This window comes from Zootoca vivipara, chromosome 1 (assembly GCF_963506605.1).
Source record: "Zootoca vivipara chromosome 1, rZooViv1.1, whole genome shotgun sequence".
NCBI classification, from domain to species: domain Eukaryota; kingdom Metazoa; phylum Chordata; class Lepidosauria; order Squamata; family Lacertidae; genus Zootoca; species Zootoca vivipara.
Genome location: NC_083276.1, coordinates 88,020,151 through 88,092,239, shown reverse-complemented (window position 1 = coordinate 88,092,239; position 72,089 = coordinate 88,020,151). Strand labels below are relative to the sequence as shown.

The 72,089-nt window shown below is 43.2% G+C and overlaps 1 protein-coding gene across 3 annotated transcripts; it reads left to right on the top strand.

The window, feature by feature from the left end:
• The first annotated feature begins 37,400 nt into the window (after positions 1-37,400).
• Positions 37,401-70,550, top strand: GYPC (glycophorin C (Gerbich blood group)). Of its 3 annotated transcripts, XM_060278581.1 has the most exons (4): positions 37,401-37,827; positions 54,460-54,568; positions 65,733-65,783; positions 69,571-70,550. In XM_060278581.1, exons 2-4 carry the CDS (start codon positions 54,508-54,510, stop codon positions 69,765-69,767), a joined length of 309 nt encoding a protein of 102 aa, XP_060134564.1. In that variant the 5' UTR covers positions 37,401-37,827; positions 54,460-54,507; the 3' UTR covers positions 69,768-70,550. The 3 variants fall into 3 exon arrangements, with proteins under 3 accessions (XP_060134564.1, XP_034984425.1, XP_034984417.1); XM_035128526.2 differs by lacking the exon at positions 54,460-54,568 and having other exon boundaries at positions 37,408-37,827; XM_035128534.2 differs by lacking the exons at positions 54,460-54,568; positions 65,733-65,783 and having other exon boundaries at positions 37,402-37,827.
• Positions 70,551-72,089: the final 1,539 nt, after the last annotated feature.

Sequence of the window (72,089 nt, the reverse complement as noted above, 5' to 3'; positions counted from 1 at the left end):
AATAATAATAATAATAGATATTCTTCTGGGCAGGATAATATTACTGATGAACGCATGGCATTGACCACATACATCATAATTGTGTCTCCCTTTGTCCTCTCTCTTAACTGTGTCTTCTTCGGCGATCACTCGTACCCAATTAAGATTGTTTTCCATAAACACGGTTTTAACAATGAGTCCGTAAGTGACTGTGGAGGCTAATTCTGGATCCACACGTCCTTCCACAGTGGGGACATTGATTCCCGGGTGGGAGTTGATCCCAGTGTGGATTTGCCAAGCGTGCCTTCCTCTTAGCACGTTTCTCCCTTGTGTTCTGAGTTCAAGTGTCTTCAAAGTCCATGACACCTTTTGTAAAGGCTGTTCTCCAACTGGAGCGCTCACAGGCCAGTGTTTCCCAGTTGTCGGTGTTTATACTACATTTTTTTTAGATTTGCCTTGAGACAGTCTTTAAACCTCTTTTGTTGACAACCAGCATGACGCTTTCCATTTTTTAAGTTCGGAATAGAGTTGTTGCTTTGGAAGACGATCATCAGGCATCCGCGCAACATGACCAGTCCAACAAAGTTGATGTTGAAGAATCATTGCTTCAACACTGGTGATCTTTGCTTCATCCAGTACACTGATATTAGTTCGCCTATCTTCCCAAGTGATGAATCACACAACACATAGTTAAACTATGGAACTTGCTCCCACGGGAGGCAGTGATAGGCAGCAACCTAGATGTCATGGAGTGGCTGGATGCAGAGGAGTTGTGGGAGGTACCAGCTGGGGAACCCCCAAGGGAAATCCCAAGGGAAGAAGGTTCAGAGCCAGGAGATTGGTGGAGGGATGATGATGCATCCCCAGAGGGAGAAGAGGGAGCAGACTGGGAGGAGGAGGAGGTGTCAGAAACTGAAGAGGTAACAGGGTTTAGTGAGCAGAAATAGTCTGTTGCACCCCCTCCAAGTGTCCCTATTTTCTTTTCTTTTTTGAAAAAAAAATTATCATCATCATCATCCTTTTATTCGACCGTCAGTCAGAAAAATATACATTTATCCATACAAAGTTAAAACATCTGAAAGGGTTTTTAAACACAGCCAACACTAAAAAAGGGCTAAACAGATAGCCCCAAATCAATACAGTCAATTTAAGTCTTACGACACTTGAAAGCTAAAAAAAAGAAATTTGGCCAGCAAGGAGGCTGTATTTCTAGTAGCATTATTCAGCAAGTATAAAACCTGATTTTCTCTGGGTAGAAAGCTAAATTGGAGTAGAAGTGGAGCTATAAGACTTTGCCTAAGCTCTGTGTAAGAAGGCCACATTAGGAGAATATGTTCGGTGGACTCGACGATGCCCATGGCACAACGACAAGTTCTCTGGGCATATGGTATGCCCCCATACCTTCCCCACAGTACTGCTTGTGAGTTTCCCACAGACATCAGGTTGGCCACTGTGAGAACAGGATGCTGGATTAGATGGGCCAGTGGCCTGGTCCAGAAGGCTCTTCGTAAGTCTTATTGATGTTAAACTGAACACACAGGCCTAACTGCTGGTGTCTCATGTATCCTTACAGGCTTTAAATTAAGAAACAAACTGATTAAAAGCAGCATAATTGATAGGAGCCACTTTCCCTCACGTAGAAAAGCATGAACACACACACACAGGTGCAACATGTCACATCATTAATATCAGCTACCAGGCAGCAAATTGCTTGTCATGCTTCATTTGTACTCATTTATGGCTATACAGGAGTATTTGAAAATAAGGGCCATAAATAAATGTTATGCAGTTTAGTCAAGCAATTTTTAAATAAATTTTAAAAAATTGTTATAACAATAACTCGGGATGAAATCTTAGCAAAGAGATAAATCCAATGGGCAGACAGAGGAGAGAAGAAGGGAAGGGAAGACGTTTGCAAATAAGGACATATAAAAATTTACGAAGAGACGACCAGTGCAGATTTAAGTATTTAGACAATTTACCTAAGCTAATCTGTCCTTAATCGAAGTTAATCTGCCATAAATCTCCTCTCTTATTGCCATTCAGAACAGGAGGGCTTTGCCATAATAGAAAATAAGTGAAAGTGTCGATTAGCTTCCTGCGGTACTTAAGCTGTCTCTCCATTATCATAATGTCTGTGTACCCTGCAATCTTGGAGGCAATTCTCTTTGCACACAGCAGCTAGTGCAATGTTTGGAGGAAGAACATCTACTTTCATTTGACACATGAGAATCTCAGATATGAAGTATTTGGATCATTTCTGCTTCCTGAGCACCCCTGAATGCCAAAGTCTACATCACATTAGTCACATAGCGCCACCTCTGAAAGGGTTTTTTGTTTTACAAGTAGCACAGCATGGATGCAAAGGGTTAAAGACCTCTTTAAAGGTTATTTCCAACACTGCTCTTCCACCAGCATGGAAGATTTTGGCTTGCATAACAGAACTTTCTCCTCCTTTTCTGTCCCCTGTGATCCCCTCACACACCCTCAAAATCTATTCCAGAGGGTTTGGGGAGCACCCACAGCAGATTTTGAGGGTGTACATAAAAAGAGCAGCGAAAAGGGAAGTCCCATTGCATGAGTGAAATTCTGTGTGAAATGTTGGAAACAATTCAATTTTATTTTATTTTTACTCTGCCATGGGCTTGAGTTGCTTCATCATTTTGTGTTTTAGGTATTTTCTCTTCTGTCTATTTCAAGCTGTATAATTGTGTATTTATTAGCCTCCCTGGCAATACCCTGAGGGTGAGCTGTAATATCCTGAGGGTGGGATATAAATATTTTTTTTTCATAAATAGATGGTGACATGAGATCTACAGTGCCCAACATCAGTGTACTTAACACAAACTTCTATTTTCCCACCAAATGCATAAGGGTCATGGTGGATACCCCAAAGTGTATGGCTTGCAAGCAGTTTGTGGGTGGAGAATTTGTTTGGGGCAATAGGTGCCTGTTTCTCTAAAGTAACGAAGCATGCCCTGTGTATTCTCCATTGCCAGAGACACCAAAGAATCACCACCCTTCAATCCAGAAGCACTGGCAGGAAAGAAACTGCCTTCTCGCAATGATAGCTGATTACAGCAAGCTTTATTGTGAATGCTGCCAAGTTTGCCACTCTACATTACTGCATATTTTCTATTGCAATGGCACTGTTAGGCTGAACTAGCGTGGTGATATACAATGTTCACAAATATTACTACTGCTCAGCTACAAGAGAAGGCAATGCCCAGGTAGGAAAGACCTATGGACTGCATTCCACAGTAGCAACTTAATTATTCCTCCTTGCGCAAGGTAACTTTTTCTCTTCACCCTTCATGCCTCCTAAGCACTTCCCAAATCTAACCTGGAGGGCTGGGTGAACCCTCAAAACAGCATGTGGAGGACGGGAGGGGAGCTTGTTCCATCGGACAAGCAGAAATGCTTGTGCTGATGGAACATTTCCTTAGCGCTACTTTGAATACAACCCTATAAGATCAGCCGACATGGTTTCAGTATTCACTTATTTACTGCAGCAGCACAGGGTGGTCAACCATAGGGAAGTGGTTTCCTCATGATTGTGAGTGTAAGTGAAGGCAGACTTTTAGCTACCTTATATATTTGTTTACATTTTCCCTTTGCTAATTTTTCCACCTAGGGAAACTCGGAAGGAACAACAACAAAAAAATACAAATGTGGTCAAAAGTTGAACAATGCTTTTGGAAAAAAGACACCTTCATAAATATTTTTAAATAGATTCAAAGGCTATTTACTTCAATCTCTTAATGGAAATTAACTTGAATGAACATTTGGAATTATTTAGCACAATGTCGACAGGAATTGTGGCTTGTCACAAGATAATATTCTCCTGATGCTAGTTAAATGACAAGCTAATGTTATTTTATTTTATTTTATTTCCACAATGAGAGCTTAAGCCAGTGACAATAGTGGTTATATTTCAAGTGTTCTCAGTGTGCCCCAGTTCAGTCCTTTCACCTGGTTGAAAGTTGGTGACATTATTTGACAGAAATGCTAAGGGCCTGAAGCGATTGTGATCGGACGAGCCCCCCCTCTTGTGTACTGTCCCCAAGAAACAGCACCTGAAATCTCTGATTGTGCTGCGTTTGTGGTCTTTCTGTTGTGAGAGTGAAGACGAAGCTATGATGAGATGAAAGAGGGCAGAGAGAGAAGAGGGACCTGGGGAAGATCTTCCCTCTTCTCACCTGTCATTTATTAAAAACCTATTCATTGACTTTTCTTCCCTGTGGGAGCAGCAGCTGAGGTTGTGGGCTAAGACTCAGGTACAAGGAATTACGTAAGAAGACCTTTATGAAACTGGACCATAAAACATTCCATGGTACTTTCCCCATAATAAAAAATTGCTTTATTGCCTGAGAGCAATGTGAAGTATCCATTAGGAATCCCATTTGTGTGTGTGTGTATCTAATATGTGCATGGATTGGAGGGAGAATATTATATATAACAAATGGAAATAGCAGCTACAGGCGAAATTCACCCATGGCTAGGAACACGATGCTCAAGAAGCAGCTATAAATATAGATTAGACTTTCAGCTTCATGGCCAAAGAGGAGATTGTGGCATCAATTTAGAAGCAGCCCTCCCTTATGCTGATAAAAAAATTATAGGAAGTCTAGGGCAGGATTTATTAAAAAATAAATTGACACCATTCCAGGAGGCTAGAGTGATAAATAACTGAGAGGCATGCCTCCATGCAATATTTTTGTGTAATTAAAAAATTGAGCTACCCCCTGGTTGATTTGATTTACAACATCTTCTTAATTATAAAGTGCCTTTAATTCTAATTTAGGATCCGGCTTCAGCCTGCACTGCTCTTTGCTGAAAGCACCAGCTAATGGGAAGATGGGCTATTATTCTCCTGTCTTCCTTCTTTAAAGGCAAGGAAGAGGCAGCTGCTCCAAGGGTAACGGAGATGGAACTGTGATGGAGGGTTCGGTTTAAGACCAGGGCTGAAAAGAAAGATGGTGTTGGACTTTTGAAAGGGGGTGTGGAATGGTTCCCCTCAGGTAATCCTGATAGAGAAGGGTGAGAAAGAAATAGTTTTTGTAGTTGTTCTTCAGTTTCTCCCAGGATATTATTTTAACGGGATTCCTTAAATGACAATTCTTTTAAAATTAAATAAATGGCTGCAGATTTCACACCCAAGTAATGGGCTGTATTCAACTCAGAGTAGATCCACTGATATCAACGGACATGTGTAATTTAAGTCAATTGGTTTCATTGGGTCTACTCTGAGTTTGATTAAATTGGATACCACCCAACAGGATTAAGATTAAGATTAGAGTTAACTACAAATAAATGAACTAAATGAACTAAAATAAAATGCAGATGTTTTTTTAAATAATGTATTTTAAGATTATCAAAGTGCAGTGCACCAAAGTTCCCAGTAGGGAGTGTCATAAAGTAGTGGAGAGGAGGAAAAGGGATACTGGGCACCAGGCAGAATATGCATTTGTGAAATTGTTGAAATGGGGTACTGATCCCCTGATAGTGGTACTGATGAAACCCAGCCCAGAGCATGCCACAGCACAAAGGAGTATCAGTTACATAGGCTGCTGGAAAATCCTACCCAAAATCCAACTGATACACATTCCAACGTAAGATTGAATTTAGAGACTGAAGATACTTGTTTGTAGATATTGGATAATTCATTCCTGGGGTGGTATTCCATGGGATGCAGTGCATCTTAGCTTGGAAGGTGCACTAGTGCAGAAATGCAGTGACAGTTGTACCATAGGAGGGTGGAGCTGGGTCCTAGTGTTATACCAAGGGGAGAAGTTGCCCTTGTGCAGTGGTGTTGGGCAAGTCCTATATATCACTAGCCTCAGTTAAAGATGGAAGAAACTCTGTTTTCCAAGTTTCTCATTTTTCCAATTTTCAATTCAGTTTAATTTATGGTTTTGTTTTGCAGCAAGTCCCCCCCCCCCATGAAGATTCATCAGTATTTTCATGTGATGTATAAACATTTTTGTATGGAATTGTGACTAATATAAGCAAGCCCTTTGCAAGCACTGCCACCATTAAATGTATTTATATGTTATTTTCACTAATATATTTATTTCATGCGCATTCCCCCCAATATATATACCTTCTTATACATATTGTTTAGTTGCACATCAACATTGCAAAATACCGAGAAGTGCAAATTTTAGAAGATTGCTATGTTCCAGTTTGCACATGGGTTCAAGTCTGTGCACATTAGATAGTTTGTCATTCACATGCAACAGAAATCTAATTTCTCCCCATCCGTAGCATCAGTGCAGCAGGGAATAGCTCAGACGTAAATGGTTTGAATGTGAGTATTTAGGCAGCTGAGGTGCAGGTGGGGCAGAATTGCTCACCTGCCTTCTGAACATCACTGCAAGGCACAAGGAGCGATGCATGGTGCACAGGCATGGCAATGGAGCCAATTCAATGCTCACTTCTCATGTAGATTATGATGATGAAAAATCCCATAGATGATGGTGATAAATGCAAAAGGGGGGAGGAGTCCGATAGATGCTGTTAAGATATAGGATGATGATCATAATAATGCACTTACTCTATGGAATGCTTATCCTCTTAGCTGCAGTTTTATGACGCTTGTTTACAATACTATGACTCTGTCCTGCTGTTTGTATGTGCATGATTCTATATTTTACATCGGTGCTTTTTGTTCTCATTTTACAAGGTAGACTAGAAATCTTTTAAACAAATAAAAATGAACAGAATGAGAAACATCCCGTTTATGCCTAATCTGTTTAGGCTTCGTCCAGCAGATGGCACTGATTTTACTTATTTAAAGCTCCTGGGCTTTTCCCTCTTGTTTCTTAAGATGCTGAAGGCAGTTATTAATTACTTATGCATTTGGACTGATCAACATTCAGAACTGTTCTTCAGAAACTTCGTTTGCTTGCTAAATTACCCGCTCACTTCAAACGGCACAATTTTCACTTATATGTCAGTCCATATACACCGAGGTAAAAGCAGCAGAGCAAAGATGAAGCAGGCAAATAACGAGAATCGGTCCGGAGCAATGACAATCTCTTGCAGCAGGGCTGGTTAATATTTAAAGGTTCCCTTTTCACAGTGTCTTTGTCACACGGGAGCAGTTGTGAATGTAACCTGAAAGGCCCTGGGCCATGTGGAAAGAATCCTCATTACATTATATATCCCCCTGTGCCAACACTGTTCCAGGTTTTGGGAGGAGGGGAAATTATCTACTCCCAGATGCTCTTGGGGCTTTTAATGCTAACTTCATGAGGAAGAAAGGAACTGCACTGGCCCATCTTCCATGCTGCGAAAGGAAGGTGAGAAGAACCCCTTACTCTTTCGCATTAGACTCAAATACAGTGGTACCTCTGGTTACGAGCTTAATTCATTCTGGAGGTCCATTCTTAACCTGAAACCGTTCTCAAACTGAGGTACCACTTTAGCTAATGGGGCCTCCCACTGCCGCCACACAATTTCTGTTCTCATCCTGAGGTAAAGTTATTAACCCGAGGTACTACTTCCGGGTTAGCCCTGTAGGTCTAGTTCAGGGTATAATATCAATTGGCTTCATTGGGCTACACTGTTTTGTAGCCAAATCTGAATGGTAACGTGGCTTCGTTGCAAAATCCATTCAGAGTATGGGCAGGAAACTCTAAATTGGTTTTGTGGAATTACCATATAGCCAAATCTGATTGATGGCATCTTCATGTTTATAATGTCATTTCCATTTGGCTAGAATCACAGCTGCAGGAAGAGCATGTCAGTAAAAAGAAGAAAGGGGGGCTTTTTGATTCCTGCTAACTTTCTTTTCCCCCAAATGGGAGTAATTTATCTTTCAAATACTCTATTTACTAAATATGAAGCATGCTTCTCATTGAAGCAAGGAATAAAATTAAAAAGTAAAACAGAGAAGAATTTCCCTGTAGTGATTTTCCCACAAACAGATGCAAACAGGGGTTTTTTAAATATCAAAAATATCCCAATTATATAGATAAAAAATAAGGTGCAAACTTTAATTTCTCTTAGAATTTCTCATTTGATCAGGTAGCTGCTGTCTATAGCTTTTAAATAATATTCCATTCCACATAACAGATACTTGTTGTTGTTTAGTCGTTTAGTCGTGTCCGACTCTTCGTGACCCCATGGACCATAGCACGCCAGGCACTCCTGTCTCGCACTGCCTCCCGCAGTTTGGTCAAACTCATGTTCGTAGCTTCGAGAACACTGTCCAACCATCTTGTCCTCTGTCGTCCCCTTCTCCTAGTGCCCTCAATCTTTCCCAACATCAGGGTCTTTTCCAAGGATTCTTCTCTTCTCATGAGGTGGCCAAAGTATTGGAGCCTCAGCTTCACGATCTGGCCTTCCAGTGAGCACTCAGGGCTGATTTCCTTCAGAATGGATAGGTTTGATCTTCTTGCAGTCCATGGGACTCTCAAGAGTCTCCTCCAGCACCAGCATAACAGATACTATCAACATAGTATATCCTCCAGCATAACAGATACTATCAACAGGCAAACAAGAGTTTATTTTACTTTTTTAGATGTTGCCTAAAGTATATGTGGGTGGGTTATTATTGTTGTTGTTTTTTAGTGGTGCAAAGAGATTTATTCTAGCTATCCTTCGCAGCAGAAAAAAAATTGACCTCTTAAGAGAACCAATTTTATCTCTCCTCTTCTTCAGGAGGAGGTCAGCAGGACTTGGCAGAGGAACATCTCCAAGGAATCCTCCACCCCCAGCCCAGCACAAAGGGGGCTTGGATTGCATTTTTTTGCATTGCCAGGGAGGAAAACCTGTAATTCAAATGCAAGCACATGTTTCCATCTTTCCATTTTTGCTTCACCATGGCAGCTGACCATTTAAATAAGGACAATTTCCTTAAGAGAAAGCTTTTGAGACTAGAGGCTCTTTCAGTAGCAATTTGCAGCACACCTTCTTCTTTGGTGACCACTCATAGCCTAGTAAGATTTTCTTCCATAAACACAGTTTTAACAGTGAGTCCGTAAGTGACTGTGGAGGCCAATTCTAAATCCACACGTCCTTCCACAGTGGGGACATAGGTTTCCAGGAAGGAGTTGATCACGGTGAGGGTTTGCCAAACGTGCCTTCCTCTTAGCACATTTCTTCCTTTCGTCCTGAGTTTGAGCATCTTCAAAGCCCATGACACCTTTGGTAAAGGCTGTTCTCCAATTGGAGCACTTGCAGTCCAGTGTTTCCCAATTGTCAGTGTTTATACTACTTTTTTATTTTTTTAGATTTGCCTTGAGAGAGTCTTTAAACCTCATTTGTTGACCACCAGCATTGCGCTTTCCATTTTTAAGTTTGGAATAGAGTAGTTGCTTTGGAATTTGCAGCACACCATGTCTAATCCAGTCTTATCTTCAGAATGAGAATATCCACTGAGCGTGCACATGGAATGTCTCTGTGGATCGCTGCCTTTATTGTTCACTAGCAGAACTCTCATAATTACACTGAGTGTTGTATCCTGTAGGCTCTCATAGAAAGGAGCAGTGTGTACCTGGACCCTGTGTGGCGAAATATACATTGTGCCTCCCACAGTGTCCCCCCTTGGTGGAGGCCAGGCTATCCTGCATCATGGGCAATGGGCAGGTTATGTTCCCATTGCAACCTTGTTGCACAATGAGTGAATAAAAATAGTTTGAAGTAAGGGATACATTTGGGAGCACCACCAGGGATATAGCAATTGGTTTGGGGTTGTTCTTTTTTAAAAAATGTTGACTATTTTTATTGCAGAGACCAGAACCATGGCTGCCAACCCTCCCTTTTTTTTGCTGGAAATTCCCTTATTCCAGCACCGTTCCCCGCTGCTATCCTGGATTGTTAGATATACCGTAGACTGTCCCCAGGACAGGTGAGGCTGCTGATCCCTTATTTTCAAATCCGAAAGTGGACAAGTGAGGCTGCTGTTCCCTTATTTTCAAATCCGAAAGTTGACAGCTATGACCAGAACTGTTATTTTAGTGCTCCAATCATAGAAGCCCAAATGTGTGGGTTGATTTGTCCCAGCTGATCAAAGGGAGATCATACAAAGGAGGTTCTAATGCAGGGAGAGAATGCTTGCTTTCTCCTGAGATACTGTGAGATGTGTGTATAGTAGCTGATGCCCCAAGACCCCTGATACAGTTGCAGGTTGACCTCCTTTAGGCAGGAATTTCATGCTTCACACACATGAGCAAGACATCCCTAACCTTTAAAAGTATCTTAGGCTCAATAGCTTAGTAAATCCTTGTTCAAAGATCATTAGACATAGCGCAGCAGCCTCATTAAGAGCCACAGGGCTAATTAGCAGGTATCAGAATTATGCTGTTCTCCTCCTTGGCAGGAGGGCAGTCAGTCAGCACGCCTGTGGAAAATAAATGCACAAACCCTACTACATCACCTGACAAAAAACATGTGGTGCAAGTGAAGGGGCAACTGGAAATGAGGGCTGCTTGGTTGCCATAGAAGACGGTAGCAAAGCTCTAGTCAGCCTCGTGAAAGGTATGCAGGTCATTTGATTCCTTATGCTTGCCTGATATTAACCAGCTTGAGAGGGAAGTGTGCAAAGGAGTTTGGGTGGTGTGACCAGCAGTGAAGAGCAGACATGGAGCCGTTCCTTATGCAGATTCCCTTTGCGCAATACACAGTTTGCATACTTGTGTGATACAAACATAAACTGGTGTCAGGTCTGATTGCCTCATGAAAAATGCATATCAGCAGCCATTGTTAATCCCACGGAAACAGGAGGGCAAACATTCTTAGTTATATTAATTTAAGAAAAATCGCAGAGCAGAGCTTCCATCCACGTACATTGCCTCTTTGTTTCAATAAATGCCCAGATGGTTTGCAGATGCAAAGCTAGAAGCAAATGTGGATTCCTTTCACAGGCAGCCATCTTCTGTTCAAAGTATATGCTCTGGAACTTTGTGTTAGCTCTTCTTCAGGCAGATGCCAGAGGTCTAGAACTATAGGTAAATAGTATGCAATTTTCTTATGTTTATTGACAATTTATTCTGTTCAACAGACATGTTGTTCCGTTTATACTTGCTCCTTTGGGTTATGTTTCTTTTTGTACATTTGTGCTGCAGTACTCAGTGAACTTTTCTAATGCACTTCTGTAAAAAAAAAGATTCAATATCATTGTAGGGAAAAGAAAAAAGAATGGCTGTGTTTTGGTTCTCATGTTGTTTCAGAAAATGTGAATTAAGTACATTTGCCTTTAAAAGTGAACTAAGTTGGATTTCTCTCCCATCCCTATCTGTCACAGAGACTGTTTTGAGGGTGCACACTCAGTTCACAAAGGGCCATGATTAGTCCTGCTGGATCTGGGCATCCACTTGGGTGTGTGGGAACAGAAAGCAAGGCCCAGGGCATAGCCAACACCAAATTGATTTCTCCCCACCCCACCCCCACCTCCTTTTTTTTAGTGTGAGAATTCAGTCAACACGATTCCCCCCTTCTGGCATATGATATGGTCAGTAGACCAGACAAACATTTACCACCTCCATGAGAACCCCCTTCTCATTCCACCCTGTGGAATGCCCTCCCATCAGATGTTGAGGAGATGAGTAATTATATAACCTTTAGGAGACATCTGAAGGCACCCCTGTATAGAGAAGGTTTTTAAGTTTTAATGTTTACTATGTTTATAATGTTTATATATGCTGGAAGCTGCCCAGAGTGGCTGGGACAACCCAGTGAGATCAGCAGGGTACTACTACTACTACTACTAATAATAATAATAATAATATAGGCTTTGCATTTCCACATGACAAAGCAATCTTTCCTCATTTGTGGGGAATTCAGCAAAGTGCTAAGGAGATCATTCAGTGCTTGCCTGACATAGCCATCTCCCACCCACTCCATGTGCTGTTCTCGGGGCTATCCCAACCCCCCAACAGGGCTCTCTCAATAGGGGAAACACTATTTCACTAGCAAGAGTCATTGCACTGGTTTCTACTAGCAGATCAGAATAGTTGAATCCAGCCCTTTGTCTCTAAGTTCTGGTTCAATTCCAGATTTTTGATCCCTTTCATTCTTCCCAAAGAAAAACTTCCTGGAATGTTATTAGTAGTGTGTATGAATGTGCCAAATGACTCCAGCTCACTTTAGTTGCTGCTTGGCAAACAGTACACAGCATATATCCATCATGAAGATTATGGATTCATACCGGCCCTCAGTTATTCTCAGGGGAGTGTAAAGCAGTGTGGTCAATTGACTAATCGATCATGGATAGCTGAACGCATGCTGAGGTAAATATCTGAAAAGAGACTATTTGCACATAAGGAGGCTTCAGGTGCTTCAGCATTTAGACCAGGCATTGGCAAACTTAGCCCTCCAGATGTTTGGGGACTACAATTCCCATCACCCCTGACCACTGGTCCTGTTAGCTAGGGATGATGGGAGTTGTAGTCCCAAAACATCTGGAGGGCTGAGTTTGTCCATGCCTAAGATCTTAAAGAATTTTAGGCAATGGTTGCTCAGAGGATAGCTGCCCATTCCATGCTCTCTCCATCCCTGCCACTCGTCATCTCCTGCTCTTATCCTCCTCACCTCCATGATGCTAGCATTACATTCTAGGGCTGTCCTAAGTGATTGACCCGTAACAGCATAACAAATGATATCACATGTGCAGCTCCAATAGCTAAGGCTTGTGTCAGACTAAGGAGGCTGTGGACCAGCTGCATGTAGGCCGGCTGCTTCATTGGCTTGAGGCAGAGGAGTAAACAACAGAAATAAATAGCTCTTATCTCTGTTTCAAGGCCTTGACAGCTCACTTGACAGTCCCTTCCTTGGAGGAGCTAGGAGAGGTCCCTTTAAAGCGGGGTTTGCCAAACTTGGGTCTCCAGCTGTTTTTGGCTACTATTTCCATCATTCCTGACCACTGGTCTTGCTAGCTAGGGATGATGGGAGTTGGAGTCCCAAAACATCTGGAGGCACAAGGTTGGGAAACACTGCCCTAGACCACTGGTCCTGCTAGCTGGGAGTTGTAGTCCAAAAACAGCTGACAACCCAAGTTTGGGAAACCCTGCTTTCAAGCAAAGGTCTCAGACTTTGGATGCTATCATGGAGAAAGGCTGGTTGATGCTGTGAAGTTGGTTCCACCAGCCTGCCTCTTCTATTTGAACCCAGAAGAGTGTGGCGGCAGGATTGGGATCACTCCAACTGCAACCACTAAGAGGTTGCAGGTGGGGCATACACCTCCACAGAAACATTTCCCCCTCCTTCTTTTCCTACCACTCCCACTTTCCCCATAATCCTGAACCCTTGTTCTATGACAACTTATAAAACTTTTATATGCCCAGAGGAAGGTCTTTAGAAAGCAGAAATAGTTATTGCTTCAGAGAAACAAATGTGACAGGCCCATTCACAGTAACCTTTACATGCCGCTTTCCAAGATAAAATAACTCAAGGCACCTGTTTGTCATTAAAGGGAGAAGAAAAATGTCAACCAGCTCATTGAAACTTCGGCATCTGATATACCCATTTGCAAAGCTTACTCTGGTTCAAAGTAGAAACAATGATTTATTATTTACGGTACCAGTACTTAAAGTTTTATATAGCACTACAAAACAAAAACTCAGTGTTGCCCCCTTAGCCCAGCTAAGACAAAGAGACAAAATGAGAGGGGGGAGGGGAGAAAAGTACAGAAGTGAGGATGAGGTAAAGAGCAAGAGATACACAGAAGTGGAACAATTTATGATTCAAAAAGCTCCAGAAATTCAAACTAGGTAGTCACTATTAAATGTAGTGTTTGCATCGTGCGTGTTAAATGTTATTCATTCGAGCAAATGACTGGGGATTTTTTTTTGTTGAGGGGATTTTAAGATGTCTCATTCATGTTATTATTTAAATACTTGTGTAGTTTATTGCTAGTGTAAATAGGTTTATAACCTTCCAGTATGAAGCACAGGCATCTGCTCAAAGCAGCACTAAACATCTGGTTATTTCAGCAAAGTATATAATTATATTTAATGGCAGAGAAGTGTTTGATGGATTGCAGCCAACTTTCCCAATAAGATAGTTATGCAGGAAAACGATTTGCTGGGATTAGACCGATAAAATATCAAGACTGAGCACAATGCTCTTTTTTGTCCCATCATAACACTGGAGTCATCTGGTGCTTTAGAAATTAAGACAGATGCTATGGCCATTATTTTTTGCAAGATCTGAGGCATACCAACTTTTAGTTTGCCAGTTAATCATATTTTAAACAAGAATATTTTGAAAATCTAATGTCACTTTAAGAATAATCCCCATTGTATGGGTGGAGTTGGAGACATACATTTAGAGGTGAAGAAATGAGACATCCAAGTGTCTCATGCGCTATTTGTGATACCTTTTTGCAAACCATCACCACTTTTGCAAGAAAAACCTATTATCCCTGCCATTTTATGCCAGTTTGAGGATTAAAAATTCAAATAAAATTTGAAATCTCCGTGAAGCTTTTTCCTATACAAAACCTATGCAATTTTGCCTTTCTCAGTCTTAGGATAATTGACTGTTACAGCAGTGTGTGTAAGCCAAGCATAAAATCTATAAAACTTTTCTGTTCCGGCTGTTCTGATGCCTTTGATATCTGCAGGGAATGGAAATATCTTGTCCCTCCCTCAACTTCTGAGAAGAATTTGATTAACATGTTGCAAATGTGTGATGGGAAAGTCAGTGATTTATAGCACCTTGCAGAGTTCATGAACCTGCAGTTTGAATCAAATTTAGAGCATAGTGTACATTACTTAATGGACTGTCTAAGCAGGAGGCAATGATGTGGTCAACTGTCTGTGGCTAGTCACAACGTGAGGACAAAGCGGAGACAAGGTGTGCCACATCACAGACAGGTTTCTATGTCTACTGCACACTAGGACTGCATTCACATGGCAATTTATTCCATTTTCCTAACTGTTAATTCCCACATTAAATTTGAGCTTTCACACAATCTGAAAACTGCTTCTGCTGTATATAGTGTGGAGGCAGTCATGTAATCCACCGCAGCGACCAGAGGAATGACCACTGGAAGGAGCACAGAGAGAAGAAACGCCATAGTGCACCTGTAGCAGCAAAACCAGATGCCTTCATTTTCCCCACCTGCAATAAAACATGTCCCCCTGTTTACTGAGCAGAGTTTTACAAGATGACTCCACCAAGCATCATCCATCAGCCTGCAACAACCTGCTTTGCCAAAAGTTCTTTCATTTTTGCGTGGCCAGGCAGAGACCCCCCCCCCGACCCCAGGTGACCCCCGGGAGGAATAATGACTCATGGCAATGTGTTATGGGATTAAAATTGGCCACAACTTTATTAAACATTCAGATGTAGGGAGACCTTGGCTTAGGCATTGGGCTTTTATCCCTCCCAGTCCCCGGCCAGGGATCTGGGGAACATCAGGGTTATCCAAACTGTGTGGGGATTGGGCTGGCTCTGGAAAATGTATGTTTAAGCAGAGAGCCCACCTCCCATTTTGCTGCGACACAGGGGAGAGCACTGACAACCTAACGGTGTATGGCCAGTGACTCCCCTCAAAACAACTGCTTTAACAGGGAACCCTGGGATTGCCGCTGCAGGGGGGGCATGGGTTACCACTTCACACACACACACACACACACACACACACACACACACACACACACACCATTTTAGGGAAGATAGACTAAAGGATTCCGCCCAAGGTCTGAAACTGCCAAAGTTGTGACGTTTTGCCATGGGGAAGGCAAAACCTGCCAATACAGGGAAATTCCTTCCCGGTCCTTCAACAGCAACCATCAATGGCCCTAGCAGCGCCCGCATATCTGTAAAGAAGAGGTTAACCTGCAAAAGGAAGGCATAAACTGAGGGAGGGCAGGGTGGGAGAAGCTCTGGACCCGATGAGGACCCCCAGGTAAGTTCCACCCTCTACTGTGTGTGCAGGGCGGTCCTAACCCTACCTGGTCAACTCCCCTGGCAACACCTCCCCAGCTGGGATTGGTTAACTGTCTGAGGTTAGATGGGAACCTCCAGGTATCTAGCTTGGGGAGGCGAAGCCAGTCTGACTTGCCGGGGATCATGTAGGATCGGGGGTTCCGCACAACCACGCACCCTCCATTTGAAGTGGGGAGCAGTTATTATTTGGGGTCAGAAGCACTTCCAGTGTTTACCTGCAGGGAGAATACCATAGCTCAGTGGTAGAGCATGTGCCTTGGATGTAGAAGGTTCCAGATTTATTCCCTGGCATCTCTACAGAAGGGCTGGGGAAAACCACTGAATGAATTAATCTTGGGGTTGAAGGTTAGAACCCCACTCTGGGCAAAAGATTCCTGCATTACAGGAAGTTAGATTAGATGACCCTCGTTTCTTCCAACTCTACAGTTCTACAATTCTATGAAACCCTGGAAAACCAGTCAATGTGAGCAATTCAGAGCCACAGATGGAGCAATGTCCAATGGTCTGGCTCTGGAGAAAGCAGCTTCCTATGATTCTAACTACTTCTGTACTTTTTCCTTCTCATTACTTTGTTGTTGTCTTGCTTGCTTAGTCATATGTGAACCAGCCAACGAGGGCTAACATACTTTACAGGATACAGGTAGGTAGCCGTGTTGGTCTGAGTCGAAGCAAAAAAAAAAAAAGGAAGGAATACTTTACAGGATGTCATTACAACTTGGAAGGAAATAATTATGTTGTGAACCACCCTGAGATCTGCGGATGTAGGGAGGTATAAAAATGGTGTTGTTGTTGTTGATGATGATGATGATATTCACCACAATCACCACCACATTTGTTCTGGAGAGAAAATGGAAGCTTCCATCTCCCCCTCTAGAATGTCCTAAAATGATACAACACCCAGAAGATGATTACAGGAATATAAAATGGTGACTCCACTCTTGGTGTTGTTTCCAATATCCTCTCTGCTACTGTCACAGGACAAAGGCAAGCTCTTGGCCCTGCTATGCATATGAAAAATATAGGCAATTGTGTTCACTCCTTACTCATGACCTCTGTTTCAGAACAAATCAAAACTGAACTGAGTAGGCTATATTCAATTCAGTTTTTCATAAGTTCTGAAGGCTTCACACACCTACTTTATTTATTTGATGGCATATTTTAATCTGTATTGTTGGTGCTTTTGATGCTTTCGTTGGTTGGTTGGTTTTATTTTATGTTCTGTTCCCTGCTCTGATACCTGCATTGTTGTGTGGGTTATAAATATTTCAAATAAATGAATAATAACACACTTAATTGCAGTAATATATTGGCTGCAGGCTAATTCTTGACATCAGTGTTGGCAAGTGACAGCAATCCTTTCTGGAAAGGTGGACATTTCTTGTCCCTTTTTATGCAGCACTCACTTTTGATGTTCCCAAAATGTCTGCGAAAAGTAAACCTGCTTTCATCTCAGTCTTTGTATGGATGCCCAGTAAGTAGCAAGCAAGCTTTGTTTCATGGTACATGTTGCAAACAGTGTGGCTGAGTCTTTTGAACATGCAAAGTAATATGGTTTTTATTACATCTTTGAGGAGATTCTTCTACAGGTTTTAGTCTGTAACCCATTCATACTCCCCAATGCCATGCCAAGTCATCTATAGTTCAGATATGTACTATATACCTATCACCTCTGCAATTGCTTTTATGAGATCATGTGCCCTTTAACTCAATATCCAAAGCCATAGACTGCTGCAGTTTACTGGTGATTTCCCCATCCCATTTCAGGGAAGAGGCAACACTGAGACCCATAAGGTTGTTTTTTTGGCATCTGTGGCCTCTTGTCACCATTGTACAAAATCCCAGGTTTCCTTTTCAAAGGAGTGTGGTTCTGATCCTCAGTGACATTGAGAAATATTTTTGAAATATGATGGCAAAAATAGTGAAAGGTAGCAAAAAATAAGAAAGAGGCATGACTATGTGTTCTAGCTCTCTGGATTTATTAGTTTACATTTGATGCTTTCAAACTGGGTGTCTCCATTCCCCCCCCCCAAAAAAAAAATCAAGAATGCTGTAATACTGTTAATACATTATTGCCAGCACATGGAAATGACTGCTACTTTTGTGAATTACATGTATCTAATTTATGCAAATTAACTGCAGCCCTTTGGCTCTGGATATTTCTAAATTGCCTCTCAGTGCTGAACAGGTTGCCCACCCACTGATCTATTCATTTATCCCCTGTTGGCAGGTATCCACCCATCAGGGAATAAGCAGACAGCCCAGCCAGTGCCTGCCAACACTTTGATTCCCTTGCAGCCAGGATTTCGCTGCTAAGGACAGATGGCAGTATGGAATAAATTTTGATGGTTGACAGTGCTCTCTTGGATTGAAATGGTTTGAAAACAATTTGCCAAATGGTCGAAGTAGCACCTAACCACCTTCCTCTTTACTTGCACCCAACTGCTATAGAATAATGAAGAACAGGGTAAAGGTGTAACCTTTGAGGTGTAGAGGCAAGACCATTAGGGGTATGCTGCAGCATAAGAACAGAAGAAAAACCCTACTGGGTCAGATCAGAGGCTTATCAGGTCCGGTATCCTGTTCTCATAGTGGTCAACCAGTGGGAAGACAACAAGTTGGTCATGCAACCATGCTCTGTAATCCTCAGCAACTGGTATTCAGAGGCATACCACGTCTGATGCAGGAGGTAATATTATCATCATGAGTTGCTACTGATAGTGTCAGGCTTCAGGGAATTGGCTTCCTCCCCAGTGGCAGTAAATAAGCTGATCAAATGAAAAGAAAGTCTTATCTGTTAGTTTCTTTAATAAACACAGCGAGAGACAAAAGAAAGTGTCTCCCTAGAATGGTGGTGCTCCCAATTAAGGCTCACTCCCCGCTCCGTCACTATGCCATTCCTACATCTTGTAACCTGAGCTTGTACCCTCTGCGCTTTCTGTTCTGAGACTTTCTGAGCTCTTCTCGACCTTGGAGAGGGTGGTGGAGGAATGCTGTTCAATGACTGTGAATCTGTTAACTCTCTCTCCCCCTGTGTTTCTTCTTCTTCTAGCTGTTACCCATGCAGTATCTCCCAGCTTCTACCTTCTGAACTATGCCCCTCTGCAAACCACTGCTCCAAATCTATGTTGTCCCCCTGATCTTGGGAAGATTCAGGATCAAGGGGAGGGGGTGGCTCCCACCACTCCTCCTCAGTGCAGCCCTTCTCAGCATGGTCCCTGACAGATACTATACTACAACTCCCATCATTCCAGGCCATTCTCAGGTAGTACCTATAGGAATTTGCCTTCTGTGGTCTTAGGCCCATGCTTTGAAACATCTTAGAAAAACAAAATTGCTATGCCCTCTGAACCTGCCTCTCCAAATAATAGAGATGTTTCAGACCCAACAGGCTGTTAACTTGCTCCTTCGTTACTTGTTGAAAATGAATAATTGGAGATGCTCAGTGTTCCAGGTAAATGGCCTCACATATCCATTTGCTCCTTTGCTGTCTGATGCAGCTAGTCACGTTAAAGATTACCAGAACATTTAGAGAAGAATGGTCTCCAAGTGACAGGATAATGCCAGAGTGCAGCAGTACTTAAAGTCCTGCCTGAAATGGCATTTATCTGCACAAATATTGTTAGGGGTGCCTATCTTTAGCTTCCTTATATCTTCTTCAGCTTGACAGAAACACACACACACACACCCTTGATCTGTGTGCTGAAGCATTATCTAGTTTTCCTGCTTTCCCACCAGTGGCAGATCTTGGGGTCTCAAATTTCAGCCATTCCAAAATTCAGTGCCTCTCTACCTCTTGCACTCCATTCTAAATCATAGTTGCAGTGTCCCTGGCAGTGCCCCCAAGGCTGTGTGTGTGTGTGTGTGTGTGTGTGTGTGTGTGTGTATTCTATTGCCCACAATCACAGCATAAATTGTGTCCAGGCAGGTAATCAGGGACATCAGTTCTGTTCTCCATATAAAAATAGGGACAACTGGGAATTCATTATGTGGGGAAGATTTCGAATATCTGAACCCACTCTAAGTCACATCCACAAATGCTGTTGGCTCCACCTGGGAACTGCATCCAACAACTCCTTGAGCTCATTTAAAACTCTGATAATATTATGAATGTGCAACGAGCCCCGACAATATAAATGTGCTAATTTATTATCTTTAAAATACAAAACATGCTTCCATCTTTAGCTGCAGGGAAACAGATTTTTGAAGCCAGGATTTCAAAGCAACTTAAGCAGGCCACAGCACCAGGTCCCATGGCAACACCCTTGGATTTGCCCATTACTGTGACGTATATCCCTTGTTAGCGTAACATAAAACAAGTGTACCTATTTTCTGCTGTCAAATAATGGGAAGCATGCATCATTAACCATATGGATTTTCATGGATTTGCCCACAATTTGAGCAGCAATGTAAATCAGGGGAGAGCTGGGACTTCATTTGCAGCTCTCCTGCAAATGTGGTTTCCTCCCCTCCCCTCAAATTATTCCGGTGGGGCAGAACGAGGTCACAACTGGCCTTCACTTCATCAGGAACGTGCACAATGCCTCACGTCAGAAATGGCAGGAAGAAAAGGCCATCAAATCCAAAGCTTGTTCCTCTCCGGCTGCATCTGTGTGATTGCTACAAATTGTATGCCAAGTACAGCTCTGCCTTCAGGGAGCAGCAAACGGTTCACAGGCATGGAGGATTCAAAGTTATGAGTAACATCTGTGGTGGGGACATAGATTCTCTTGCCCCTGTGATGTTTCCTCTTTTCTATGGGTTTTGATATCACAACATGCAGCTGATGCATAAAAGGTGAGAGAGAGAGAGCAAAAGAACAAGGCAACCAGACAATATTAAGCTCCATTTGTACTAACATTGTTTGGCAGCAAACAGAGTCGGAGCTAAACTCCTCCGGTTTTTCAAGAGATCTCCCCACTGTGTTTTGCTTGCAGACTCTGTGCTCTCCCTGGCAATAACAGCTGCATTCTCTCTCCAATTGATTTCAGCTCTGTTGTTTACTTCAGCTGAAGTGCTTGGGATGTAGATCAGGAGGATGTGTAAGATGGTGAGTGAGCAAGTGTGGACCTCAGGCTTTGAGACTCAGACCTAAATTTCAGCACCTGATGCTGTCATGGGCTACCAACTACAAAAGGCCACCTACCTAACAAAGCAGGACCAAATTGAACCATGTCACCTGAGGGCCTGCTGCAACAAAGGCCACTTTTCCCCTGGTTGGAGACAGGGCAGTGTTCGATTACGGAGTCATGCTAGCATGACTTTTAGCTCTGCAAAGTAATTTCTCCATCCTTCCTCTCCCCAAGTGCCGTGATCTGGGATTAGGCTTGGTCGGGATTAGGCTTTCTAGATGCTGGTGTTGGATTTTTTGAATAGTCAAGTTACTTTAGAGCCGGTCTAATGTAAATACTGTCTGTTTAAGAGAAACAGGTGCCAGTGTTTCTGTTAATTGCCCACAGGCGTGGGCTCTGCTTCTTGTATATAAGGCTCTGCCGGAAAGCCTTCTGTATCTCTTAGTTAGATCTTTCGGTTTGATTCATCTCTAAGTAGATCACTCTCTCAGTTGTTCTCAGTTTAAGAGATTCCCAGATGAATCTTAGTATGAGAGTTGCTTAGTTATAAAACTAGTTTGCTGTTAATTCTTGGGTAGTTTAATGGGAGTTATGTGGGAGTTTTGAGGGAGGTTTGGAATGTGGGAGAAAGCATTTATCTTTAGTTTAAAGTCTCTTTAGAGTCAGTTTGTTTTTCAGTTAAAGAAACCCAACCATTTGTATTTTCATCTGCATACTTTTACAAGTGTGCAGCTAGTAAGGGGTTTCATATAAGGGAGATAATACCCTATGCTCTTGGTGGTGTTTTCTTAGCCAGGTCAACTTCTGACTGCGTATACTCTGCGTGAAGCGTACTTTAAAGGGCCCCTGTAAACTGGATATATGATTTAGATTAAGGAAGTTTCAATACCCAGTTTTCTCCTATATTATTATCATGTATATATTATTCTCCAATAGCTGGAACAAGACAGGTTTTTAGATCCTTGATTAGTTTGGAGCTCCTCTGCTGCTGGTCCCTGGACTGTTGCTTTCTGATGTTGCCCTGGGATCATGACCCTGGTTTGTTTTTCACTTTGCATGCTTGTCTTAGCATAACATTGTTTGGCGATCGTGTGTGTGAGAGGCCTTAACCTCCTGGGACTTCTGAACGGGATTGAACTCATGAGTCCCATCAGCAGAAACACTACCCAAGGGCTTCTTCTTGTCCTTTGTTCCATGCACCTCCCCTCAGAAATTGGCTCTGGACGGGTTGGGGAAACCCACGGAACAGCACATGGTGGAGTGAGTGGAAGACCATATCACCTGGCAAGCCAAAATGCTTGCCCTGACAGAACAATCACCTCAGCACATTGTTGAATTCCTCCCATTAGGATTGGGGTCTACTCAGATATTACACCTGCAGAACAATGAGACACTGCATCAGGCTAATTTAGGGGTGCAGGGAAGGTTGTGTAGTACATATGCCTCTTCCCTTCAACAGGGTGGAGTTGCCAGTGGGCTGCTACCACTGCCTCCATGCACCTCTAGCATTTGCTGCCTGAGGCAGCTGCCCTACACTATGCTCTGCATAATGGTAGGGCTTGGCCTTTCCTAAGGCGTCCGCTACCCCAGAAAGAGCAACAGAAATGATCAAGATCAGATCAATAGTAGGAGGACCCATAATATAGTTCAGGGGTAGAGCAGATGCCTTCTTCCTAGGTTCAGATTCCATCTACTTGCTGTAGTTCAAAGGATCAGATAGTATCTGCCAGAGTACCTGTTGTTGGAGTGGACAATATTCAGCTGGATGGGCAAAAGGTCTGAATCAGTACATGTGTTCAAAAAACTGGAAGCAAGAGCCAAAATCATCACAGAGATGATTCTTTCAAAAAAATATATTAAAATGTTGTAAAAATGTTATTTGAGTCCATTTTTGAAAATAAGAAAACTTCCAAGAATCCCATCACATTTTTTTTAGCCTGTGTTCCTCTGTGTTCCTCTTCATCCTATCCTTGAGTTGTTCATTCAGCAGAGGCAATGTACCCCAGCCTCACAAGGTGCGAGTTTGACTTATGGGTTCTGCTTCAGTTGCCAAATATGGACAGAATCTGGACAGGAAGTTTGTCATTCCTAGGAATCGTGGTGCTTTGATGAACAGTGCCCTGCCAAGCATAGCCGCCTTCCATCTCCATCCACACTCTCATTTAAATCATACCAGGGCAGAGGAAAACTTGTCTTAACCTTCAGAGGGCAGCCTGGAAAAAAATATCCAAGAAAGAAGGCAGCAGAATGAATTTCAGAGTGCTTGCTGCTAAATAGGAACAGGACTTCGGAGCCAATATCTCAACCCGAATGCAAAGTGAAGCCGCTCCCCCATATTGAAATCCCACAAAGTGAAATCCAGATGCAACTCACAATTAGTCTTCATATGCTAACAGCAGGGTTGCCATATTTCAAGAGGCAAAAATCTGGACACAAAAAGTTATTGAGCTTTTTTAGGAGATTTTAGCACCTCCACCACCGCCAAGCCTGAGCCGCCTGTGCCCAGAGCCTGAACCAGAGACGCCAGCGCACACAAACAAAAACAAAATCATACACCCCCAGGACATTTGCTTTAAAATGTAAAAATTCCCACCCCGCCCCCCCGGATGGGCATGTAGGACCCCAAAAGAGAGAAATTCCTGGACATATGGCAACCCTAGCTAACAGTGTCAGATGAACATTCTCTGCTAACCACTTTTTCTTGGTCTAAGCTTGGTCTAAGAGGGACAGGATTTTTTTTCTTACAGAAAAGACCAAGAGCCTTTCTACACTTATTATTTATAGTAGTGCAGTTGCTGTTTGAGCCAATGGTTTTGACGGTGAACTTGTGGCTGATTGTCTTCACCTGTGGTCAATGGGTGCCATTAATTTTGGGGGGTTTCCTATCCACTCTAATGGGGGTTGTGCCTGACGAGAAAAGTTCTGGGGTTGTAGTTACACCCCTAACATACCCTTGTGTTCCCCCAGCCAGTAAATATCAGAGTTCAAGCGTCCACAAAGGGATCAGAGGTGTAGCTAGAGGTTACTAAAACTAGTCTCTGCCAGGCAGGGACACAGGCCTGGGGTGTGGGGCACAAAAATCACCCCGGAAATATGTCTCCTGTTATCTTTGTAAGGTTGTGAGTTTAGACAAGAGCAGGGAGCTGAGCCGTAGGGGAAATGGCAAGGCTATATGAAGGCAGACTGCTGGAGGCTATGGAGTGCATGGCGTATATGAGTATAGTGACATGCCACCACTGTCATGGTAAGATCAAATACAGGAGAAGCTTCCCAGTCTTCTCACACCGTGGCACAAAGGCTTATGATATTTTTCACCTCACCTTGCCCTCATTCCAGATGCTTTGAGTACTCGGATCACATAAAATGTAGTAATTTCTAAAGTGACAATTGCAGTAAATTGCAGATTTTTTTACTTTGGAGTGGCTGCCGATTCAGCTTCTTGCCAAGGGCGCAAGGGACCCTAGGTATGCCTCTGACAGGAATACTCCTTTTGTGGCTTTCCTGTTTCTCTAATGCCTAGTATTCTGGAATTCTAATCTCATAGGACTCTAGGAGATTAGAAGAGGAACTATGTGTCTGCCTGAGCTATGGTGAACCTGCTTATTGTTATGAAATTTTGTCTGCAGTTAATTTTCTCTGTCATGGCCAGTACTTTGACTCCATACCATTGACTCTATCTGCCATTTCCCTCCTCCGAACTGAGCTTGCAGCCTGACAGGTTGCCCCATGCGGAGGGAAGTTGCATGGAAGAGACATCTCCTAAAGCACGTCCATCAACCCTCTCGCCCTCCACTCAGAAAGTGGGATCCTGCTTGTACACATGCCACACTGATTAAAATTCAAAGTCAGTTTCTTGTGGTTAAAGCTTTTTTGTATTAATATACAGCAGCGCCACGGCACCGGAAGTCGCTTCTACGCACTTCCGGAAATGCGTAGAAGCGACTTCTGGCGCTGCGGACATTTTGAAATGGGCACAGTGGCATTGGAAGTTGCTTCTATGCATGTCCGGAAGTGTGTAGAAGCGACTTCTGGCACCGCTCTGCCCATTTCCAAGATGTCTGCAGTGCCAGAAGTCGCTTCTACGCATGTCCGGAAGTTCGTAGAAGAGACTTCCGGTGCCGGCGCGGCACCAGAAGAACATGGCCACTGGCAGGAGCTCCATAATCCGGGGAATACGAGGTATTTTGCCATTCGGGACACCTGCGGGAAACGGTAAGAAAATACGGGGGTTTCCCGGGGAAAACGGGGTCCTTGGCAGCTACGTACTATATATGATTAAGAAATATTAGCTGGATAATAATGCCATTGTGTGGCAGCAAGCCAAAAAAATCAGGGAAGGGGGCAATTATACCACTATAGATCATAAGTATGAGAAGGTGTGAAGCTAGCAGCCTAACCAAAATCCTCTCCCCATCCCTCATTACCAAGCATGCTTGACAAGTCATTAGAATTTATGAAAAAATAAAGCAAATCCAATGTAGTTATATCACTCTGAATTTATATGCACCAGTGTACTTTATTCAGGAACTCAGTATTAAAAGGAAAGACAGAGAGTTTTAACAACAACAACAACAACAGCAACAACAACAACAACAACAACAACAACAACAACAACAACAACAACAACAACAACAAATACATCTGGCTTAACCTGACGTAGCTATCCTTAAGTGGTAGTGAGTTATGCAGAGATGTTTGGACTATTAGCAAGTCCATGATACCAGCAGATGCAATGGGCAGAATCTCTCCATACATTTAAAACACACAACATGTTTCCAAAGAATCCTGGGAACAGAGCTCCTCACAGAGTCCCCTCACAGAGCTACAATTCTCAGCACCTTCAGCAAACAACACTTCCCACAATTCTCTGGGGGAATTCATGAGCATTAAATGTGCATTGGATGTGTTTCAAATCTATGGTGTGGATCTGCACATTGTCATTGGCCAGTGCCAAGTAGGTTTCCACATTGCTTCAATGAGGTATGAGGAACAGGTACCATCAACAGAGCTGAATTGCCAACTATGGCCTAAGCACTTTCCAGGAATTTGAATTTATTATTATATAATGCAAGATCTAGGCAGAAAAAGGGCATGGCAATTAATCCACCATAGGTATTGTTAGCAAAAGCAGATACTACAGGAAGCAATATCAGAATTTTACATCTTTTTTTTTTCCTCCAATGAGTCCTACAAAGCAGCCCAGGGAGAAGTCATTCTTAGTACTGTAATTTCACCTCGTTGTCACTAATATCTAAGCTATTATGGTAATTTAATTTAATTTAATTGCTGTGCTTGTCCAGCCCTGTTAATGAGATACACACTTCTGCATGCATGGACTGGAGGATGTGAAAATTAATATTTTTAACAGAGGCCAGCCACTTTGTAAAAGCAACAAAGCTATAAAGAAAAGAATAATACATGTGAAATTATAGGAGCAAGGAATCTCATTAATTTTAAGATGGATCTGTTGAACTTATGAAGCATTTCCCCCTTTTCTCTGAGGCATCAGAAACTACAAGGGGGCACAATTCATCTGGAATGTAAATAGATAGAACATGATGACATAAGGAGAGCCTTAGTGGATCACATGAGAAACCATTTACCCAAACACCCTCGCTCTTATAGAAATTAGCCAGATATTTCCAATGTGCTTAAAAGCAGGGCATGAAGGCATCAAACCAGTGTTTCTCCTCCTTCCTTGGGACGGCCATACCTCAGAGGTGGAACATCTACCGTATATTTCTGTCTTCCCCATGTATAATTTAAGAACTCCAATTTAAGGACTCCAATTTAAGAAAATGGGGGGAGATGGCCCCTGTGTATAAGATGCCCCCAAATTTTGGACATCATTTTTTTAGGGGAAAACCCTAGTCTTATACATGGGGAAATGTGGTACTTTGCATGCAGAAGGTCCCAGATTCAATCCCTAGCTTCTCTGGAGAGGACTATAAATGTCCCCCACATCTGCCAGTCAGTGTAGACATTTCAGCTTGTCACATGGAATGATCCCCCTCTCCTCCCCCTGTGCACTGTTCTGTGGGCTCTCCTGACACTCACAAGTAAATTTTGAGTGCACAAGGGTGCACAGGAGGAAGGTCCCATTGTGTGAATGGAAGTCTTTATTCATTAGTTGAATCCTGCCCCATATATAAAGAGAGAGTGAGGAGACAGAGCAGGAGTTAGTTCATTCATTCATTCATTCATTCATTCATTCATTTTATTTGTTTATTCAGAGTTTGTTTATTTGTTTATTTCATTTCAGCAGTTTACTTGCCGCTTAATCAATGAAGTTTCTAACTGGTGTATATGCAGTTTACAAAACACATACAGGAAGTAAAAATCAGTCAAAAATAAATAATAAAAACAGAAAATCTCCAGCCTGCTGAAATAGGAGGGACTTTGGCAAGTGCATGAAGTTCAACAGGAAGGGAGTTCCACAGGATCAGACCCACAATGCTGAACGCATGGCTTCTGGTGGATCTAAGCCACGGAGGACCAGGACCGCTAACAGGAGTTTTGTTCATGCTGCTGTTATTTTTATAATCCAATGGACTGTGTTCTAAAAGATTAGAGGGGAACTGACATTATGATGCACTTACTTGGAATTAAGTCCCTCGCACTCGAAACAATAAAGATGTATCAACAGTACAGAAAGCAAGAGATATGAGAATGTTGAAGGAACTGTATCTGAAGGAACTAAGAAGACTTAAGAAATGGGGGACATGACAGCCCTTTTCAAATATCTGATGGGGTGGAACATAGAAGAAGGAAAGAAGAGGTTCATGTTGTCCATGGAGGAAGGACTAGATCTAACAGGCTGAAGTTTCGGGAGAATAGATTTTGGATGAACACAGCTTAGGTCCAAGCTATCAGAAAAACCATATTCTCTTATATGAACCTGACCAGGTTTTGATCTTCGGTGGAAGATCTTCTCTCAGTCCTGCCACCCTCACAGGCACACTTGGTGGGGATGCGGGAGAGGGCCTTCTTGGTGACAGCTCCAAGACTTTCAAACTCCCTCCCTAGAGAGCCTAGACTTGCTCCTTCCATGTTGTCGTTCTGCTGGCAGGTGAAGACTTTCTTGTTCCAACGGGCTTTTGGGAACTGGCTGCTTTTAGTTAAACGGCTGGTGCCGTGGTGTTTTTGTTGTAATTATTGTTGTATTTCAAACATATTTTATATGTAAATATTTTTTACATTCGATCTGGGTTTAATTGTATTATAATGATTTATTTTTTAGTGGTTCTTGTTTTTAGCTGTAAGCTGCATTGAGTCCCAGGAGGGGGAAAGGTGGGCTATAAATAAATTAGTAATAGTAATAATAATAATACAGCCGTACCTTGGAAGTCGAACAGAATCCGTTCCGGAAGCTCCTGCAGCCAGTTGGAAGCTGAGGAAGCCCAGTTGGACGTTCGGCTTCCAAAGAACATTTGCAAGCAGGAACAATCGCTTCCAGGTTTGTAGCGTTTGGGAGCCAAAATGTCTGAGTACCAAGGCATTCAGGATCCAAGTTATGACTGTAATGTGAGGGGTGAAAGTGTTGGTGGTAAGAGCAATAGAACTGTGGAAACTACATTGAGGGGCAGTGGTCTGACCCTCTCTGGAGGCCCTCATGCAGTGGTTGGACAAGAGAGGCTAGGCAACAAGACCCCTACAGGACTCCTGGTTCCATGACTTAACTTGCCAGCATTTCTGTGTAGAAGCAATGGGTGTCCACTATCTGCACTTTCCAGAAACAACTGACATTTCTGCCCCAATAAGCTTTCCCAGATGGATAAATAGGTCTCTGCCTTGGATATTGCTTTTAAAAAAGATCAGATTTTTGTGTGTTTTGTGTTTAATTGTTTTTATTCAGTTTTGTACAACATCTTGTACATGTGTTTGGGAAGCAAAATGTTGTTGATGATGATGTCTGGTGCTTGTTTACTTCTTTATGCCTATATTTTTCCTCCTTTCTCTGTGCGAAGGTGAATAGGAATGCATTATCCAAGTTTTCCCTTGTTTGCAGATTATTATTTTTTCCATTTAAGTCATGCTGGGTGTGGGGGAAGGAAGGATAGGGAGGTTCTTTTCTGAACAATGCCAAAGAAAAGATTGCATTACAGGATCAGTGTGTCATGATTTCCAGGGAAGTTTCAGGAGGGCCAAGAGAAAGATCTTCTCTCTGTTCCCCTGTTTCAAAATCATGCTAAAGAATGTAACTTTGAGAAAAACAGCCAACATCATCACTTCAATCTTGACAATGTGTATAAATGACAGATCTGTTGAAAGCAAGAGACTAATTTTTTCTCCTTTTTGTGCCATCTAAACACTGAAAACCATATAAGCAGAAAAACCTACTGTTTAGAAACAGCAAACACAGGAGCCTAATCCAAGTATGATGAAATATGCATTTAATTAGTACTTTCAGTGAACAAAAATGAATAGTTCGTATCTCGCCCGTCCTTAGAACAACCTCTTGACTCAGGTGGCTTTGAAGCCATCTGTTTTACACTAGCATCAATACTGTTTATGTGCAGCAGTGAAGTCACAGCTACATGACTACCCTGGCAAATTCAATCTGGTGCTTCTACCAGTGCATCCATACAGCCCCATCCTTGCCCCTATCCTACCCCAAGTCCGTCAAAATAAGTTGTAGCAATGCCAGTGTCTGAAAGGATGTTTTCATAGTTCTGCCCCACAACACCATCTGCAATACTTGCCAAGTGCCCCAGAAAAAAAAGGGGCATCCCAGGTTTTTTGTGCGAGACCACGGTGGCAATTTTGGGTACTGCATGATATCGTGCCCCCCCCCAATGCTTTTTGGGGGGTGAGAGCGAGGTGCAGGTCACGTGACTCATTCGGGAGTTGGACAGTATGCATTGCACACCTGACTAGCCACAAAACTTTGGTAGGGCCATGCTGAAGGTACCATGTTCAATCTCTGATATCTCCTGACACAGCTGGAAAAGAGGCCACTGTCTGAGATCTTAGATAGCAGCTGCCAGTGAGCACAAAGGGATGTGGGTGGCGCTGTGGTCTAAACCACTGAGCCTCTTGGGCTTGCCGATCAGAAGGTTTCATTCACGGTGTCCCGTTGTGCCAGAAGCGGTTTAGTCATGCTGGCCACATGACCCAGAAAGCTGTCTGTGGACAAACACCAGCTCCCCCAGCCTGAAAGCGAGTTGATCACCACAACCTCATAGTCGCCTTTGACTGGACTTAACTGTCCAGGGGCCCTTTACCTTTACCTATAGATGGACCAATGATCTGACTCACATAAGACAGCTTTCTAAATTCCATAGATCATTTCTCTGTCCATACACACTGGTGAAAGAGACCTATCAACATGTGAGAATCCCTTTGCAATACAGTACCATTTTCTTGTTGCAGTAAAGCAACAAATCAAAAGCAAAGAGAAAGACACACGAGGAAAAACCCTTTCCTTCAAATATTAGGAGAGGAGTTCATTCATGACTCTGAGCATCCTTTGGTATTGGCAACTGTTCATCACACAGAGGATGAAAACAGGAAGCTCTCAAGATGAATGTCCTCCAAAATAGTCATGTAAAGAAAACCTTGGTGCTGAGAGTGCTGTAATCAGTAAATATTTTGTTGGTGCCTCCGGGAGGCCGATTTGTTTTAGGCACTGATTATAAACATGCCATACAAGCTTGCTGCCGTGTTTTTCTTCTTTGCCTTCTGCAACTTGGAAAATCTTGAACAAAAGCCAATCAGATATAACATGAATGTGCCCCTGCTCTGGTAGAAAAAATGATCAGTATGCAATTTATTATTAGAACTGGCCCTGCGAAATCTTTGCTCACAGTGCAGCAGGCAGATAGAAGGCATTAAAAACAAAACAAAAAAAACTTGTTTAACTTTCGAGGTTGGAACCCTAGAGTTGTAACCTGGCCTTATCAGAGGATTAAATACTCTTTAGCCAATCTTACTAATACCCACAACCAAAATTTCAAAGAAAAGGAAAATCAAATATCTCATGGAGGGGTGTACACATGTTACTGGTGCTGGAAATGGGGAAGGAAATCAGTTTTGTTTGCATTTTAATGAGAAACTACCTAATTGCACTTCTTATAAGTATATGAAAGCACAACCATCCTTTGAAATTCACACTTGTCTGAATTTTGCAATGCAATTCTCTAACCAATGCATGTGCTAGAGTAAAGTGTGCAGTGTGTGTGTGAGGGAGAGGGAGAGAATAGCATATGGAATGCACTATATTATGGAAAAACACTGGCAAAAATGTGTACATTAGTCAAAATTGCAGTGAAATGTGTTTATTGGGAGAAATTCTCACTAAACAGTTGACAAATTTTCAGCAGGATTTTTTAATATATATATATATATATATATATATATATATATATATATATATGCTGTGCAAATGTGGAGAACTGACTTTAAGATTGAGGGGCAAAATGAGAGACTGGAGAAAACCAAAACTGACACATTTGTCCATTTCTAGTTGGAAAGCTGGGCTCACACTGTGGATGAGGAATCCAGTTCCATTGTTACTACTCCTTAAAGAGTCTTCACCTTTAGATGCTTTTTGAACACAAATCAGGCTTTTCCTCTTGGAGGACATTCTGTCTCCTCTCTACCCAGACCCCCTTCACATCCAGCCCAAACATTGTGCTGTACACGTCTGACGTCAGCATGCTTGACAGTGTGTGGGGGGCATGCTGACGTCACTCGCACGTGGATGTCGGAAGTTTGTGGCATCAGGCATGCTGACCTCAGCGTGCACACTCCCACAGTGTGTGTGGCGCTGTGGTTGTGGTGGCAAGCCACCGTCACTGCTTCTGTGTGTCACATTCCTCCATGGGTTCATCTCCTGCAATAGGCAAACTTCCTCCTCTCCAGGAGCAATTCACCTAGCTCCCTATTCCAGGACAGTCCAGTCTGCTTCATCGAGAAATTTCCTCATCCTGCCCATCTGATTCCATTTCGACAAAAGGCTGCTTTTCCACTCCTTTTTAGCTGCCTCATTTCCACAGCTTTTACTGCCTGCAGCATATAAGCGTAAGAGGAAAGTTCAGACAAGGAGGAATTTAATAATTTAATGGCACAGCAGTCCTGTTCATGTTTCCTCATTGTCTTATTTCTCAGCTTCCCTGAGGGAAGTTGCATTTGAGGTCAGAAGGAAAGGAAGAGAATTAGGCTGTTGTTTGTTCTCAGCGTGTATCCCATGCTCTACATTTAGCCCAGTTCAAGTGGGACTGGGAATGGTCTAATATGGACATTTCCCCTTGGGAACAAGGACAGCCCTTGATGAACCCACGGTAATATGGGACCAGTGATAGGAGGCTCTAAGCCTCCAAAAAGGTTAAAAATCCAGTTGAATATCAAGTTCTGAACATGCAGATGTTTGGTGAGCTGCAGGGCCAGAAATCACACTTTGAAATTCCCAGCCTGCATTCTCCATAGTCAGTCTTCTGTTAATCCACTTTTCTCTTTGGTGTCATGCACCATTCATGTTCGTGGCTTTTTGTCCTACATCATCCTGTGATGTCCATTAAAAGCCTGCAAAGATAAACTAAACAGCTCCCATATCTGATGTATCCTGGGGGCTGATAGATTGTACTCAGCAAAATGCCAGTTTTAGTCAGGGCTTTTTTCTTCTTTTTTTCAGCCAGAACTCACTGGAACATTCGAAGCCATTCCCAGAGTTGGGCCACTGTTGCATGCTGACAGCTTCTAGAAGCCATAGGTGAGAGATGAATACCCAATGTCCACTACCCCAGAAGTAACGTGATGTGTCCCTCACCAGAGGAACTACCCTTCCCCATACACCCCATATACTCCCTTGCAGTGCTTCTGACAATATTTGTAACATCATTTGCATTTGTAACATTTACCAGCCATTGATCGCCCATGCGATCCCAAAGAAGTTTCCAACCTTAAGTAATATGATAATAAAAACAGTACAATCACAGCAGTAATGGCACAATGCCAGGGGTGGGATTTTTCTGAAACTCTACACATCAAGCTAATCTGCATGGATTATTACTTTTCTAATTCCCACCTCGCTCCTTGATCTCAGAGGCAAGGATATTATTATATTTTAGCCAGTTCTGCTAAAAAATATTGCCAATTCCACATATTATATGCATTAATATGCGCATCATTGTTTGCCTATTATACACATACGCGCTCCCAGTTTGTGTATAACTGTAAAAATAATGATGTATTAATATATAAAAAATAAGCTGCAGAAATATAGTAGTACCACATGGGGTTTGACTCTTTTACACATATTATTCATATTCATATTAGGCAGCCTACTTTGTTGTTCTGCTTCCAATGCATGCTGAAACTTTTTGTTCAGGCAAGTCTATCCAGACAGATCCTTGGGGGGGGATGTCCCCCCCCAAAATATTGTTGAATCACTCCTGTTCTGCAGCCTATTTATTATACAAACAGTAAGGTAATATGGTCAGGGGTGGACTTTGGGCTCTCAAATTTCAGTGGTGCCCTGTATGACGCTAAAATTCAGGCGCTACCTTGCCTCTCACACTGCATTCTACAACACTGTGCCTGTGTCCCCAACAGTGTGGAACTCAGTGTAGCCACTCCAGTCATACTACTCTAAAACTGCTTCTGATGCGGGTGAGAGGCCAAGACAGGAATGAGGAACTTGCAGCCCTCCAGGAGCTGCAGGACTACAACTCCCATCATCCCTCACCATTGACGTGCTGACTGGGGCTGATGAGACAAAGGGCATCTGCTCCGGCATCTCTGTGTGCTTTTTAATGTTTAATGTTTTATTATGTTTTTATATATGTTAGAAGCTGCCCAGAGTGACTGGGGCAAACCAGTAAGATGGACAGAATACAGATGTTGTTGTTGCTGATGATGATGTTGGATGTGGGAAACAGGCTGAAATCCTTGCTTGACAATGACATTCATTGTGCGGCCATGTTCAATTTCTGCTTACCAATTTAATCTAAACAGGAAGGCAGTTGGGAGGCTGAAATGATTTTCTGAACCCCTTAGAACAGAGGTTTCCAACCTTCTTGAGTCCACAGCTCCCTTGACCAACTGCATTCTTTCTGCGGCACCCCTGTGGGGCTCAGGAGCCCAGTTATGTCACCCCTTGCCTCACCCTTTTTCAAACACCCTCCCTTATGGAGTGTCCCCTCAGCCTCCTCTCCTCTCCCCTTTCCTTGGGAGTCTTCTGGGAAGCTGCTGCTGCTGCTGCCCCCGGTCTCTGAGCTGCATGCCCCACCCCACCCCAAAGAGAGGTGTTTCCTCACACTGCCCCGCAGGGGCCTGGGACTTGTCTGTTTATTCCCAACAGCAAGGGCTGGTGGACTGGCTGGCTGGGCTCCCTCACCCGCTTGCTTGCTTACTCTGAGCCGCCTCAGTTCCTAGCAACCAGCATGGTCTGGCCAGCCACAGAGGCACCATTAGCTTGTGGAGCTTGTAGACAGGACTGCTGCAACAAACAGTCACACAAGCCTTTGGGAGGCAGAGACATGAGAGTGCATCAGAGGAGGTAGGGAAGGAAAGGAAAGAAAAGAAAAGAGGGACAGTACTCAGTGATGGCCATGACACCCCTGACCATCATTCAAGGCACCCCAGGGTGTCACAGCTAATACAGTGGAACCTTGGTTCTTGAACGTCTTGATCCTTGAACATTTTGGCTGCTGAATGCTGCAAACCCAGAAGTAAGTGTTCTGGTTTTTGAACGTTTTTTGTTAGCCGAACATCCGATGCAGCTTTCGACTATTGTTTCCAGGATGCCTACGCCAATTGGAAGCTGGGCCTTGGTTTTCAAACATTTCGTTTGAAATCTTCTGCCCGTTGTGCCTGGACACTGAGGTCTAGTGCTGAGGGCCTTCTGGTGGTTCCCTCGTTGCGAGAAGCCAAGTAACAGGGAACCAGGCAGAGGGCCTTCTCGGTAGTGGCACCCGCCCTGTGGAACGCCCTCCCACCAGATGCCAAAGAGAAAAACAACTACCAGACTTTTAGAGGACATCTGAAGGCAGCCCTGTTTAGGGAAGCTTCTAATGTTTAATAAATTATTGTATTTTAATATTTCTGTTGGAAGCCGCCCAGAGTGGCTGGGGAGGCCCAGCCAGATGGGCGGGGTATAAATAATAAATTATTATTATTATTATTATTCGGAAGTTGAACGGACTTCTGGAATGGATTACATTTGAGAACCAAGGTACCACTGTATATTAATCTCCAACTTAACAGAATGCACATCAGCTTATCCTCTTTCCTTGTAGAGAAGTTACGGTGTGCTATGGAAATACCCAGCACCAAAATGATTCTCATCAAAATGCAGACAGAAACTATGCCTTCTGAACGAGAATTGTGTTGGGCTCTGCGTTAGCTCCCCTGCCAGGGTGATCATGACACAATCATCGTGTTGCTGCACTGTCTGGCTTGTTTCCCGGGTAGTTGTGAAAGCACTTTGTAACTGGACAGAAGATCAAGAAAACAGTGCCATTCGAGAAACATTCCCCTGGGCTATGTGATACTGTAAATGTACGGAAGCATCGAGATCAGGTGTCACTTGTCAGCAGGATCCAGGATTTGCAGCACACTGTGATACTGTAATACCTGATTGAATATTAAGATGAAGAAAACTGGTGTGGTGTAGCAGTTAAAGTGACAGATTAGGACCAGAAAGACCTGGGTTCAAATCTTCATTTAGCCATGAACGTTTCTGGGTGACTGAGCTAGCCGAAACTAGCATATACCACATTGTTATGAGGATAAACTAGATGGGGAGTGAAGCCGCGGATCAGCTGCTAGGCCATGTTCAAAGTCTTGAACCTTGAACCCTAAAGCCCTGAACCACTGAAGCCCAGGTCACCTGAAAAACTGCCTGTCCTCGTATAGATAAGCAAGATCACTTAGATTATCTGGGGAAATTCCACTTGTGGTACCACACCCTACAGAATATGATAGGTTAGTAATTCCAAAATGGGCATTTTTCTGTACTATGGAATGCCTTTCCCTTTGTCATACGTGAAACAGCAACCACCAGTTGCTTCAGATGTCTTATAAAGGCTTATCTTTCTGCCCATACTTTCCCTGACCCATAATACCAGACCCTGTTTTATGTACTTGAATTCTCTGAATTCTGGTTTTTATATGCTTTTATACTACTGCTTTGTTGGTTTTATGAGGCATTTTTGTTCATTGTTATTGCTTGTTTTTATATTGCATACCACTTAGAGATATTTAAAATATTAGGCAATTTATAAATGCTTTTAAATAAAACAAAACAAATATAGAATCATTGTATCATAGAATTGTAGAGTTGGAAGGGACCTTGAGGGTCATCCAGTCCAACCCCCTGCAATGCCCTGTGTGGGGCTCTAACCCACAAGCCTGAGATTGAACACATCATGCTCTACCAAGTGAGCCTGCAGGCACCATGTTGACAGCCTCTGACTTACATTGGCCCTCCTGCAAGCTGGGCCAGTGCTAGGGTTTTTGCACCCTAGGCGAGATCATCTTCTGGTGTGCGCCCCCCACCTTCCCGCTCGGCGATTGGCCAAGGAGGCGCATGAGGGGAGGAGCCTGGAGTGTGGAGCATGTCCTCCGCCGTATCGCCCCGCCCCGAAGGCCGCACACTCTTTTTTCCTTTTTTTAAAAAACCTGTCTGCCTAACAACTGGGCGCACGCCTCCCCGCCTGCTTCAATTGATTGGTTTGAGCGCCCCCCTCGATTTCTTGCAGGGAAGCGTCTCTGCAGCAGCAAACAGCAGCAGGAGCAAAAGCGGTGGCGGTGGCAGAGAGAGTGTTTGCGAGTGAGGAGACACACCAGCGCCCCCTCTATTTTGGCGCCCTAGGCCACTGCCTAGTTCGCCTTAATGGATGCACCGGCCCTGCCTGCAAGGTAGGCAAGTACTATCATTAACATAACACAGAGGGCAAGGAGGAAGCTGAGTCTGAGAAGATGTGCTCAAGAAGACCCAAACTTACATCATGATCTCCTGGCAGAGGAGATGTTAGGACTGGGGACCTCGTAATTTATAGCTCCTGTTTCTTATCACACCGGTGTATGCAACCAATTTCTTTCCTCCCACTTTTATCCCTGGACAAATTAGTTTCATCAGTTTGGGAAACACTTCTCCCAAACTTGCAAAACCTATTTAGCCAGAGGCCAAAGTGGATCAAGCACACAGCTTCATCCCCGCTACTTTTTGCTCGCTGAAGCTATGTTCCCTCTGGCCTTCAGCTCTCAGAAACAAACAGACACAACCATATATCTCAAAGCTGAACATGGGGGAGGGGGGGAGTTCTCTGTGCAGAGAGTCAGAAAAGCTGCCACAGCAAAGAGAAAAAAAATGAAAGTCCTATTGTTAAATTTTCCCCTGCGCAATTTTGGCAGCGTAACCGTTTCCCACCCTCCTCCCTTGAAAATTCACTGTTGTTTTTACCTCATATTATGTTATACTTTGCTGGCGTGAGATGCATTTGGCTCTCGATTTGAAAGTAAGATGCCTTTGTCTCAACTTGTTGCTTGCTGGAGGTGGAAAGGTCCTAGTTAGCTGAGGGATAGGAGGGCTAAATGCAAAAAAAAAAAAGTTAGTGCTTATCTGCAAACTGGTGCCCCTCCCCTCCTCCTAGTGTGAGCTGGAGAGGCTAAACTGAATGACACATGTGCTGTTTCCTTTTCCAGTGGTAAATGGTCAAGAACCAGACAAGAAGCTCCGGAACAAGAGCTGCTTTCTTGCCTGGTTCCTCCCCCAGTCCTGCCAGCTGTTGCAGCTTCATCTGTCTTTGGACTGCGGATAGGAAAGCCCGACTGACTGTCAGTAGAATAATAATAATAATAAAGCCAGGCGGAGAGAGGGGGGCAGTTTTGAATGCATAAAGGATGGCTTCTCAAAACAGTACAACATCTGCTCCGCGTGAGTACTTGAAATTTCTCTTCTCCCCCCCCCCCCGCCCCGGTACTATAATGGAAAACTGTACAACTCCTAGCTTAAGTTTAATGCAAAGTTTTTATTATATATAGATGGATACATCTGTGTCTACAGAATCCAAAGAGACTGCCTTTCTAAAGTGTGTCCTTGAAACTTTACTCCCTTCCTTCCTGCATTTATGAGTGTGGATGTGGGAAATCGGCACAGAGAGAGAGAGAGAATGTGGAGAAGTCGAGGCAGGAATTCAAAAATAACAGTACTTGGAGAAGATAAAATCCAGATTCAAACTTCTGAGTCGTACCAAGAAAGTGTTGTTTAAAGTAGGAATTAATCGTATTTCAGACAAAAAATAAAGTAAAGGAGTTTTTAGCTGTTTACTATCTTCCCCCCGCCCCCACTTTCTCTTTCCTGTGACATTACTGCCTCACTCAATATACAGAAATGGAACTGTCTATGTAACCTGAGAGCCAAGCCCCAAACTGTCAGACTATATTTAGCCACAATGCATTTTTGTTTTCACTAACTCTAGCAAAGCAGGCGTGAGGCAACTGAAGGTTAGAAAAATGAAGGGGAGAGGAAAGTGGGGTGTATTTCCTGTTTCTCAAATTCCTTACACATTGCTGAAAAGTTATACCAGGAAGAAAGTTAGTCCAGGGAGATTTGGGTGGGCGGTTAGGGAGACAGAAGCACACCAGTTTCTGCCACGGAGTTTTGTCAGTCCTGAGTGAGCTTTTGAGAGCAAAAAAGTACTAGGTGTAGGGTTCCAATAGAGGCACTGAACCAGATTCTAACTAAGCTGGAGATCATATTACCAGTATGGGAATGATTCAGTTGAAACCAGTTTAATAATATTACTGCCATTAAGAATTGAATTATGAATGTCTGTAATAATTAAAACATAATCATCATTTAATGTATTATTGCTGCTGCTGCTGCTGCACAGTCAGTTCACATGGAACTGTTCAGAGTTGCAGGTAAAGTTTCACAAACAAGACTCTGCCCCGAGGAACTTACAGTCTATCACCAACAGAGAGGAATACACAGAAGGGAGAGAGAGACCAAGGTAGTAAGGGGTGGAGATCATCTGTTCTTCCTACTATGTAACTGGTGCAAACTGCATGGGTCCTCCCTGGCAGGATGTGTGTACTGACATATTGGCGCGCTGGGGTGTCTATTCATAGATATTCAGTGTGCCCATATCTAGCGTATGTGAAATCTTAGAACATGTTTTCCGGTTCATGGGCAGGGCTAAAGGAGAAGGAAAAAGAGGTATTCATGCTGCTTTCTTTCCTTCTCTGCTTTTCTTTTCATTAAGCATCAAGCACACAGTTTTGCATGAAAACTTAAGGCTATTGGTGGTTTGGTAGAGAAGATATGTCAGAAAAATACATAATGTTCTATCTAAATCTGCCTATGCAACTCTGATGTGTTTTGCAAATGCAACGCCCATTTTAACGCACACACATACGCCTTCCTTTTCTTTTCTTTGACTATTTCACTTTTGCAGACCCATTTGTCAACTGTTGTGAAACCGTGATAAAACTTGAATATCACAGTGACTGCCTTTGTGCTCATTAGCCGTGTCTTCAGGGGAAATGTTGCCAGACTTACAGGTATATACTGTAGATTGGAGACTGATATAAGTGCAGGGAAGGAACATGAATGCATAGAATTTTGGGGTTAGAAGGAACCCTGAGGGTCATCTAGTCCAACCCCCTGCAATGCAGGAATCTCAACTAAAGCATCGACTGCAGGTGGCCATCCAACCTCTGCTCAGAAACCTCCAAAGGAGAGTCCACCACCTTCCGAGGGAGTCCATTTTTCTGTTGAACACTTCTTGGTGTTCAACAGGATGGGGCAGTCTTGGATCAGACCCAGTCATAGTGATCTGGAATTGTCAAGGGGGGGGCGGTCTGATGGTGAGGAGGGGGAGGAAGAGACTGTGCAAAGCCCCCAAATCAGTTTGGGGCCTAGATCTGGACTGGGTCAGCCTTGAATCACCCCAAGTCAGGGTGGTTCCAAAGTGCCAGATTGGGCCCAAATTGAATCCTGGTAGTGGGTCAGCATGCACAGACGTAGTTCTCAGTCTTTGCAGCTCTGACGCAATCTGTCTGGGGGCAACAGGTTCTTTCTTGTGCCAAAGGATGATGACTTTATAAATACCTTGGGTTAAGAACTTAATTCGTTCTGGAGGTCCGTTCTTAACCTAAAACTGTTCTCAACCTGAGGTACCACTTTAGCTAATGGGGCCTCCCACTTCTGCCATGTCGCCACCGTGCAATTTCTGTTCTCATCCAGAGGTAAAGTTCTTAACCTGAGGTACTATTTCTGGGTTAGCGGAGTCTGTAACCTGAAGTGTCTGTAACCTGAAGCGTCTGTAACCCGAGGTACCACTGTAAACAAAACCCTCATGCTTTAAACTATTTAGTTCATCATAACTTGTAGTCATCTCATCAAACCCCTTTGCACCGAGGGAGGATAATCAATAACTAAACATTCCTAATCAAGTAGGCTGTAAAATAGAAGGTTGGCAGAAGGTTGATTCAGACTGCACCATGTCAAAAACTGAGCGTAATCTAATACAGCTCATTCCTTGCCTCTGTCTGCACCTTCTCTTTTAATCCCCACAGCACGTCATGCTATCCCTGGAAAGCTTGCATGTGCAGGAGAAGATATGACTAAAATGCAACTTGTGGAGAGAAGCAGGGGCAGCAATAGGAAGGGCAGAGCTAGCATGCTTGTCTCAGTGATGTAGCATGGGTTGATGGTGCCCAGGGCAGGGCAAGTGTTGTGGCCACTTGTGGATTGGGCAGATAGGGAGGAGGCATGGGGTGTTGTGGAGCTTGCACAAAAGGAAAGGAGAGTTGGCCTAAAGGTGTCCACCAACCAAGGGGCGGGGAGCACGCGGGTGTCACTTTACTGGGCACATAGAGAAGGGGCCACTGCCCCAGCCTCAGCCCCAAAGGCCTGGGCTGGACACGGATTGCCTCCCTGCAGCTCTGGAAGCCAGTAGGAGCTCAGCCATGTTGAGGGAGCCTGTCGTGGGGGGTTGCCTGATTATGCACCTCTCAGAATTTTGTGTACAGGGCCCCCCGTCCCTCTGCCTCCCCCCCACACACTATGCCACTGACTTCTTTGTATTCACTCCCCCACCACATGCAGTATTATTTTAACCCAGACCAAATGTCTGAATGGGCTATGTCAGCACTCCCCAGCCTGGTGCTCTCCATATGCTTTGGGCAGCAACTTCCATCAGCTCCATTGGGCAAAGCTGAGCTAAAAGATATCCCTGTAGCCAGCTCCTCACACATCCCAGAATCATAAGACAGTCATATCAGTGATGCAGCATGTTTGTTTTAACATAAAGCTGCAATCTTTTAAATTGGCCTTTACAATTGAGTACTTTAAAGGGTACAGTTTTATTGCGTACTAAGACACCACTATAATTTCCATCATGAAATCCATATCCAACTGAGACTGTATTTTTGAAGCATCAAGTACCTGTTTGGTGGGTGAAGGCATGTAGACAACCAGAAAAGCCAGTGTGCTTTGAATAATCTCTAGAACGAGTCAGCCTCTTGCATAAATTTATTCTCCAACAAATGTTTTGGGGGTGTCTCTAAATGAAACTGAAAAACTCTGCTGAGAATTGTAGTCCTTTCAACTTTTTGCACTGCGTTACTGGCACCACTGCCCTTCACTCTTCTTACTTTAACAAAAAACAGAAAAGATCATTTCAAGGAAGACTGTGGGGTTTTTTTTTTAGTTCCAAGAAGTCCATATATATTGTTGAGCTTATCAGTAACTTTCACATGGGAGTCTCAGTGTGGAGTGTCTTGAGACTGATAAATTATGATATCCCAGCAGGGTTCTGATGGGGAGCCTCACATTTAATGCATACACGTTGATGAGGGCAGAGATGTAGTTAAACAAGATAATGTGAAACAGTGTGAACTGCAATGCCAAGGTCTCTTTTCTGTATATACGTTTCTTCTTCCTGCATGGCTTCTGAACTTGGAAGTTCTTGATTTGGTGCTTGCTACTTTAGCTAGAGCTGTGCCAAAGATTTCTATATTGACCATTCATTGTGAGGATGGGAACAATGAAATCTTCAAGAAAAATTGTGAACAGTGGGGAGAAAGAGAAATACCCCCCCAAAAAAGGTTTTGGATATAAATGATGTAAATAAATGTTCCTCTGCATCCTTACTCAGAAGTAAGTCTTGTTGAGTTCCTTGAAGTTTACTCCCTATTAAGTGAGTTCAGGATTCTACCTTGATCATTTAAAATCATGTCTTTGACTTAGATTAGATCAGTCAATTTCTGGTCCTTGATAACTTGGCATATGCTCATTGCCCGTTCATTGTCTGTCTCCATATTAATATTTAAAAAATACTAAAATTTTATTTATCTCACTGCACACATTTCTAAACATATTTTGTCATATGAAATACATACCGGTACTTTTAAAATGAATTTTGGTTTTATTTTCTGAGCTGAGAACTTTGGAGAAGTGTAAAATCTGGAAGATTATTACTTTCCAATCCAGGAGGTTTGACTTAAGTCAGTTGGCTTACAAATGCAGGCTGAATGAAATTCTCATGCTTTCTGGTTTCTGCATCATTAGTTTTGAAAACTGAAGAAATACAGGAAACCTACCCCCTTTGCCTTCTGGATGTCATAATACCCCTATGAAAACTTTTGAATGCATCATTTTTATTGGTTTGTTCTCAAAGTATGAAAAAGGGATGCTACTCCTTATAAATGATTCTCAGAATGCTAGTAGGAGTTTGCAGGCTTCATAAAACACACACACACACCCTTCAGAGTATCATGCAGCCTTAGGCCATCTGTTACCAGCTCATGACATATAGCCAAAAACCTAATAAAGGCCAATAGCAAGATGGTTAAATGGTTTAATGGAACTGCTGCATTTAGAGGCGGTATGCCTCTGAAATGAATACCAGATGCTAGAGAAAAAACAATGCAATGGGGGTGGTTGCCTTTGTGCCTTGTTTATGTACTGTGCAGAAGCAACATCTAGTTCCCATGCCCTCTTGTAGTCCAGTTGATAACTAACTTTAAGTGTGTGTTACAAATAGAATCACATGTTGCTTCCCTATTTACCCTTGTCTCCAGTTCGTTCCCCGTCTTCTGTAGCTTGTCCTGTGTTGAATTTTAAATATTCAGGGCAGGGATTTCTCCTCTTGCATTTGTGTAAAGTGCTATGTACACTGGTTGTGCTATATAAATTAATACAATGGAACCTTGGCTCTTGAATGGCTTAATTGATGAACAAATCGGCTCCCGAACGCCAAAAACCCGGAAGTAAATGTTCCAGTTTTTGAGCATTTTTCAGAAGCCAGACATCCGACACGGCTTCCAATTGAGTGTAGGAAGCTCCTGCAGCCAATCGGAAGCCACGCCTTGGTTTTTGAACAGTTTCGGGTGTCAAACAGACTTCTGGAATGGATTAAGTTCGAGAACCAAGGTTCCACTGTACTAAACAACAGACAACATACAGTGGCCATGAAAGAACATGGCTGAAAAGAGGGTGCAGGACTGGATCCTAAATACAGGACTGATTCTATATTCTTGTATTCTTCTAACAGTGAGAAGGTCTATAGTCCAGAGCTTTGGGTCTGACGTTCAGTTCCTGGAATCTTCAGCTAAGGCTAGTAGTCTGAGACCCTGGAGAGCTTCTGTCTGTCAGTGTAGATAGGCAATGTAGCTTCCTATGTTCCTGTCAGTTGATCAGCATGTGATTGGTAAGTTCCCGTTCAGCTCATGCTACTTGCCCTTTTGGTGTTTGCAACTTTCATGCTACTTCTTAAAAGTACAGTGGTACCTCTAGTTATGAACTTAATTCATTCCAGAGGTCTGTTCTTAACCTGAAACTGTTCTTAACTAGAGGCGTGCTTTCGCCTATGGGGCCTCTTGCTGCCGCTGCGCCGCCAGAAGACAATTTCCATTCTCATCCTGGGACAAAGTTCTCAACTCGAGGTAACTCTTCCAGGTTAGCGGAGTTTGTAACCTGAAGCATTTGTAACCTGAGGTGTTTGTAACTCGAGGTTCCACTGTATGCAGCTAATACGGGTCTCCTATCTGAATGGCTTTAGCAAGGCCATCTTGGCTACTGAGCTTCTCCGATGATTTAGGAGTTTAATCACTGCTCTCTAGCTGGCACACCCAGGGCAAATGGAGAATCACTGAGGGTGATGATAATTTTTCATTCCTAAATGTTCCTTTTCCACGGGCTTCTCCAACATCCTCCAGTCTTCTTTTGAAATTGATATGGTGACATCAGCAAGGGTTATGCCATCAACATGGCCAGCAGAGGTGCTGTCAGTGGTTCTTGCGGCTACTCTTGAGTAACGACGCTCCACACCTCCTTGTCTTTAATTTATTGTGCATCTTATTTACAGTGCAAAGAGTCTGGAAAACATGTCTGCTTAGTCCGATTCAGAACCTCGCAATGGCTTCTTTCTGTTTCGTGCCCAACATAACAGCTTGGGAACCCTAAAGCGCCTCCCTCTCACCCTACGGGGTGCCGTGCACCTCAATTCAGGCGTCAGGGGGAAGGGCCGTCCTGACTGCTCTCCAGTGGCCAATCATGTCATTTCCTTCCCAGCTGCTTCCGTCTCTACTCGGTGTTGAGGCTCTCGCATGCTGTCAGAGCCTCTCTCCTCCCTCTCTACTTCCTGATTTCTGTAATCTGATCTGCTACTGGACTTGCTGCTCTGCAAAGAGCTCGACCTGATGAGGGGGGGGGCTGTTCCCTATAAGCCCTCCCCCTTACAGGTGCCAACTTGAATAAAATATGAGGGGCAGGTAACCCCTGGCCTGCATAATCGATCACAAGCATGGGCATCACCGGGGGGGGGGGGTCAGCTGCCCCCCCAAAAAATAAAAATACATAGCTAACTGAGGTTCTGCCTGCCTCCTCTAACAAAAGGCCTACCGCTCCCTAACAAAAATCCTGCCTATGCCCATGATCACAAGTCATGGCACACACATACCATTTGAATGGCAATGCCCATCAACTTGGGGTGTGTGTGGAGGCCCCCTCAAATATTTTATGGGGGGCAAAGGGGCCTTGGCCCCTAGGCATTGGCTCCTATGATGGCCGGGAATGTTGTACAGTATTGGGGTGATGGGTGAGGTTGAGGTAAAGAAATCAGAATCTAGCTCGGGCTTTAAATACACACACACACATACCTTTCTGGGCTTTCTTAAGTCTTCTCTCCAGGCATCCTTCATTTCCCCCCTATGCCAAATCCCCATAGGCAGCTTTATGCTGTTTTTAACATTGAATGCACTTTTTAAAAAACCTCCTTTTCTCTTAGGGTATTCAAGAAGCATTGTCAGCAGGAAGGAAGGAAAGGAAGTTATGGCCACAGGGGAGGAAGGCATAAATCTTTCCTTTTCAACTCATGGCCTGAAGTGTTTTGTTTTTCTCTGCAAAAGTCACTTCCTTTCTCAAAGGATCCCTGCCCATGGCACTGGCTGTCCCCAATTCCAATTTCTGCAGGTGCCAGATATTAAACCCCCCCCCCCGCTCATTTCTACTCTAGGGCACTTCTGGGGGCGGGGGGGGGAGAGACCATACATACACAAACCTCTCATTCTTGAAAGACCAACAGAGTTTATCAGTCTCCTTTTAATTTCCAAAGCTGCCTCGGTGGATTGTGCTTTCTGAATTGCAAATGAACCCAGGGACCAAGTCTTCTGCTCTTTGCTTCATGCTCTGCAGGTTTTAAATAAGTTGGTGGAGAGGGAAAGGTTGCCACTAGGGACTTACCCTTGGTAGTAAGGAACATGGCAGTGGCATCTCTGTTCTGCACAGAGAGTTGCTGTTTTCCTTGGGAGAGTCAGGCAACCGGTGTAACTTTTACAGCCTGCAGCGGTGACTGACAGCCCCAGGAGCTGAGCGGAGAGTGAATAAAAAAGCAAAGCCTTCCTCTGGGGATAAGTTTCGTCACCTCTTCTTAAGGACTAGCTTCCTTCCTGATGTGTGAGCACAGCTCAGCAGTTGCCAAAGTTCCTGTGTGTAACAAAACCGGACAGCGAAATGCCACAAGTCTTACAACCTCCTGCAATTCAATATGTATCTGCAGCTCACCTTTGCTGCAGAACCCATTTGCCAGAGGGGTGTCTCTTTGGATCCCTGGCCTGTCCACACCCCCATTCTTCACTCCCTCGATTTTATCCCCTCTGCAACCAGGTTGCTGGGATGCAAGGAGGGATGGAGATTTGGGTAGGGCACATCTCTACTGAAGACCTCTCAGAAATTGGACTAGCATAAAACAAAGCTGCGAGAATTAGGGACGACTAGGAGCAGCTATGTGGAATGTATTTTTGCCAGTGCCTGAACATCACTTGTTGGTTCATTTGAAGCCCTAAGCGTGTGGTGGAGAACCTTTATCAGCCTGACTTCTGCATTCCTTTCTAGGGGACCTTCTGGGCGGCCACATGCTAGTGCTGTGCAGGGCTAGAGGCAAACGTTTGAGGGCAACAAATGTACATTTCACCTTTGCAATAATAGGTCAGCTTCTACACACACTTACCACACACCCCTGTACCCTCCATCCAAGCAGGCAAGAGGCATTATCAGAGTTGGGGGAAAAAAACATTTCAAGGGAAGAGGCAGAGGGGAGACAGGGGAGGGAATTGGGTTGCTCAACTGTTAAAGCTGAACTCTTTTTTATTTTTAAGAAAAGTTCATTCATTTATTTTTTAGTGTTTGACTTGAACAATTTAGCAGGGCAATTGATCTGTGGACTGAGCAAGTTGCAAAATTCATGTCTTTCAGTCAAGGAACCCTGGGGATTATAGTTCTGTAAATGAGTCTGGATACAAAGCACTAGCCCCACATAACTATAATTCCCAGGTCTTCCTGCAGAAAATCTAGAACTGTTAATCCGTTATTAACTGCTTTACATTTGTAGAGAAGGCCCTTCTGACAGAGATTTATAATGGAGATTCAGAGCGTCTATAATGGTTCCTGATTCAATCTGCAGCAGATTCCACACCCCACCCCTCCTCGAAAAGCCAAGAGGTCATAACCTCTGCAGCTTCTTCACACCACTTGCCCTGTTTCGTTTCCTCCTTGAGAGTCTCCAAAGCCTTGCATCCTGTTTGTGGGGCATGAGCCAAGGCTGATTTCATCTAAACGGTTTTACTTGTTTGAAACAAATCAGGCCTTTGGGCTTTGGTAGCATCTGATTTTTGGTCACAGGACTTGAGACTGAACGGAGCGCAAGTAGCAATCTTGATGGAATGCTTGTTTGAAGAGTTTCTTGCCTGGGTAAACACATGATGGATGAGGCTCAGGCGAGGGGACCAGCTTGAAGAACAGAGAGAGAGTTGATGTGTGAGGATGGTTTAAATGAAAAGAAGGAGCCTGAGGCAAAGGTCTTTCCCCTTCTCTTAGAGGCCTGTCTTTTCCTGAAAGGGAAGGGCTGTGTTTTCTGTCTTGTGTTGTTAAGAACATTTCCCAGGCAGGAAGTGAATCCGGCATTATGTTCCTAGCCTCCCTGCTACCCTGCCCCAGGCAGTAATTGAGGAGATGAAATTATGAATTCCATGTGTCCTCTCAACAGTATTGCTTTTCAGTAAAGCCCTCTCCTTAAATCAATGAGGTGGTGTGCACTAGACGCACTCTGCCCCGACTCCTCTTTTTTAAATGGCGCATAAACCGGTGCTGTGACTTACACATCCTGACAGCTGCCTTGAGGTGACCAATTGGTGCATGTAGAAGTGAAACAGTAGCTTGTCTGTCTGAAGTGCAACATGACTATTTTTGTCAGATTGGTAATTGTAGCTATCTCCAGGCGTCTGCCGCACATGTCTTGTAATTAAAGATCATGCTGGTTATTAATTCCACCAGAGCTATTCTCTTTTCCCCTTGTAGCACAAAGGAAACTTAACTTTCTTGAACCAAAAAAAGGAGAAAATCCACCCAGTTTTAGATCACAGAAAGGAGGAGGTATCTGGAAAGAAAAAAATATATTAGAGTCCCAACAAGAATGGGTTACAAGTAGTTGGTCTCTAAGGTGCTACTGGAAGGAATTTTTTAATTTTGTTTCAACAAGAATGGGTGTATGTCTTAATAAGCAAACACATCAGACACCATAAATTCAGGTCAAAGTAACTTAAAGTTAATAAGATTGGTATTTTGCATGCCCTGATTCTGTGACATCTAGTCACGAGCTGCTTCTGTTATAAGGATGAGAAACTGAGGTTTAAGACACTGCCTCGTTTTCTTAAGCCACTTTAGCTACTTTGATGCAAGTATAGAGGAATCATTCACCTCTGCCACTGATGAGAGTGTCAATATATCTATAACAGGCCTCAGGGCCAGCTTTAGGTTTTGGAAGGCCCTCAGAGCAACATTACCTAGGAAGGCCCAATGATCTCAGAGGTCAAGCTGGTTAGGGCAGAGGATGTCTGAGACCACAAAGACATACCCTCCAACATCCTGCTGATCAAAATTTGGATTCTTCTTTTTTCAGTCCTGAGCTCTCACAGGAGCCAGCTGGCTTAAGCCAGAGCTCTGGACCAAAAAAAAAATAAAAAAAAATCAAGGACATTCAGGGAGCCAATCAGAAACTAGTATGGCTTCTTTAATTCCAGGATGTCCCACTCAAATCACGACAGTTGAAGTGTATGCAAAGAGTATATCTTAAACCTCCTATTACAGTGGTACCTCGGTTTGTGAACACAATTGGTTCCGGAAGTCTGTTCATAAACTGAAGCGTTCATAAACTGAAGCGAACTTTCCCATTGAAAGTAATGGAAAGTGAATTAATCCGTTCCAGACGGTCCACGGAGTACTTAAACTGAAGCGTTCATAAACTGAAGTGAACTTTCCCATTGAAAATAATGGAAAGTGGATTAATCCATTCCAGACAGGTCCGCGGAGTGCTCAACCTGAAGCGTACTTAACCCGAAGCATGGGTTCCGGTTTCCGCCTGCAGGAATGGCGGACCTGTTTTCCATCTCTCTGACCTTTGTAAGGAATTTGGCGGTTGCTAGGGGAGTAAATGGCAACCCCCTACCCTCTCCGGGGGTTACGGAGAGGGGCCGCTGGCCCGCGATGCCCCCAGACCCACTCCGACTGTTTTTGGAGTGGGGGGAGCTTGGGCTGAGCACTTACAAGGGCCAGGACTCCCGGACGCTAATCTGCATGGCGGGGATTTCCATGGTTAAAGAAGATAATTAGGCTTAAATCTATGGACATACTTCAGAAGGAGGGAAAGAAGCGCTGTTTACTGCTGAGAAATTTATGCTGCCGAGTGAGAGGAGTCAAAGATTGTACTGCATCTGGAAGAAGGATTGATGGGGACGGAGCGATAAGGGGAGTGAGTTTTTATTTTATTTTTTTTCTTCATATTGTTGCCTCGTACCTTCCCGGACGCGATGTCCTGGCTTGTTTGGAGTGAAAGAGAAGCAAAAGACTGTGTGAGTTGAACCTTATAACTGTTGTTACTGAGCATATTTTTTTAAAGATGTGGAGTTGCCGATGAGAAAAGCCCCCCCCTAGTCGGACGGAAGGAGTTCTGAATGCGTTCGGAGGATTTATGAGCTGTGACGCACTTTAAATTGGAGCAGCGACCTGAAGCTAAGTTCAGCTATAGGGCAAGGAGATCCATTAATTTACCAAGAGTCTATGGTTTGATGTTTGGGTCTCCTGCCTGGAAAAGCTGTAAATTCTATAATGATCGTAAATCTTCATGGCTATGAGAGAAAAGCGAAAGTGATTTGAGCTTTTTAAGATGGCGCTACTTCGAATTGCTTCAACGCAACAGGAGCTCCATTAAGAAGATTTATGGGGAGGCTGGACTGATTAACTCACACAGGAGAAAGAACATCTGTGAGACTTTGTTTGATATTTATATCAGCAGCTGGGAAACAATCGTGAAAGTGGAAAACATCTATGTGACTGTAAGGGGAAGATCTGGATTATTATGAACTTGAAGGACGATTTGAACTTTAGAAAAAAGACGGCAGTGGACAGTTGCGAGGAATTCCCAATTTCTTGAAGCATGGGAACCCAAATAAAAAATTCTTTAGATGATTTGGCATAACATTCGGTCTGATTGATATATATATGTGTATAATTTGAAATATTGAATGTGATATAATTGGTTTTAATTGGAAAATTAATAAAAATATTAAAAAAAAAAAAAAAAAAACCCGAAGCATGGGTGTAATTGGTTCCGGAAGTCTGTTCATAAACTGAAGCATTCATAAACTGAAGCGAACTTTCCCATTGAAAGTAATGGAAAGTGAATTAATCCGTTCCAGACGGTCCACGGAGTACTTAAACTGAAGCGTTCATAAACTGAAGTGAACTTTCCCATTGAAAATAATGGAAAGTGGATTAATCCATTCCAGACGGGTCCGCGGAGTACTCAACCTGAAGCGTACTTAACCCGAAGCATGGGTGTAATTGGTTCCGGAAGTCTGTTCATAAACTGAAGCGAACTTTCCCATTGAAAGTAATGGAAAGTGAATTAATCCGTTCCAGATGGGTCTGCGGCATTCATAAACCGAAAATTCATAAACCGAGGTGTTCATAAACCGAGGTTCCACTGTATTATTATTATTATTATTATTATTATTATTATTATTATTATTATTTTATTTATTTATACCCTGCCCATCTGGCTGGGTTTCCCCCACCACTCTGGGCGGCTTCCAACAAATACCAAAATACATTAAAATATCACAGATTAAAAACTTCCCTAAACAGGGCTGCCTTTAGGTGTTTTCTAAATGTCAGGTAGTTGTTTATCTCCTTGACCTCCGATGGAAGGGCGTTCCATAGGGGGCGGGCACCACTACCGAGAAGGCCCTCTTCCTGGTTCCCTGTAACTTGGCTTCCCCGTAGCGAGGGAACCGGCAGAAGGCCCTTGGCGCTGGATCTCAGTGTCCGGGCTAAACGATGGGGGTGGAGACGCTCCTTCAGGTATACTGGACCGAGGCCGTTTAGGGCTTTAAAGGTCAGCACCAACACTTTGAATTGTGCTTGGAAACATACTGGGAGCCAATGTAGGTCTCTTAGGACCGGTGTTATGTGGTCTCGGCGGCCACTCCCAGTCACCAGTCTAGCTGCCGCATTCTGGATTAATTGCAGTTTCCGGGTCACCGTCAAAGGTAGCCCCACGTAGAGCGCATTGCAGTAGTCCAAGCGGGAGATAACTAGAGCATGCACCACTCTGGTGAGACAGTCTTCGGGCAGTTAGGGTCTCAGCCTGCGTACCAGATGGAGCTGATGGACACAGAATTAACTTGTAGCTCCATGGACAGCCGTGAGTCCAAAATGACTCCCAGGCTGTGCACCTGGTCCTTCAGGGGCACAGTGACCCCATTCAGGACCAGGGATTCCCCCACTATATAGTCCTATATGGTCAAGATGGTTTTTTGGAGCAAAGCCTGGCCAGATCATAGGTCCTGAAAGCTAATATGGTGACACTGACCTTCAGTTGGTGGGTCCCTTAATAGACATGAACCCCAGCAGCTGCGTAATCCTGCTGACCTTTTGTGCTTGCCACCCCAGGTCTGTGCAATTTGAGATCCATTAAATGAAGCACAGCCTACCAGCCATGTGCGTTTGTCTACAAAGAACATAAGTGTCATGTTTTCATCGACTTCTCTGATTGTAAGGAGAGGAAGCATGTCAAGTACCTAATAAGGAAAATAGTATGGCTGGTAGATGTGCTTGGCGTGGTTGCTCACTAGTTGGGCACGACAGAACTGGAGCCACAAAATTAGATTTAGAATTGCAAAAGAGTAGGGTCAAAGAGAATGGCAAAAAATGGAATTGTCTATTATTCCACCTGTACCCAGTGATTGTGTGTGTGTGTGCGTGCGTGCGTGCGTGCATGCGCGTGTGCATGCACGCAATGGGGATAGTAGTTGATGACACTCCTGCAGTAGCAATGAGTCTGGGTGGTACATGAGATTGGTCCTCATGAGCCCAGGATCTAAGGCTCCACATCAGTTTCCATGGCCATCAGAAATCACTGAGCAAACTATGAAATTGTAAGGTACACTGTAAGGTACAACATTGCCATCAATACTGTCTAAGCAAGTGACAACTCTGATCAAAACCCTTTTAGAATCTATAGTTTTAATTTGTATTCATTACATCATACCACAGACAGCAAACGTCCTCTGTCGGTTTTTATCAAAGATTCGGAAAACGCTCAATTGATTTGTACCCACTAGATGTCATTGGAATCACCTTGGAACCTAGCAAGATTTTTTTCAGTACAGCCTAGATATCAGGGTGTTTCAAATGATTCCTTCTAGCTGGATACAAATAAACTAAGCAGTTTTAGAGCCTTCACCAAGAACCTAGAAGCCTAGGGCCAGGTAGCCAAGTATTAAGAGGAACTGCAGGATGTGATTTCCCTGGTCAATAAGAAATTTTGTTTGCTGCAATTAAAAACAAAACAAAACTGCTTTGTGCTATTGAAGCACAAATTCTAAGGTGCGCTGAGTTCCTCTTAGTACTTGACTTCTAAGCCCCTCTGTGACATCAGTGCAACTAAACTAATAGCCCAGAAGGTGATAACACACATCTGCCTGTGACATCAGAGCAGACAAGTGACTCTCTCAACAGCTGGTGGGTTGTCAACACACTAGTTTCTAATCAATAATTGAGAACTAATGCCACTTCCTTTCTGGCTGAGGAAAAGACAAACCTGATCTAAAGAAACCAAATAGAATGAGTTTCAAATATATATATAGTTCAACTAATGTTGCTATTATTTTGTTTTATGGCTCACATTGCCCCCAGGGCAAGATACAGTATTCAAAAATAATAGGTATACTCCAAAATATTCTAAAATATAAAATATACCAAACTAAAGCTCCTCAGAACCAGATTACTCTGGGCTGCTAAGGAAATGTCTTATACCAGCCTCTGGGAAGAATATTTCATAGCTGTGTAATGGGCAACAAGAATGCCTGTCTATGTCTGTTGGTGCAAAGATGATATAATCAAGACCTATATTTTGTGACTTGCTAAGCCAAATGCAGCTCCACGGCCATTGTGGCTTGCAAGAGGTTTAATAATGCAGATTTCACAGCCCAGGAAGATAATTTATCATGCTCTGGGTGGCCCATGATATATGACTTGTGGGCAGCATTGAGCTGGGTGCATCTGAAATTGCGATCAAAAGGAATATCTCAGATAATCTGAGCAATAATCACAATCCAGTGCCAGCCTAGAAATGCTGAATGGATAGTATATTATGTGTGGTTATGAAAGGCACAGCGTCAAACTCTCAGCCATCAATCTCTTTAGGTGGCTTTAATAAGACACTAACTCTTTGCCTGAACACATTGTCAGGGTTTAACTGGAAAGCATGCAGTATCTCATGTAATAAGAGCCCCTATCAAATGGCTGTCCTACTATTGTAAGCTTTTGTTGCCATCAGATCTCAAAGTTCCACACAGGCTCGCTGTCTTTAGCATGTTCTAATTTTTTCATCAATGGGAAAAGACTCGCACAAGTTTTGACTCTTATATACATCACACAGAATATCTCGTCGGTCTGCTGGAGTTTTCAGAGCCATGACGTAGAGGTGGTAAACTAGGCTCATAGCATCAAGAACTGTCATCCTAATTAAGAGCAGGAAGCCCAAGTGTGAAAGGGTGTCCATGCTTTAAAGACTAAGGCAGGGATGGGCCATCTTTTCCCTCCAGGTGTTGTTGTATCACCAACTCCCAACACTTCTGGCCAATGTAGCCAGAAGACACAGATGATGAGAACTGTAGTCTTCTGGAAGCCGCAGGTTCCCTGTTTTAGATGTCATAGGCTGCATTTTGATACCTACTTATCTGGGAGTCATTTCTAAGAAGACATGTACAGGATTGCACTATCCAATCATTTTCAAGTTGTGGTGCTCCGGCTTTTGTTAAAAACCTGTCAATAACATCCTGCCATGCTAGTGTGAAAATACCTTCCAACATCATATGCTGCTGTGACAGCAAAATTTCCATGGGGTGTTAGCAAAAGGCAGCTACTCCTATTGTACCTCCCCCTCCCCCCAGTATGAGCTGCTACTGTGCCAAAGGGATTATTGCAGTCTTTTCACAGAGCATGCCCTTTTTTTGCAGAACAAAACAGCAATCCCAAATATGCTGAGGCAATGTTCCCCCAAAAAAGTTATGTCTGGAAGCCACTGCATCTTTCGAAGCAATGCTATGGTGCAGCCTATATGTCAAGTAGTTGTTAGCAGCATTCTGGTTGAAATGTGAGTTCATCAGATTCAAGTGGAGGGAAGCCTACGCTTTTACTCATTGTGACTAACACAAGTTTATATTCCCAGTCCTGCTTCCTGTTCAAACTCCCATGTGCAGTCTGTGACTTCTGCTGCTTCTTTGAGATCTGTTGGTCTCAATGCCACTATCCTCCCTGGTTCACTACTGGGAAAACAACAACAACAAGGCTCTAACTTTTGTCTATCTTTTGACTGAAGTGGGTGAAATTTGCACGCACAGTAGTCCCTCAAGAGAGCATTAAGGCTGCCAGTGATTTTTACCTCTAAAATGTGACTTCACCCACCCTCCAAAAAGAAACCATCTCTAACTTTTCATTTAGGGGCAGAATTGGATGGAATTTGCAGGCTGAGTCACCACTTCAGAGGGCATGAATCCTGTCAAATTTCAGAAGGATCACTGTAGCAGTTCTGCCACAAGGACTGAAATGGGTAACAACAAAAGGAATCACTTAAATATCCCCATGTCTTTTGTGTGCAATTAGTCTGAAAATCACAGACATGAGAGATCTCCGCATTTTCAGACAAATACCGGTAGGCCCAAAGGCCAAGCACTTTAAAAATGTTTTTGGTATAGAAAAAACTAAAAGAGATTCATTTTCCCAATTAGACTTGTCAGTGATAAAGGAGCTCTGAAATTTTGAGGGGGGGGGATTTGGGCTCTGTAAGCATCTTAAGGTGCTGGATATCTCCCTGGCGATTTGATGTAGGAGCACCAGGTTTCAGTTGGCTGCTTGACTGCTCAAACTGTGTGCCTCCACCTAAGCTTTACTTGTCTGTTTGTAAATATAAATGTTACAAAACTCCAATAAGCCTCTAGTGACCTCCATCCAAAGGAAATTCAAGCTGAATGTGCAATACACCCATGGAACTTTGCTCTTCTCAGAGTAATGGGGCAAAACTAAGGCTAACTTCAAAGGACAGTGAAGCTGGAGAAAGATAAAACACTTCCTGTGTGGCACTTCACTTCACAGGGGTTATAAAATTCCCCACAGGATTGCTGGCTCTTCTTTCCAAAGCATGAATCACCCTTCCGCAACAGAGAGGATGGTTTCAACAACAGCTCTTTGCACCCTCCTGAGCAGTAAATCTAGAAATATGGGGAGGATTTCCCCAGGACCAAACAGTTTGTACCAAAGAGCAAGTATTACAGATAGCACAAAGCTTCTTCTGCCCAGACCCAGGCTGAATCTACACAGTTATTTAAAAAACAAAACAAACCACCACTGTGAAAATGCCTTTATAATAAATGTCATAAAGTAGATATGGAATTTTCCATTAGCTCATCAGCGCCATTTAGTGTCACATTTGTAAAATGCACTTAAAACGCACTTAAAATGTTGTATTTGCAGCTGTATTTGCAAACCGGTTGACTTGCAGATGTTGCTGACCCATTCACAAGGAGCCATGGTTTTGCATGCCACTAACTCTGGCATGATCTGTATTGATGTGCAAAATGACAGTTTGTGCTCATAGTTCATAAGTGGCAGAAGCAGAATGGCAGAAAGGGAGAAAATGCAAATCAAACACCAGGTACAAGGTAGGGGCAGTAGCTGATGGGGAAGGCCATAGCTCGGTGGCAGAGAAACTGCCTTGCATACAGATTCAATCCTCAGAATCTGCAAGTAGGGTTGGAGAAGACTCTTGTCTGAGACCCTGATGAACTGCTGTCATTCAGTGTAGACAGCACTGAGCTAGACGGGCCAATGGTCTGACTTGGTTTAATGTAGCTTCCTACGTATGTTGAGGTCTCAAATCACATGATAGCTTGTGCATAGCATCATTTTGCGGTGGTTGTCTATTATCAGCATCTTCCAAAGCTAGTGCTGTTCATAGCTTTCCTCTGCATCCAGTTCAACACCAAGCATTTTGCTGGCATGATGATGATTATCTTACTCCATATTTATTATTATTTATAATATTGCTTTAAACTGCTTATCATTTTTTATGATGGTGATCTTAATTTTCTTGTTTATTGTTGCTGATTGTTTGTTTTTAAAAGGTTAATGTAATGGGTTTGTATTTTAAAAACAACATAGTCTGCTTTGTGCAGTTTCCTCAGAAAGCACAGCATTTGCCTCGTAAATAACTAAATAAATAAATTTATCAAATGGCACATAATGTCAGAAAATAATACTTTGTTGATAATGTTGGGACTTTGGTTTGATGCAGCTTCCTACAGAAGCAATTAATGAGTTGACCGAAGGCCAGGAAGACTGAGTAGAGGGAGTTTTTTTCTGCCTAATGATATGAGAGCCTTGGATACAACTCTGCTATTGGATAAGGTCACCCATATAGGCATGATGACTCATGACTTTCCATTGGTTGGTTGGTTGGTTTGGTTGTTGGTGTGTGGTTAGTTCTTGGAGTTAGTTGGAGTTTGTTCAGAGAGAGAGTTAAGATCCGTGTTTGTATCTTGTATATAGTAACTTGTGAGTCTGCTGTAAATAATAAACCTCTATAAGTAACCAAGTTACTAGTGAGCAACGTCTTGTTCCTGCTTCATTCTGCCTGCCTGCAACCGAATCCTTCCAGAAAGTCTGCGTATACTCTGCAATATTCAACAGATAACCCTAAAACGAACATGCATTATATTTAAAGAGTTCTGGATGGCAGAATACTTTGACAGGTTAGGCTGAGGGAGACCCTGTGTGGAAATTTAAAGAATTTCTCTTCAATATTATTATTTTTTACCAGCCACCTATAACCTGCAAAATTCTGTATGTTCTTCCATTATCCACTTTGAGCTATACAGTGGTACCTTGGTTTGCATACATCTTGGTTTGCATTCGTTTTGGATTACAAACACGTCAAACCCAGAAGTATGTGTCCCGGTTTGCAACCCTTTTTTTGGATTACAACCCTCTCTTTTTTTGGATTACGAACAAAAAATTTTTTGGAGGCCCCATTGGCGAAAGCGCGCCTTGGGTCATAGCTGCCAAGTTATCCCTTTTTTAAAGGGAAATTCCATTATGCTGAATAGGCTTCCTCGCGAGAAAAGGGAAAACTTGGCAGCTATGCCTTGGGTTACAACCTGTTTTGGTTTATAAATGGACATCCGGAACGGATTATGGTTGTAAACCAAGGTACCACTGTAATCTTATCTCCTATCTTTAAAATCCAGATATGTGTGTGACACAGGCAGATGCTTCTAGTGTCCGCCATTTTGTTTTCTCTAAAGTGTCTTGTGGGAGCGTTGTTTCAGGACATTTGGGGAAGAAAGAATGCTTACCTCCTTGTAAGCAATGCAACCAGCCAGAGGCCAGGTAAATGGTGGCATCCTACTATGCCATACTGAGAGGGACAATGACATCTCTGCCTACAAGCTTCCACTATGATATCAGGGCAGATCAGGCAGTAGTGGTGGCTGGAAGCTCACAAGAAAAAGGAAAACTTTGGCAAGGTACCTGAGAGCCCTGAAGCTTTTTTCCTAAACCTGATAAAAAAGTAATCTTCTAATCTGTCCCTTAACCACTTCTCCTTTAATTCATTCTAGCTCTCCTTTTTTTAAAAAAAACCTTTTACCACCCCAGTTCTTGCCAAATCATTGTTAGGCTTTGCAAAATCCCAAATAGTGCGCTCCTCACAGGTCATCATTCAAATCCAGCAACTTGGTGTATATTTGCATAATGTGCTCTAAATTGTGGATTTCAGTTATCTAAGACAAACTAAGGGTGCATTAATGCACAGTATGTAGCTATGTCCCCACCCTTTTGCTTTTATAAATTACAGGTGTGCATGGTTTGTGTATATGTATGACCCTTTTGAGAAATGCAGGTTGCAGGGAGGTGTGGTTTATCTCTCCAAACTAAAATTGCCCCCTCCTGCAGAGCACCAATACTTGGGCGGGTGTGTGTGTGTGTGTGTGTGTGTGTGTGTGTGTGTGTGTGTTATAATTTGTTTGTTTTTTTACTAAGCCATGCATAGGAGGGCAATTTACGTTCCAGTCTTGCTGGAGAAGGAAGAGATAACTTTCTCCCCTTCTCCAAATGTTGAATTCCTGGTAACCATCATCCTCTGCTCCCCACAAACACTGCACTTGTAATTAATAAAAATTTAAAGGGGAGGGGGCAGGAAGCTACACATTGTACAATTTGGCTTTCAGCACAGAATTTCAAACTGGATAGAACATGCCAGAGTACAATCAGCCCTATTTATGGGGTTCATGGCATCACTTTCTGAAGGCCACAAAAAAAGAAACAAAGATATTTAAGAGTCACTGGATTTCATCTGGGTTGCCTTTAAAAACAAAACAAAAAAAACTGCTGTTGTTTTCCTGACCACAATATGTGATCTTTGTTCACTGCCTTTGGAACATCTAAACAAAAGAACATCTATCCTCTGGGAGCTGTATACCCACCTCCCTGCATTGATCAATAAGCAATGCTACCACATGGATAACACTGCTATGGCTCACAGGACTACGGCCTTTCTTTGATTCTTATTTTTAAGAAAGCATTAAGAAAACTGTAAGCCTCTAGGGTTAATTACTGGAAGTGACAGCAGCAGTCTTAGGCGGCAGGAATCAACGCCAGCAGTTCTGCTGTATTTTTCAAGCCAAAGGTGGGCTGCTCAGATTATATGGAGTGCATTAACATAATGAATTTAATTCATCAAATACTGCACAGTTTAACTATGTTGTTTCTGTGCAAAAACATCCCGCAAATACCTGGGGCCTATAATTTTATTTGCTACCGAGGCAATTAAATATTTGCATCTGAATGCAATTTGAGGCACAATCCCGTTCACGCTGAATGGCCATTAGTTCTAGAAGGATGAACACCGTGCCTTAAGTGTTTTGATTTTGAAGCAATCTGCGTGTTTATCTGCATTTTCCTCTAACCTCGCCTTTTGAAGACGATCCATTTACAGTCACCTAAACAATCAGTGTAGTTGTTATATTTTCCCCTCCCCAATCCACCATTATTATCCTTGTAATAATTTAGCATATAAATGGAGGCCAAATTATTCCATCTCCTGTCCAGATTGACAGATGAGAAACTGTTCCTTAATTTTCAAAGAGCGGCGTTGATGAGTTTCACCATCTCGTGGAAGGCGGCGATGGGTTTTTGAGCGGAGAGAGTGTCAGATTGATGAATTTGCTCTGATGACCCCTTCAGAAAAGTGGATGCCAACTCCAGTGGGGCACCAGAGTTGGCAGCAAGTCTTCAAATAGATAATGGGTAACACTTTTAACTATTCAATAGGCAGTTTGAACAGAATCCTTTTAATAGAAAATGGGATTTTGCACGCCCTCTCTTTTGATTCATGTACCCTTAGGCCAGCTTTCCCCAGCAGCCAGCAACCCCAGCCAGCATGGCCAATGGTTAGAAATTATGGAAGAGTATCAGGCTGGGGAAAGTCTACCCTAGGTGACTTCGCACTCTGTGTTGGGGCAATTCTGGGCTTGTCTCCGAGTGTGCTTTAAATATAAACTTGCAGTCAATCATGGCTCCCCAATATGGAGAAGGACATAGCTCATGCAAAAGGTCCCCATGCCTGGCATATCCAGGTAGGTCTGGACATGGGCACAGCCAGAGGGCAGCAGAGGGTGGCTTCTGCACACACCCACACCCAGATCAAGTAAATAAATAAAAAATACTTACCTAACTGGCCAATCACGTCACAGATAGTTCAGTTCTTCCCCCCACTAACAAAGATCCTAGCTACACCCATGGGCCTGGAAGAGACCCCTCCCTGAAATCCTGGAGAACTGTGGCCAGTCAACATAGACAATACTGAGCTAGTTGGGACAATGGTCTGACTTGGTTTAAGGCAGCTCCCTGTGTTCCAAATAATTGTACCTGCATGATGCATGCATTTGTCACACACTTTATTTTTCAGTGAGCACCTAAAATGTAACAAGTCAAGTGACCTTTAGCAATCTTTTCTTGCACTCCTTGGCCTCTAGCCTGAGATTTAAATCTATACGGCAAATCAATGAATGACAGGTGTTGGCAAGACAAAAAACATGCACACTAAAAGCAGGGAGGATGGACACAATTGCAGAAGCTGCGCGGTTTGTAATTTTATAGCAGGAAATACAGAATGTGACCCCTGTCCTGTTTTCTCCTCCAACCCCTTTTCTTCTGCAGTGTAGTCTGCACTGGCAGATCTTCTTACAGAGAGGGCACAAGCTTTTAAGATTTAGACCTGGAACTTCTTAGGGGTTGGGTCACATGGCTGAGAACTGCCAAATCCTCACACAGGACAAGGCGGTTCCCTTCCACATGCCCAGTATATAATCTGTGGGCCAAACTAGATAGTGGTAGGAACACAATTAATGTGCCTCCCTTTTTGTTATGTAGTTAGGAGTCTGGGATGGTGGAGAGCGGAAATCTCACTCATTCTCCCACTGCAAACAAAATTGCCTCTCTTGGAATTGCTATTTGCATTTCAAGGGCACCAAGTGAGAGATTTCCTTGAAATGGAAATAGTAGAGGTTTTGTTGTTGTCAGGACTGTGACATGGCAACCTCCTCCCAACCTGTTGCAGTCCAGAGGCTGCTCAGGCATCAAGAGTGGCCACCATTTTATATAGTAATAATGCGCGCACACCTAAAAATAGGTGCTGAGTTGCAAAGTGGGAGGCTGGTTTTCCCAACAAAATCCATCATTTTGGCATGGGAAGAATGAAAACTTGGCCAGCATCATGCTCATGCACCTGCTGAGAGCCCACATTCCAGCAGGCAGCCCACTGACAAGAGTCCCCTTGGACCTGCTCCTCCTCTTCCACATTTCAGGGTAGCTTGTTCACCTGACTCTCCCTCTGGCCAAGCGGGGATGAGCAAGTAAACATAAGGGGAAGTGAAAAGGAGGAGGAATAACTGCCACTGCATTCCTGCTCATTGGCTCTGTCTGGCAAGAAAACGGCTGGCAACAATGGTAACAAAAATGTGAACTCACTGAGGGAAGGGGTATTGACGGTGTCTTGCAAAAGCTCCCTCCTCCAGGCTTTCCCCCCGCAAAAATAAAAATAAAATATAAAGGAATCAACCCATCGCTGGCAACAGTAATAAAACCATGCTGTGCTTTCAGACAGCCTGTGGAAGGAACATTCATTCAGGTTGGTTTGTGGGGTTGTTGAGGAGCATTCATTCTATTAGTTTGTGTGAACTCTATATGGTGTTGCATCAAAGCAAGTGCAGGTCCATTGCCCTGTCACGTTTCTTATTCTAAAAGGTCTGATCTTTGGGGGGAAGTGAGTTTGTTGGAAAAGACCTCCTAATCAACATTAATTACATAACCTGTATGTCAGTATGTGATTGAATCCCACCCAAAATCAGAAACAGTCTGGAATTGCTCTACGAAAGCTTACTGTGCTTGGTTCAAGGTGTTTAAATTAGAGTTGTGCTATTTGTGTGTAGCTACGGTAGCTGCAGTCTCCAACCTATGCACTCTGGTCCCATTTATTTATATACAACTTCAATGCAAGATTATAGCCATTACAGCAGATAGAAAGAGAGAAAGGCAGGGTAGCGGAACTAGGGAAATAAGATCCTCTCAGTTTGCTGATGCATTAAGTATCTTGTAAGATAATGGGAAAGAAAAAGGGAGTTGTCTGAAGTTTCCTTTTTTCCTGAAAAATGACCCCCCTTTTTTTTCTTGCCTTTTATTAATCTGATTTTTTTCATATTTAAAGTGAGGGCTATAATTAAATTTCAGATTTCATGCCTACTTTTTCCAACCTCTCATAACTCTCTCAAACCAATTCCTTTTCTTAGATTTTTTTTAAAAAACACCCACACCCCAATGTTGGGTTTTACTTAATCCTGGCGTTGTTATAATCCAGTAGAGAATGTAATTGGAGTTCCGGGAGCCAAATTCAGCCTGTGGTAAGCAAGTGCCACTTCACAAAAACTGCACCTGTTTATGACAAATGACCTAGATATCCATCTTTGTTGTTCCTTCTGCAGCAGTCAATTGTAGTAAACCCCCAGCCTTCATTTTTGAGACAGACTTTTGCTCTTGCTGAAATGGTACATCTGTGGGTAGGCTGTATGAGTTGAAACTATTGGGCGGGGGGAGGGGTTTCCACACTACTGAATGATTCTCTTAAAACAACAACTCTGCAGATAGAAAATAAAAATAAATGTCCTAGTCAAGCCTTATTTCCCCGTTTTCAATGAGTTTTATGAAGAAACATTCAGGCAGGTGAGTCCCCACCTGTTGTATGAAATGGTACAGGCCAGGGACAGATTTGCCAATTGAATAAGTCTTGGGGTCATTACAACGCTTGTAAGCCAAGGGAGAGAAATTACTCACAGTAGAACCACATTCATCAGAAAGGGCAGATGAGATTCCCCTCCGATTTCAAATTGGAAGAAAAAAAAATAGTGATCCAAAAGCAGCCTCCTACTGTGTGATATTTTGTGTGTGTGAAAGATCACTTCATTATTTATGTTATTTTTATAACTAAAGAGAAAAATTCCAAACTAAAGATGTATTCAACAACAACAACAACAACAACATTATACATACATAACATTGATGGCAGCTTATAAAGTCCTAAAACCGATGCTTGAAGGAGCACGACTTACTATACCAGATTGCCCAACTTTTTAAGCTCTGCAGCCAAAACCGTTCTTGCCACCCCACTACTAGGTGGGACATGGAATAGGGCAGGCATCCCCAAACTGTGGCCCTCCAGATGTTTTGGCCTACAACTCCCATGATCCCTAGCTAACAGGACCAGTGGTCAGGGATGATGGGAACTGTAGTCCAAAACATCTGGAGGGCCAAAGTTTGGGGATGCCTGGAATAGGGTTTTCTCTTACTCCTACAGGTTAGTCCCCAAGCCTCTAGAATCTAAGGCCTCACATGCAAGACGCCAAACAATGTAGAATATGTCAAGTACACAAAGTGGACTTCCGGTCTGTCGCGGCGGAGAGAAGGACGCAGGGACCTCGCAGAGCGAGCGGATTCCCCGTAAAAACACCGGGTAGAGAGTCCCGGTGACTCACGCGCCCAGCGGTTGCTCCGTTTTTTGCGGATCCCCCGCTGCCCGAGAGCTCAATAGAGCGATCGAGAGCCGGCGGGGTGGAACCGCGGGAGCCATTTTGGGCTTTATCTTACCTCCGAGAAGTGAAGCTCCGAGTCCCGACCCGGCAAGCGGCAGATTCTTCCGAATAAATTTGAACTTCCAAAAAAGTAAGTGAAATTACGATTACGGACTTTAAATTCGTTAATTGGAAAAATAGGAGAGACTCCAAAGAAACGGAAGTCGGTCTCTTCCTAATGGAAAATTGGGAGGCGCTTTAAATAACCTTAAGCTGAACGACAAAAGACATTTGGGACTGTGGACCCGAGAGAAAGAAAGACCTTTTTGAACCCTCTCAACTCCCGAGTCCGGCTCCCCTTGAGGAACAGCATCATTAAGGGGGAGAGCGCTTTGACAGCTGTCAAAAAGCTGTCAAGCTGTCAAAAGACCGGGTGGACTGATTGTACTGTTATAATTGGAAAAATTGGATGAAAATGTGGTAGAATTACTTAAAAACTGGATTTAAGAATGGAGTTGTGATTGAGTTAAAAGACAAAGGAAAAGATCAGCCAAAATGGAGTCGATCGTCTGAGAAAGGAATTTTCCAGCACCTCTTTGTTCTCCACCTCCTGTTTGTCTGCGGTCAGGAGAAATATGAAAACAAAGTACTCTCGAGCCTTCCAGGAGGTTGTGCTAAACTACTTACAAACATGGGAAGATATCTACAAGGAACGGCAGCATCCCAATTTACCATCAGATGAGGATGAAGTCCAAGCCCAGGATTTAGAGGAAAATTTGACTTTGGAGACTGTGGAGACTGAATTTGGATACCAGGAGGAACAATTAGATGAAAATTTTAAAGAGGACTTGGACTTTAAAAAAATATGTTTGGGATGAAGCAAAGCATGGACCTCAAAAGGAAGAAAATCAAGCAGAGCAAGAAAATGAGAAGCAAAGGAATTTGAGGATTGATGGACTTGAAGATCCTGGAGGGGGTGAAATGTGGGATGATGTTAGGGAGGAATGGAAAAGACAGGGGCAGGGGGGGACAAGGGCCTGGAGATGGACATGGGAAAGAATGGGTGTGGGGTGAATATTTTAGTTAAAAGACTTTATTTTTAGTTTTTGAGAGACGGTTTTTTAAATTTTGGCTTGTTAACGGAAATGATGATCCAATTGGGGGAAAAGACTTAGGGAGAGGAGATGGAGTCTAAAAATGAATGGAAAAAGTTGTGCTTTCTGGAGGGAATTATAAGAGCAGCTTAGGAAAGAACTTAAGTGAATGTAAATTTTTGTAAGTTAAGTTAGGTTTAGGCAGAAAGCTGTCTACTCTCCTTTCCTTACTCTGAGATACTCAGTGGCAGGGGGTGCTCAGGGGGGTGAGGAGGGGATATAATGGAACCTTGGAAATGCTGTGCCCCACAGGTTCCTCTTGTGGCAGGAGGGGACCTGTGGGAGGGCAGCATGGAAAAGGAGGAGGGTTGAGTTAATATTATAAGAAAAGGATTTTAAACTGAAATAGAAAACCCGCCATAAACTTTAGATTTTGTTTAAAGAAAACCAGGAGGAAGACTATCGAGGAAGTCACAAGTATAAGGCTAAGGCAATAAGAATTGGGGAGTTAAAACTCTCCCCTATTATGTTTGTTTGTTTTTGTTAAATATATACTTATGAATGAGCTGGGGGAAACCAATGCTCAGAACTCCTCCACCCTTGTCCTTTCAGTGGCAGGGGGGAGGAGGGGGGAGGAGGGAGGGGGGAGGTTAAACCCAACTTACAATGGACCCCTTTGTTTCTCAAAGCACACGGGTTTCACTGGTGGCAGAGGTGAACCAGTGGGTGGAGGGAAAACGAAGGGACAGTGTTATATTGTATGTTTGTGTAGTTTGTTTAGTTTTGTTTGTAAAATCAATAAAAATTATTTTTTTTAAAAAAGAATATGTCAAGTACACAAAGTGAAAAACAAACCAGGATCATGCATAATCCATCAGTCTAAGTCCCAAACATGATCAAGGTGCCATTTACACGTCTTCTGTCATTCGACTTAGAACATACATGTTTCTTTCATGGATTTTGTGCTTGAGAGGGAAAACGAGGGAGGAAACGCTTATGCTTTTATGAATTTTCACCCAGAGACGTTGACAGAGAATATTTGTAACATTTTGTGATGTTTCCTTGGGCTGCAGAGCTACTACACAAGTGTGCTAGTGATTTATTTTCAGTGTGTGCAGCAGGGATGGAGAACCTTTGTCCCTCTGATGTTGGAGTCGTAGTGCAACAGCATCTGGAGGGTCTCAGATTTCCTATCCTGTGTATAGCAGGGGGCATCCTCAATGCTTGAATTAGGCTTCTTCTTTTTGATTTAGTTGAGATTCCACTGCAAAAGGTTGGACCAGATGAACCTCAAGGTCCCTTTCCAATGTTACAATTTGATGATTTGAGGATTCTAATTGCTGTCCTTTGAGTCCAGATCCTTCACATTCTTGGTTTCATGGGGAGAAAACGAATGGAATGGTTAAAAAAAAAACCAGAACGCTGCTCCATTCACTGCAGTAGCTGTGGTTATTTATCACCTGAGATCTCCTGTCTAATTAGATTTTGTATATTCTATTTCTAGCTGCAAATATTGGAAGCTCTCCGACTGCAGCTGATATTGCAGTCATCGGAGGTAAGAACACAATCTTGCTTGAACAAAAGGCTGTATTTCACAGAACTGAAGAAACAAAATGGGACTCTCTGCCTATGCCCAGAAAAAAATAAGTATTATAATATACACCTACTCAGCTTTTCTGTTGAAAAATCAATGGTGTGATGCAATATGTCTCTGTTAATAGTCTGTGAAAATGTGACAAACCATTCAGGCCAGACCTGAAAAGACATCTATAAAGCTGCTATACAACAGACTTTCTAGCACATGCAATGAGGGCTTCCTTGGGAAGGGTGGAATATTATGGGGAAGGTACAACAAAATGTGCACTCTCCGTGTGTAAGACATTTATACAAAAAGGCAAGGCTCCAGACTTCTAAAAGTGTGGCTTGCAGTTACAACCTCATTGAAACTACCACAGACCTGCTGGAAGCGGATTGGAGCACAGCACCGGAAGTGCAGAGAGAATTGGCAGAAAATATGTTTGGTGCTTGCATGGATGGGATAAACAGCCCAAGGGTGTAGCAGGCATATGTACCTGGAAGGCTTCCCAGTTGTGAGGGGGGGGGGGAGAGACCGGAAGTAAAGTCATTGTATGTTTACATCAGGAGGTATTTAATATCATTTCATAAATTATTATTATTATAAATGCAACATCACAGAGAGAAAGGAGGTCTGAACTGCACAGTCCCAGTTAGAGTGCTAAAGTCTAGAGAAAATCATATAGAGATAATAGTAGGATTCAACCAGCTCTTTCTGTTAGCAGAAGCCAACACAAGGACTTCCACTAGTGCAATAGGGCTCCCCCCTCTCTGCCTTATGCACCTCTCTTGCTTTCTCTAAATCCACTTTGGCGGGTCAGGAGAACACTCAGAACAGTGCAGGGGGGAAGAAATGGAATACTGTTCAGTTGGGTAGGCAGAAATCCTTACACTGATGGAATAATAATAATTAATAATAATAATAATTTATTATTTATACCCTGCCCATCTGGCTGGGTTTCCCCAGCCACTCTGGGCGGCTTCCAACAGAAAAATGAAATAAAATAATATTTTAAACATTAAAAGCCTCCCTAAACAGGGTTGCCTTCAGATGTCTTCTAAAAATCTGGTAGCTGTTTTTCTCTTTGACATCTGTTGGGAGGGCATTCCACAGGGCGGCTGCCACCATCGAGAAGGCCCTCTGCCTGGTTCCCCGCAACTTGGCTTCTCGCAACGAGGGAACCGCCAGAAGGCCCTCGGTGTCCGGGCAGAACGATGGGGGTGGAGACGCTCCTTCAGGTATACTGGACCGAGGCCATTTAGGGATTTAAACAATCCCCTTAGTGCTAAATTGACCACTTTGATTCCCCCCTCCCCATAAAGGACTAAACAGATAAACCCTGTAAAATGGGGGTATAGAAGATGAAAAATAGGGGTTGTGTATCCAAATAAACCCTACTCAGATCCATCAACTGACATGACTAACTGAAATAAATGTGTTTAAGTGGGTCTACTCTAATTCTGATTATTATTATTACTGATGATGATTTAGCAGGCAATAGTAATAATATTGTGGAAGACAGGAGTGCCTGGCGTGCTCTGGTCCATGGGTTCACGAAGAATCGGACACGACGAAACATACTAAACATTGAGAAATAATAATATTAATGATTTTGCAGGCAAGACAAATGAAGAGGTGAAAAGCAATAACTGATATTAAACAGGTCAAAAACTGGATTCAGGAAACACAGTTTAACCCACTAGCTATCCAGACCAGTGTGAAGGGAGTGTTTTAATGCTTCTCAAAGGTTTGTATCTAGTGCAGTGCTAAGTAAGCATCCCATCAGCGCAAGGATTCCCACCTGCACAATGGGGCTTCCTACCACTCTTCTCCTCTATGCCCTCCCTAATTCTGTTCTGGGGATTCCCCTAATCTTCCAGAACTGATTGCGGAGGGTGTGGGGCAGAGTTCAGAGTGGCATCTGATAAATCACCCATTGCCTCTTAAGTGCAGAAGGTTCCTCACTGGAGCTGAATGCAATCCCTGTTGGTTGTGCCATCTTTTGATTACTATATAGACTATAGACAGCAGCCTCACATGGGGCTGCTCTGCCTTGTGGGTATCCTCACATTCCCACCTCTCATTTTAAAATCTGTGAGAGACCAGGGCTTCTGATGTTATGCGATTCCAGATGATACTGTCCCAAAACCTTGCAGTGTGAGGCCTCCTCTTTTTCTCCCCGCTCACGGAACTTCACTCTCTCTCTGCAAGTTTCCCCGTGCACATACAAAACCATCTTAGATTACCAACTGGTGTTAAGAAGAGCATTCTCTCTCTAGGCTTTTCTACTGATGAGAGCTACCATGACAGAAACTTGTTACAGCAATTTTGCTACAGTCCCATTAGCGCATTGTCGTACTAATTCAAGTTGTTCGCTTGAATTACTATTTCTCCCCAAAGAAGCTTCTTAAATGTTAAGATGTATTATTTGGGCCTTCTCTATTTCTATTGTGTTTGCTCACTTCCTTGCTGTACTTGCTAATTTCAGTAATTCACCAGGTGGATTCCCCGTCATTAGTGGAAATTAGTGAAGTTCTGCTGTATTTCCCTTAGGTTCCATCTCCTGTAACTTTAATTTTAGCTTCCTACAAGTTATTAGGAGGGAAATTGAATTGTGCTAAGCCCCTGAGGCTTATTAATACTGTACAACATCTAAAGAGCATTATAGCCTATTGTGCTTTGAGAGTCCATCACGGGCCTTAAAAATTGATGAATTCCCTATTGGAGCCGCATTATAATACCAGAGGCAACATCTTTACAGGGGCAATTTTCTTTTTCATAGCAGTAACTTTGATTCCTGGAATCAGGCAACAAAAGCTCTGAGGGTTTCTTAATGCTTCAGACGAGTGTGCTTTGCACAGGTAAAGTGACTTCCCATACCCATACCGTAACCATTGTGGGGTTGCTTCAGGATCTCAGGTATGGTGATAACTTCAGAGTCAAATGTTCGTGGTAAGCCAAGCTTCAAAGACTAACTGTCCAAGATCAGACCCAGATCTGCAGAACAAACAATGAGTAAAACCGAAGTCCTGGTTCAGACTGGTTGGGTGGACTGTAGAGAACCAAATGAGAGGAGAGGAATTCATTTTTTTGCTTGAGGAATTCAATTTTTTTGCCAATTCCAATATATACTGACTCTATTCACACTCCTGGTTCAGACTTAAGCTTGGTTATGAGCAACAGAGAGAGTGTGGCAGGAATGGAGCAGGAATTAAGTAGCATAGAATCATATAAACTGGACATCCCCAAACTGTGGCCCTCCAGATGTTTTGGCCTACAACTCCCATGATCCCTAGCTAACAGGACCAGTGGTCGGGGAAGATGGGAATTGTAGTCCAAAACATCTGGGTCGGCGAAGTTTGGGGATGCTTGAACTGTACAAAAAAATCTGTGGCCCAAACCAAGGTTGGCTCAGAATCTTACATACATAAAACCATGGGAGATGGAAGCACTGACAAGATCTGAAAGTCTCAAGCAGCTGCCAACATGGGTACAGCAACAAGTCTACCAAAATACAAATATGCATGGGGGGGTGATCTTGTTGTTTCTTGTTTTTGTTTTGTATTGCTTATATTTTTTCCTCAATCCAGTCTTCATCATCACAATGTCAAAGCCGCTACCTGATGTGTTGCTGTGTATGAATGCTTTCCCTTTGAAGGCTTCAACATAAGCATCCATCTATGCAAAACAAAAACAAAACAAAAACCTTCAGCTATTTGAAATCATTAATGAAAGGGAACATTCAAATGTTTCTTCCTCCCCATAGGTGTCATTGCAGCGGTGGCTTTTGTCTTGATTTGCCTCTTGGTAGTGATGCTGAGATACATGTACCGGCACAAGGGCACCTACCACACCAACGAAGCAAAGGGAACTGAATTTGCCGAAAGCGCAGATGCCGCTTTGAAAAATGACCCTACCCTTCAAGAAGCCATGGATGAGAGCCGGAAAGAATATTTCATCTGAGAGCAAAGGCAGCCCCACGGAGTCATACTTAGTCATTCTCTCCTTCCCAAGGGAATTGATCAGAGACATCAAAAAGCACCGGGATACAGCAATTGCACAGAGGAGAACAAGGAGACTAATTGAAATATTGCTGCTTGCCCCCAAGATGAAGCAACGCCAGATCCATGGCTGTTTATTTGATTTTAACAGCACAACTCAGTTCAATATCAGATCAAGAGAAACAAAAAAACTCAGGATGAGTGATTAACTGATAACAGATAATAGCATCAAATGTCAAACCTTGACATTTGGCAAAAAATAGCAGGTACCAACTGAAAGCATCCTCATAGGCTCGTTGATCCATCCCACACTGATACAGCACCTGAAAGTGAATTTTAAGCTGCAACCCAACAAACGTTGGGATGTATAAAACAGAGGATCTTGGCACAAGCACTACTCTGAACACATATATTATATCCAGATACTTCGTTTTTCTTAACATGCATAAGCTTACCAGTGTGAATATATATGTGTATGTTTGTTTTGAGAAGACTACAAAACAACAGCAACCAGGATCTGACAGAAAACGCAAAGAAAATGCTGAGGAAAGTTTTTAAAATGAAGGATTTTATTTCCAGATAGCTAGTGTGGTGTCATAATAAGACTCTGTGCTGGGAGTGTAAATTGGTTGGCTGGAAGCCTGTGTTGACTTATAGTTGTTGTTTAAGAAGAGTTGCCCATGATCTGCTCTTTCACTGCTCTTCTGAGAGTTTATATTTGCCTGTATTAAACTGGCTCCACCTGCTTAGTTCTCTGCATTTCTTGAAGCACTTCTGCCATAACCCAGAAGGCCCTGCAGAAGAGGGAACTGTACAGATAGACACTATGACATGGGAGTCCTTTGTCCTGAGCCATTCCTCCTAGTTCAACTGAACAAAATGGGTAAGTTGCAACCATGGCCACACTCTAAATCAAACTTAGAGTCAGTCTACACAGAACCAATCTACAATCTATACCAGATGTGACCCTCCAGATGTTGCAGAACTACAACTCCCACATGCCCCAGCAAGGATGATGTGAGTTCTAGCTCAACAATACCTGGAGAGCCAAAGTTTCCCCACACCTGGTCTATGTGTTTTTGTAGGCTGGCTCTAAGGTTAAGAGAGTACTGTATGCCCTCAGGTCTATACGACTCCAAGTCCACAAGCCATATGTGATCACCTGCCATGTGCTTGACAACAACCCACAACACAATTTTTATTAAAGAAAAAGAAATGGTTTATTCTGCTGGCCAAATTTTAGAGGGGCCATAGGCGGACTCCCTACTTAGATTTTGTGGTAGGCCCCTTAGCTCCCAAAAGTAAAGGCGTACCATGGTTTGGAGTTGTCATTAAGGGCCCCATAACTCTCCACTATTCAATCATTTATTCAATCTCTACTCACCCTCCCATTGGAGGCCACTTCTCCTTGCCTGAATTGAAAACATTTAGCATGGCTTCCCACATGGATCCTCCTAAACCTATAACGATTCCTTATGGCAGTACTAGATTTCATGCGAGTATTCATTACTGGTGTGAAAAAGCTCCATGTGACCAGAAAAATTCATGTGGCTACATGTTTCAGCCATGATGGTAGCACCGTGGATCTGGGCCCATAACCCTGTGTTAGCGGCCACCAGGGAGACGAGAGGGCAACTGGCAAGCCCCAGCAGGATCAACTCCTCCCGGCCAATCTCCGACTCCCGGGGCAGCTTTGGGATAGCAACCCAGACTTCAGAAGCATGGCACTGTAACAGCAGATACCACTACGCAGCAAAAGTAGCCTGAGAGAGACTGTGGTAGCATATTGACAAGCAGATTTATTGAGCATAAATCAGGACAAAGAGAAACATGTCTGATCTCCTTCATGTCCAAAGCAAAAAAACAAAAGCTATACACAAATGGAAGTCCCAGCATACAGTGCAGGTGTGTGTGTAAGACAGACATGTGACATGCACCAGTCCCATGTCTGCCCTTAAGGTAGAATGGAAATCTCAACAGGCTTTACATGGCAGAGAGTTCCATCATGGAAGTATCCTCCTTGGGCCACAAAGCAAATCATGGAATTGCTCTTCATGTTACAAGAGACTTGGGGGAAGTGAGAAGGAAACAAATGAGCTAGTGAAAATAGCAATTTTTACTTGAAGGTTCCAAATTCATTATAGAGAGCCAAATGATAAAACTGTAACAGGTCTGGAATATATTCAAAGTGCACACTGAGCATGCATATGGAACCATGGTGAACTGCAGTCTTGCTATGGCTGTGAAGAGAGAAAGCAGTCAAATGCCACTTATACAGCTGAAA

What these genes read in the sequence shown, in the direction of transcription:
- GYPC (XM_060278581.1), top strand. Translation starts at nt 54,508, where the DNA reads ATGAATCCTGTCAAATTTCAGAAGGATCACTGTAGCAGTTCTGCCACA. An exon ending in TGCCACAAGGACTGAAATGG is followed by an intron (nt 54,569 to 65,732) that starts GTAACAACAAAA and finishes TTCTATTTCTAG; the next exon opens with CTGCAAATATTGGAAGCTCT. An exon ending in TGATATTGCAGTCATCGGAG is followed by an intron (nt 65,784 to 69,570) that starts GTAAGAACACAA and finishes TCCTCCCCATAG; the next exon opens with GTGTCATTGCAGCGGTGGCT.